Source organism: Pteropus medius, unplaced genomic scaffold (assembly GCF_902729225.1).
Source record: "Pteropus medius unplaced genomic scaffold, Ma_sr-lr_union100, whole genome shotgun sequence".
NCBI lineage: Eukaryota > Metazoa > Chordata > Mammalia > Chiroptera > Pteropodidae > Pteropus > Pteropus medius.
In genome coordinates this window covers 6277555-6349643 of record NW_024340698.1, presented here as the reverse complement: position 1 = coordinate 6349643, position 72089 = coordinate 6277555, and the positions used below count along the sequence as shown (strand labels likewise).

Here is a 72089-nt window from a genome sequence, read left to right as displayed (position 1 = left end):
CAGTATGACACTCTGTCCTGGAAGGTGTACATTCACAGGCCTGTACCTCAGGGTTCAGTTCCCACCATTGGCTTCCTCCTTGACCTGTTTTTAATTTTTCAAAACTTCCACTCCTCTTGCAGAATGATTTTGGTTCCCTGCCTGACTTCTGCCTGGTCTCCCTGGGCAGGTTGCCTTGTTCTCCCTCAGCTGTCAAGGCTGGCTGGCTGCCTAATTGTCCCAAGAGACAAGAAAGGCACCCTTTACATCTCTCCAGTTTGGGTCCATTTTTACTGCCTCTCTGGAGTTAACATCAATGACTTTAAAAACATCTTGGTAAATGCAGATGTAGAGGCTAGATAGGATTGTGGTCACCTTGGCCCTCATTTTTCTTGCTGCTCACAGAGTAGGAAAATTCAGTGCTGTTTTTGGACTTGACCCAACACCTTTTCTGTTCAGAAAGCCAATAACTCACTCTCAAAGTGACTTGTTTGGCTCTGCTGGCTATATCACGTATCATATATTATAGATGATATATCACAGTCATTGGCAAAGCTAACTAATGCCCAAACCTTATTCCTAGATCCCAGCAACAACTGCCAGAGGTAACCATACATTAACATTAGTATGATGCAGTGGGATGTTAAACCAATCTGCATTATTTGAAGTAAAAGGGTGGAAGCGAACAGACTTCCAAGTTTCTTGGAGCAGTATCGGTATAATTTCTTTTGGACTGTAAATAACTTCAAAAGATCATATTTTCTACATTACTTGGAATTTTTTTTTCAAATCAAGTGAATATTGTTTACAGAACATTCTGCTCAATGTTCAAGAGGCTACAAGGGTTTTAATAAAAATACATACTTTGGAAAAATTATAAACAATCCAAGGTAGTATATGCTAAGTCAAAAGAAATGGCAGGCTATAAGTGCAACAGAAGCCCAGAGGACTTTAACCTTAGCTGATGTCTAAAAGTTTAAACTCATTTCTAAGCATGGCCTATGGCCCTTTCATTCAGGAAAATAACATACTCTAGGAGAGGTGGGGTGGAACACCACTGACCATCTAGAGTTAAATGAAAACTCTCATTAACCCATCGCCAGTCTGCACCAAAAGTGCCCTGTTAAAGCTGCTTCCTTCCTGTGGCTAAAGTTGGCCTATCCAGGAGGCCCAAAGAGCATCTCTGCCCAGTGGTTTGTATGGCAGCTTGCATTCTGACAGGGAAGTAAAGATAAATGTGGAAGGAGGTGGGTATAGTGGTGACCTGACCTCCCTGAAAAACACTCTGCTATATTTTGAATGGCCTGGTCACTCAGCTTAATGATTTTAAAAGACATTATTTTGTTCAGTGGCTTACAGTGAGTGAAGTTTGTATTACACCAGGGAAGAAAAATTAAATGTCTGCAGGAGTGCGGAAATAAAAAGGACCTCCTTGGGAAATTCTCTGCTGGTCACTCAGTTTATTAAATTTTAAGAGACATTAAGGGACCTGGAAGAGAAAGCTGGCCTGGAAGTCAGGAAATGTGCTGTGCAGTGGGCCCATTAGCAGATATAGGGAGAACATCAGCCATTGGGAATCCACAGGGAGCATTTATAATGATGATAATAACATAAATGTTACATTTTATACTTCTTTACACTTTTGAAACCATTTTCACATTTACTACCACAAAATCATAGAATCTTAAGAGTGGGAAAGAACTTTAGGAATTATTCAGTATGGCCTCCCATCCCAGGAAAGACTCTTTCCTACAATGTCCTTCTCATTTAACTTTCAAAGAACCCCTCTGAGGAAGCCAGCTTAGCAGTTAGCACCATCTTCATGTTAGAGAAAAAACAACTAAAGACTTAGAGAGCTTCAGGCCAAGATGATGCAGTCAATTAGTGATAAAACTGGCCATAGACATGCTAGTCCTGGGTCCTTTTCATGCTATCACATGTCTTTTATCTTTAAGGGAATAGGTTCTAGTCACCATTGTGGGCTTTACCATGTAATTTAGTACCTACTTATTCTCAAATTGCTTTAGAAGCTTCAGATCTGTTACCTCAACTAGAGTACAAGATCTTATAAGATTCATGTCTCATACTGCATATTGCCTTTGAATCTCTATCCTCTCCCTAGCTCACCACCAATGTTGGGGTTCTTGGAAGATATTTAACAAATGTATTTATGAACAGATTGAAATTCTAAAATTTCTGACTTATTCCTTATACTTTAAAACCATTCCAGTTCTACTTTCTGGATGTTATCCTCATCTTTGGAAAATACATTTGGTTGTAGCTACTGGGGTTACTTAAGCATATTGAAATACTTTCATATTAGGGCTTAAAAAGGGGGAATGTCTTGATATCTTATATCAGATCGCCTTTCTTGATGGGTAAAACAACTGGGAAGGCAATTATCTAAGTCTGATATTGGCAAGTTGAGGATCCCACATGTATTTTATTTCTCTGTAAAGCCCTGGCTGGAACTCTATAGGATAGAGAAGTCCTGTTGCCCCTTTCTGGCCATTGCAACAAATGAGATACACTATGCTCATTTTAAATCTTAATGTTAGAGAGGAAGAGTTCTAAGCAGGGTTATTTGTCATAGGCTTTTGACATAAACTAGCCTATTCCAAGAGTATTAGGCTACAATGAAAACAAGAATCAAAGACCTTCATGGAAATATCCACAGGATTGACTGGCTAGCCAAAGTGTGCACTTAGAAAATTTTGAACTTGGTGAGATATATCTATTTAAAAATCAAGATTTTAAATGGCTGTATATAGCTAAACTTAAAAAAAAAAAACTCTCTCGTTCATAATTTCGATGTTGACATACAGAAAAACTCTAGGTCATCAGTTTTCATTCCTATCTGCTCATTCCCTTAATTTCACTCCTTTCCCACAAACAGGACTATATTGCAACAAGCATCCCCTGCCCCTGCCATCCAAAGACATCCAGAAAGGGTATTAGTTAAATAGCAATGGGTTTGTACAGTCCTATAATTTCTATAGCTATAAGGAAGATAGCTGCCACTGCCACCCAGAAATGGATGAGCTGCCCAAAACTCTTTCATGAGGGGAACAAGCAATGGAATCTGGCAGATCACCCTAACCAAACACCACCCAGGCAGAAGGGGCCCAACTTGTCTGGTGAGATTCTTTCAAATACATTTTATACTATTAAGGGTTAAATTCACCAGAAAAAAAAAAAACACAATTAAATTTACCAGGAAACGTTTAAGGTAGAGTAATAGAGCTGCTGAGATACACTTAAACATAACTTTCTAAGCTTAAACTGCATAATAATATTTTTCCAGATCCTTTCAGTTCATTTTTTATTCCAAAAAGAATCTTATATGAAATTGCACACATTTGGCCCAGTACAAATTTGGCCCATATCAAATCCCTTAGACTTGGCCCACCACAAATTCACGCTCTCAGTTGCAACTTGGCTCCCACTATTGCCCAATTGTTCCTTACACACTTTATACTATGAATATTCCAGTCTTTCTCCCCAGGCCTCCAAGTTCTCTTCCTCCCAACTCCCCATTCTCAGTAGATGAGCTTGCTTACAAACCTTTTACAAAGGTTGCTGACAAAAATGAACCTATGTATCTGAACTCCCTAGCTATTGGAGATGTGAAAATATCTCTCACATCAGATGAAGATTTTTTTTTTCTGAATACTCTCTAAGTCATCTCCTCCCTCTATGCTCCGGAATTCATCACTTCCTACTTTTCTACTCCCACATTTATCCTCTCCCTCTAGACTGGCACCATGATATATCATAGCTACTACCCACATATGGCTATTTAAATATAAATGAACTTAAAATCAAATAAATTTTAAAATTCAGTTCTGCAGTTGCACTAACCACATTGCAAGTACTCAACAGCCACATGTGGCTAGTGGCTATTGTATAGGACATGCATATGTAGAGCATTTCCATCATCACAGAAAGGTCTACTGGACAGCAATGCTCAGTAGGGTCCTCTGATTTCTTACCTATCCCATGGGCTCTTCAATCTCATCATCATCAACAACAATGGCAACAACTGCCCTACAAGTGACCCTCCTACCCTTGTAGCTACCAGTCTCTAAATGCTGTCGAACTTTTAGAATCAGAATTTGCTTTCACACCTGTTTTACTTTCTTAATCCTCTGCAATCTGACTTCTGTACCTTCCTTGCAGAAAAGAAGCCACCAAAGACTTTTGGGGCATCCTGTACCTATTTTCCCCAGTGGTCACCCTCCTAAAATTTCTACTCTCTAGCCTGTTTCTCCTACCTCCTGTACCTGGCACATAATCGTTGCTGACGTAGTGTTGATTCACTGAGATAAGGAGCTCCCTCCTTAATGATTTAGCTCTTTAAGACCTTTTGCACATCTCCCTCCTGTCCCAAAAGCACAGTCCTCTGCTCTTTTGCCAGCCCTTCTCTGATGAGCTCATCTTCCCTCTTCTTTTAACTATCTGCTCTATGAAAATGAGTCTTGATCTCACATTGCAAGTTGCTAATTTCTTACCTACAGGCCTGGCATTACCAGGAGAGAATCAAGAATAAGTGCTTGTATTATCAATGAATGCTCTCAATTATTAATGAATGCAAATAACTCTAACTCCTCATCCCAGTTAATTCCCATGTCCCTCACAACACTGTGAGCATGTAAACAGGCAGGAACTAAAGGGGCAGAAACAAAGATTGCAAAACAAAAGACATGGGAAGGCTCTGGCCAAAGGAACTTTGTCTATATGTAATAATTCTGCCATAGTCTCTCATGACTCGTTTCAAAGTCACAGGATAGTATAGAAGCTCTTTTTCTTATTCATTTCTTCTTTCTTTCTTTTTTTTTTTTTGGAAGGAAGAGTGGGTTAGTAACCTCCACATTGCCTCTTCATAGAAAACTACACAACAGTTGTAGATCAAAATGGATAACCAATCACTTACACAAAGGCAATAGAATGCAATAAGCCCACAGCAAATTACACCCTGGTACTGTGTGAAGGAAGTAGAAAGGACAACACCTTCTCTCCTTCTCAAAATGAAGGCACAAAGTACACTCTAACTTTTAAAAGCATATGACTACAACTAACATGAAGAGAAGTCAGAACTCTTTTCCTCCTTTTGGCTTTTTTTTTCTTTCAGCAGAAATACTGCTCTGCTGATTAGAAAGCTAAGAAAGTGAGTAGGTAAAAATATATAGCTCATTCAGCTAAAGGAATATTCAAGTAATGCAGACAACACAGTGCACAATGCTTGATTCTGTTACACTGAAAGACAACCAGGTCCTGACCTATATTTTTCCCCTTGGCTTTACTGAGATATAGTTAACAAATAAAATCGTAATACTTTTAAAGTATACAACATAATAATTTGATTACATATACATAGTGAAATGATTACCACAATCAAGTTAATGAACAAATCCATCACCTCTCATACATACCTTTTTTTATACAACACAGTATTACTATCGTCACCATACTGTACATTAGAGCCTCAGAACTTATTCATCTTCTATCTAGAAGTTTGGATCCTTTGACCAACATCTCCCTGTTTTCTCCACTTCCCAGGCCCTGGCAATCACCTTTTACTGTTTGTATGAGTTTAACTTTTTTTTTTTTAGATTCCACATATAAGTGATACAATACTGTATTGTCTTTCTCTGTCTCCTGACCAGTGTTATTGAAGTGTAAATTCAACACCCAAACCCCATAAGTGACACGAAGAACACTGGGGAAGCGGGAGGAATTCACACTAGACAGACATGGGCAGTCCCAAAACTCAGTGACCTTGGACGGCTACAAGGTCAAGACAGTTTTTTTCACAGTGATTTGTACAAAGTTTGTTTATAAAAGACAAACATTTAAAAGAAGGCATTCAGTTATAGACAAGGTAAACATAGTAGCAAAAAAATAATCTCCAAAGTGGGCATTTACCAGACAATTTGGGTTAAAATGATATAAAAGGCAGACTGTTTGGGCCTTTCTTGGACTTGACGAAAATTTGTAGATAAAGAAACTGCTCAGGAAGGAAAGAAGGAAAGAAGGAAAGAAGGAAAGAAGGAAAGAAGAAAGGAAGGAAGGAAGGAAAAGGAAGGAAGGAAGGAAGGAAGGAAGGAAGGAAGGAAGGAAGGAAGGAAGGAAGGAAGGAAGGAAGAAGAAAAGGGAAGGAAGAGAGCCTCTTTTCCCATAGCCTTCTGCCAAACAGATTATGTTGCTAGGTAAACATAAGCTACCAACAATTTCTGTACCAATATATACAGGAAATTATAGCCGAGAGGAAGCTTGCTAGCTTACGAAACAGCTGGTAGATTTGTGTTGTGGCCCAAGAAAAACAGGATTTTGCCACGACGAGCCATTGCAAGTCTCTCTAACAATTTCCTAGCCTAATAAACACTTTGACTTTTTATGTTGTTAAGTTGGATGAGAGTAAAATCATGTAGAAAAGAAAGGAAGAGTCAAAAGGAATGAAAAAGATGATGCTCTTTCAAAGTTGAAATTATTAGTTTTAAACTTTGTGTTTAAATATACGATAACAGCAGAAAGTAAGCCAACATGGCTTGTAATATATCCCTCAGACTTACCATCTGGACTGAAGTCAAATTTAATAAGCCCAGCTACATCAACTCCACTTCTCTGGCACTATAACATTTAAGAAAGGCTGGTCAAACAATCAGGCGTGAGAATAAGAGGTCCACTTCTATGAACTTTTGCAAATAGAGACTATATCCATGCTCACTGCATTTTCGTAAAAAGAAATTTCAACAATTTAAGGCCCTTGCAGCCCATATTTCTCATCCGAACTAGTGCTGTTTGTTTAATAAGCAACTGGTTCACAACTGGACTTCAACTGTCCCACCACATCCCGGAACAAACTGTTAAACCACATTTAGATCCACACTGACATCTGCAGGTAATTGAAACAGAACTTCTATGAATCAAATTCTAGACACAGAACTCTCAAACTAGTCATCACAGTAGTGTGTGACCCCATAAAACTTAAATACCCTGAATGACAATTTATTTCTTTAAAAGGTACTCTCAAGGTTTAAGTGCTTTCATAGACTGAAATATTATATATAGAGTATGAGCTCAACTATGTAAGGAAAAAAACCCCACAAACATATAGCTATTTATACATACTGTAATTATGATGGTTTTTATTTTCACTTTAAACTTTTTTTTCTATTTTCCATTACTTTTAATATACTTTCCAGTGAGCACATAGTACTTTTACAATAAATTATTGAAAATTTGCTACCTATATTTTAACCTCAAATCCTTAGTTGTCCCAAATCAATTTGTATTCACATTCATCAAAGTCTTTTTTTACAAAAATCCTGCAAAATGTTGTTTTACTGTAGTAAAATGCTGTTATGATGTATGCTTATTTACATAAATTATCAAAACTCTAAATACAAAGATAAAGATAAAACAGATTTGTAGCACACTCAAGCTGCTCTAGTCTAATACATGTGATTTTTCTATAGTGCCTTTCAACTCAGAGAAATTTCAAAGTAACATTTATTGGATCAATCTATAATTACAGTATTAGAGAAAATAGGATTTACTACCAAGAAGTTCCTTTTACAATGACTGTCTTGGGGAAAGCCTGTTTTTCTAGGTTTACAAAATCAAGTGACTCATTCGAGTTCTGAGGTAAAAAAAAAATCAATATTTGAAGAAAGCTTTATTCTGCATGTTAAAAATTAAGTATAATAGGAAAATATATCAAGGGTTTCTAGTGATAGAAAAAAAAGACAACTGCTTAAGGGCTCATTAACAAATTCAATCAACAGGCACTCATAAATATGCAGTCTCTCAACTTAGAAGTGTGTTACATTTCAAAAATAAATTGATATATTTACTTTTTGGTGCACAGAATGCATTTTCTTGAAGAAACAAAGTTATGGCAGTTAGGGTCCCCAGTTAATTCACAAAAGTAAAGCTAAAATACTGTAGGTTTGCAATAAAATTGTAGGAAGCAGTTTTTACAATAAAATCAAACAGATGTTAGAATAGTTTTAACAATAAATTATTTTTCAGTTTTCTCATTTTGGTGCATGAGAAAATAATTGCAGAAAGATAAGAAAGCAGGACATTTTCAAGCACTTTAGATATCAACATCTAATTGCTCTTTAAAACTTGCAGCTTTTCTTATTTTTGTTTTATGCTTATGGGTCATGCTTAAGGTTTTACTTTAGTTAACAAATGGTTATGAGATGGAAATTAAGGAGAAAAATTAGGAGACAGATTTTGCTTTGGAAACTGGGTAAGAATTGAAACAGAAGTGGGGAGAGGGGACTAAAGAAAACATGGATGTAGACTATACTTCTTGCCTCCACTTCATTCATTCATTCATTCAACTATTAAGTGGCAGGCCCCATTGGTGAGTATAAGGACCCAGTAGTTCATCCATTCATTTATCGAACCATTCACTTTCTCCACCAAGTGATCCAGATAGTCAAGCTGACTGCATATTTTAAAAAACATATTTGCATCTCTCTTACTATGTGTGAAGTTGAGTATCTTTTCATACGTTTAAGGGTCGTTTAGATGTTTTCTTCTGTGAACTGTATATTCATGTTTTTGCCTATTTTCCTCTTAGGATTTTTAGCATTTTCCCCCCCGGAATTTTTAAGAGATTTTTATATATTGAGGATATTAGCCCTTTATGTAGGATATGTAAGTATTTTCTCCCAGTTTTGTCATCTTCCTTTTTACTTTGCTTATGTGTTTTTTGCCCTGCAGAAGCTTTTACTTTCATTTTTCATTATGTAACAGGCTATAAGACAGTAAAAAATAATTTTAAAAATGTGAAGTGATGTACAGAAAGAAGGGGGCAGTTTTCTTTATAGAAGAATGTTATCTAGTAAATGTGAAAAAAATTACAAAATTAGGAAAACATCATTTTGCAGCTACCATCTTAAAAATTGATTCAGGCAGGTATCACTAATGGATGCTAAAATTACTGGGTAAAATTATTGGGGAACAGGACATTCACATGGTCACATCTACTTTTTAAATATTAATTTAAAGGGAGAAAAGGTATCTTTACAGTGGAAAAATCTGGAGAACACTTGCTTGATCAAGTGATAAAATTTGGCATCATCAATGGAACAACTGGCATCATGTGTCTCCCGATGTGATGCAATGGAAATTGCCTATGTGGTATTCTTGCTATTCTAATGTAAAACTGAATCTAATCGTGAAGAAAAAAATCTGACAAACCCAAATTACAGGACATTATATGAGACAACTGGCCCAGGCTCTTCAAAAACGAATATTTCATGAGTGATAGGAAAAGTGGAGGATTGTTCTGTATGAAAGAAAACTGAAGAGAAATGACAACTAAATGAACTTGCATGATCATTGATCCTAAATTTTGGGTCCTCGATTGAAATAAAAAGCTCTAAAGGAGATTATTGTGATAATTTGAGAAATTTGAATATGGGCTGTGAATGAAGTAATATTTTGCTGATGTGAAATTTCTTGAGTGTACTCATAAAATTGTGTTTATGTAAGTAAACATCCTTGTTTTTAGGCAATACAGGTTGAAAAGGTGTCTGAAAAAGCATCTTGATGTCTGCGCCTTAATTTCAAATGGTTCATAAAAATGCGTATATAAGTATAAATAAAATATATACCTATACACACACATATGTAGAGAGAGGGGAGGAGATAGAGGAGAAGGAGAGGAGTGAGAACAAATGTGGCAAAATGGTAACAAGTGTTTAATCTTGGTGAAGGGTATGTGGGTGTTCATTGAACTATTCTTTCACTTTTTCTATAGGTTTGACATCTTTCTAAATAAAAAGTTGAAAATTAAAAAAAAAGTAAATTTGGAAATATCAAAATAAACCTAAAAGCAACAAATGAACAGGACAAACAAACAGAGACTCATGGACATGGACAATAGACTAGTGGTTACCAGAGGGTAGGGGATGGGGGGGAGGGGGAGGTAGATGGGGTAAAGGGGGTCAAATATGTGGCGACAGAAAGAAATCTAACTATGGGAGGTGAACACACAGTGTAAATATATATATGCCTTACTGTCAAAGTGTAAAGCTGAAACTTTATTGAATTTCGTTAATCAACATCACCATAAAAAATAATTAATTAATTGATTTAAAAATTATAAATACACATACCTTTTGTCTCAGTAGTTCTGCTTGTAGGAATTTATCTGACATATGGTTAAAGTTATTCATTGCAGCATTGTTAGATAATAGAAAAAAAATTAGGAGCAATTGACATTTTCCTTCCATGGGGTAGTAGCAAAATAAAATGGTTAAAAAATATGAAGCTCTTTGAGAACTAATATGAAATCGTCTCCAAGATACAATGTTAGGAAGAAAAAATAAGGCACAGAACAATTCCTATAGCATTGTGTTTGATGAAATAAATGACCCTACCTCTTCCCCTCCCTAATTCCAAATCCCTCGCAATGTGATTTTTGCAGCTCCCCACATCCCTTGAATTTGGGCTACCCTCATGACTTACTTTGGTCAATAGATTATAACAGATGTTATGGTTTGCCAGGTCCAGACCTAGTCTCCCAGAGGCCTTGTGTGCTTCTGTTCTTGTGAAATCCTGACACCAAAATGAGAAAAAGCTGGAAGGTAAAAGATCCTGTGGTATAGAGCCAAATAATCCCAGTTGAGGCCATTCTAGATCAACTAATCCACAGTTGACTCATCAACTGATCAGCCGAGCCTGACCTTGAACAGTAGAACCATGCAAGTTACACACAGAGTCATCAGGAAAAAATAAATGAATAACTATTGTTTTAAGTCACTAAGGTTTTAGGGGGTGGAGAGGGAGGTTACTCAGCTATAACTCATACAAATATGCTACCATTTGTGCAAAATTTTGGAAAAAAAGAACATATAGATGTATTTGTTAGCATATAGAAACTTTCTGTGTTAGGATGCACAAGAAACTGAAAACACAATTGCTTTTGAGGAGAGAAGCTATGGTGGCTGGGGGATGAAGATGAGAAGAAGACATTTCACTGTCTGCTTTTTTGTATCTTTTCAATTTTGCAACTTGAATGTATTGCCAATAAATAAATGAATGAAATCTGTTTCTTTTACTCAAATCATTCCTTGAATCATCTCAAGTGGGTAATGGGAAATCTCATATCCTATTGGTGAGATTATAAATTGGTACAATCTTGGTAGGGTGGAGGTATGGCTTTAAGGAGTGCCTATAAAATATGTAAATACACGAACTATCTCTGGAAGAAGGCACCTGAAGCTGATAACCCTAGTTGCTTCTGAGGAAGGACCTTATGGAACTGGGTTTGAAGGGTATAAGAAAGACTGACTTTTTCTTATATACCCTTTTACTATTTGAATTTTTTACATTGAACTTGTATTACCTTTTAAAAATGAAAATAATGAATAAAATGTACATACTTTTGATCCACCAATTTATCACTTCTAAGATTCTCTCCTGCAGAAATACTTGCAAAAACAAAGATAAATGTATGTTATTACTTAAATATACTAATAAATTATAAAAAACATAAATGACCATAAATTAAAATTAAGGATTAGTTAAATGAATCACAGAATATTTATACAAGGGAATACTATACAGTTGGTTAAAATAAACCCATAAACCATCACCCAGGTCAACACAGAACATTCCAAAGGTCCTGAAGCACTCCCTAATGCCCACTTCTAGCCATTTACCTCCTATGAATGATCACAAGCTGTATAAACCAATGTCACCATAACCCAGGACACATAGAGCATTCTAAAAAATTCCTAAAACATCCAGTTTGATAACTCATCACACTGTACACTTTTTTTGTATATTTCAATTAAAAGTTTAAAAATATGTATATGTATCTTTTATAAATATGAAGGCTGTGGAAGAGTTTATTTTGTATACTTCTTTAAGGTTTGAACTTTTTATAATAAGCTTTTTCCCTTAATTTAAAATGAAGAAAAACAATAAAGAAGAAAATAATTTAACACTACTATTAGATGTTACTTTTGTCTCTGAGGAGGAAATATACACAATCGGAATTACAAATCCTAGAATTTTTTACCTACTATCTACAACAGCCACAGTTCCCTTTCCTCCTACCTCCACCCCATAGGGAGATAAGTGCTTGAAGAACAGATTCAGACAAAGAAACACTTTACTAGCTTGGGCTTTCACTCCAAACTTTAGTGTAGTCGCCAAATGGGTTAGACTACAAATTCCTTTTGCCCAAAGTAGGCAGACCTCAGTGACCCAAACTAGAAACTTGTTTCTCTGAGGCTACTTTCTGACTTTAGCTTTGGAGCTTTAACCACTCCTTTAGTCAGAAGAAATAAGTAAGAAAACACAAACCATAGAGAAACCACACCTAAGGGAGGCAAGAAACCTTTTCGGGTGACTGATTTGGTCCCACTTTGCCTGGGACTTTGCTTGTTTGGGCCCTGAAAGTCCCTAGGAAACCTCTCAGTTCCAAACAAACCAGGACCTAGCAAACCAGGGCTGGGGTGCTCTTTAGGTCCCTGTTCGAGCCCCAAACAAGTTCCCCCTTTGACCGTCAAGGTGGTAGGGGGATGTCTTCTCAAAAGCTAAAAGAGAGGTACCAGACTTCTCTTACCACACTTCACAGAAGAGTAGAATCAGAATCCCAGAGAGAATCCAAAGAGGCACCCTGAAAGAGCATTCCACACAGATTCAACAGCTTTTAACCTCTTTATTATACCAACAGTTCCACACACCACTGTGTCCCAATACTTTCCTGGATCTGAGTTCTGATTTATGTTTTAATTTGAAGAATTTGGTCATATGTATATACTATAGTTTGCTTACGATGTTTCCTTAAATGAACTCACTTTTTCCTTGTTATACTTATTTTTTAAATATATATACTTAAAAATATTATTTACTAAATTTGTTTTTATTAATTTTTTTTATTATGGCGACATTGGTTAATGAAATCCAGTAAGTTTCAGGTGTACAATTCAACAGCTAAATTTGTTTTAACAGAAAACATATCACTCTCATAAATGAAAAATCAGTATCGCATGCCACAAACAGAAGGTACAAGTTACATATATATTAATAAATATTACCTGTACGTGGAAGTCTCCTCGTGCAAGTTTTCCTCAGGAATGTGTGGGAGGCAAGAAGCTTGGTGCTCCTCCTAGAGGGCAGTGAGTAGTTAACACTTCCCCAGCTTTATTCCAGCTCATTCTATAGGTTAACACTCCCTGGTGATTTTCTTTCAGTGCCCTCTATTGGTTAGAGTATGAGGTTATTCAACAAAACTTACTGAGTGATTATTATTATGTTTCAGATACAGTGCTAGCTGCTGAGGATACAGAGGACAAAATGGGGACGATTTTGTATTGTAATGGAGCAAGGGGTGGGAAAGAAGTAAAGGAGGAAGTTAGAAAATTTGGGCACAGATTCTCTTTGTCCAAAGTAGGCAGGCCTCAGTGACCCAAAGTAGAAGCTTCTTTCTCTGAGGCTACATTCGGATCTTAGCTTTGGAACTTTAACCACTCCATTAGTCAGAAGAGATAATAAACCCTTGTTTACTTGTCTCTGCAATCCAACTTTTGCCCCTTCCACCTCACCAAAAGTACACATACAAAATCTCTAGGCAATCTCCTAATTATCAGGTCCAATGGGCAGTTTTCAGTCATCTTTAGTGACCCTGGAGACAACTACCTCCTTAGCTTCATTATAACTACTAGTTGTTTTTTTCCATTTTTCTTTTTTTTGCTACCCCAGGTCTCCTTCAACCTCCTTTAAAATGTTGATGCTTGTCAGGATTTTGTCCTTAACCTCTCTCCTCAGTACAATCTTCCTGCTTCCACAAACACCCATAGCTTCCATCTACATAAACTAAAGACTCTCAAATCCGAAAAGACCAAATGTAGCCTGTTTCTCTCTCTGGCCTCATTTTAAAAGTCGATTGGGGTAACTTATTTCTCATAATTAGCAAATTACTTGTATTTCTGTGATAGTGCCTTGGTCTCTTCTTGCATGTATCCTATTTCCCTCTACCTGACACCCACCTCCATCCCAAGTTTGTTCTTCAAGATTTAGCTTCAGCGTTACCCTTTCTAGGAAGCATTCCAGAAGCATAGCACAGCCTATGTTGAGTACTCTCCCTTTGTGCTCCCCCAACGCATTTGAATCAGTGTTTCTAATGGTCAGTGAACTTCTATTTATTCCACTGAGATGGTCTTCTTGAAGGCATGAACTTAATTGGCATTTACAGTTCCCTGCAAGGGGCTCAATAAATACTTGTAAAATTGATAAATATAAGAAATCTCTAAGCTGCGAACAGTTCAACAGGAAGAGAAGCTCAGGGGTGGTATACGCCAGGGGTGTTTAAAACTTGAGTATTTATATCTTCTTCTCTTTCCCTTCATAGAAGCAGCCAGGGCTGGCGGGGCTGGAAGGGCATGCAGGTTGGAGCCAGAGACGGTGGTGGGTGACAAGGCAGCCAGGGTGGCAGAGTCAGAAATTGGTTACATATAGGAGAAATGAGCAATTATATTGAGGATAAAGGGAACCAGGTTTGTCCTGGTTTATAACTACCAGAGAATGGAGTTATAAATATGGATAGGGTAGATGCTGAATGAACCTTGTGCTGGTTAAACTGGAATCAGAGATATAAGTTTGAACTCATGATTTTAATAGATGAGCAGATATAAACATCTGTGGATCTGTACATCTGTGCTGAGGCCCCAGTGGCAATGATTATACCTAGTACCTAGCCTATACCTTGATTTCGAAATACTATTCTCCATTAAAAGAAATTGGGGCTCCTTAGAGAAATGGCTGATCCCAGGGGCCGGGGCAAGGAAAGAATGAAACTGGAACTTCTTGTCAGAAAGTAAAACACCGCTCAAAAAATTATAGAGATTTGTCCAAAAGGACATAGGAGCCAGCTTGGAGGGGCTCTCACTGTCCAAATTTGAGAGGTGAATACCAAAATAATCATGGTAATGGACTAAAGTCCACTGACTAAAATAGGAGTCCATGAGTCCACACCGATGCAAATAAATGGCAGAGAAGGAACATTTTTTCTTTACAGTAGAATGCTAACTAATACATGTAGAAGAAATGATAGAATTAGAGTCGCCATTACGGAGCCATCATAATACTATCGGGCAAGAAAGATCAGTGGATACTAAAACTAGTGAGTAAAAGTTTGATTTGGAAACAGGATAGTTATGTACTCTCAAAGTATCTCAACAAAATATTTTATTAACTTCAAAGGGAAATACTAACTGTTCAGTAGAGTAACACAGTAGATAACATCTTAACCAAAGGATCAAGGTTACCATCACCAGTAAGAAGATGGTGATGCCAAATGCCTCCTGCAATGATACAATGAGAACACAGAATCACTTCTGTGCTATTTCTGCCCCAAATGAATAACCTGAGTTTAGTAACTAGAAGACATCAGTCAAATCTGAAAAAAACATTTTTCAAAATAACTGGCCAGCATTTTTCAGAAATATGAAGGTCACAAAAGACAAAGAAAGACTGGGGGACTTCCAGGTTGAGGGAAACCACAGACAAATAATGACTAAGTGTAACACATGATCCCGTATTGAATCCTGGGCCAGAAGAAAAGATTTTTTCCCTTTTTGCTAAAAGAGTATTGTTGGGACCACAGACAAAATCTGAATGGGGTCTGTAGATTAAATAGTATCAAAGTTAACTTCCTGATTTTGACAGTTGTAATGTGGTGATGCAGACTGTCCAAGCCTTCAGGAAATTTTCATTGAAGCATTTAAGGATAATGGAGTATCATGTAACTTAGATGGTTCAGAAAAAAAAATGTGTGTACATACATATATACACATACAAAAATACACACATACACACACATACATGAGAGAGACAGATAAAGCAAATATGCTTAAATGTCAACAATTGAGGAACCTGGGTGAAGGATATGTGCGAGTTCTTTGGGCTACTCTCACAACTTATCTGGAAGCATAAAATAAAATAGTCCACAGATTTTTAAAATACTGAAAAGAAAACTGAGTGTCTGTAACCTCATGCATAAAAGGCCTTTATTTTTTCCTTTCTTCTAAAAACAATTTAGTCTTATGAATACATAAAAAAAAAAAACAACATAAATTGAAAACAAGTAAGAAATATGTATGGTCTTGGCAAGAACCTTCTAAGCTGTCAAATTTTACAAACTGCTCTTGAAAATTTGACAGATTACCAGGAGAAGTTGATCTGTTTTGAGAAACAGCCCAAACTTCAATACAGCTATTAGTTCTTTTGTGTTCCTGATACCCTTTCATTCAAAACTTGACTACGATTAGACACAGAGAATGTAATACTGGGCTATGGAGGCAGAAAAATCATTATTAATAAGAAAAAAGAAATAGACTTTGAAAAATTAACAGAATTTTATACATGTGTACACACTTTATTAAATTTGCATTCTAAGATATACACAAAGTCAGCATTTCACAAAATTTCCTATTATTCCAAAAGCAGTTTTCATGAAATACAGTGATTATATAAGTCAGTCAAGCAAAAAGAGCATCTATAGGATTTTCTTATCATATCATCTTTCAAATAGAAGCCTGAAATATGATATAATATTAGACTAGGAAGAATTTTAATTTATAACAACTATCGCTTTTCAAATATTAAACTTTATATAAAAATAAAGGGGTACTGTCAACCAAGCTCATCTGAAGGTTAGCATCTCTTTTATTTATTTCAAAACAATCCCTGCACAAACTTAACTTTCTAGTCAATTTAAACAATAAAGACAAAACTTGGTTTAAATAATAAAGTGAATCGTCTTGCCTCCTAGTTCCCATTGGAACAATTTCATTTTCCTGTCCCAATTCTACCTCACTATAGAACTTCAAAAATAAATATTATCACATTCCAAAGGTTATTTCTTAAAAGTTCTAAATTAGAGCCCCAAAAATGATGGCCAAAAGTGTCCCTTTAAGGCAAAACGACAGTAGAGTGAGGGTGGATAAACATCCTGTAAGATAAAACCATCTCTTGGTATTATATAGGCAGAAACAGCTTAACATGGTTCTTTACAAACAGAATAAACACTGAATAACACTGAAGTAATGTTGCTTTGAAATGGCATACAAGGGAAGAATCTTCATAATATACACATTTATGTTAGGTTTGAAGGATTATGGACTTTGCACAGGTGAAAGCAATTATGAGAAAGCCATTAATGGCCAGTATGGTGGTTACTATGGTTTAAAATAAGCAACACATCTGATGCTGTAAGAAAACAACTTACTGCCAAGTGATGCTCTCTTACAATTCAAAGAGAACAGGTTTCCCTTCGAGCCATAGAGTATTACTAGTTTGTGAGTACCCGCAAAGTGCAACATCTTCCTTTAAGATTCAAGGATCTTTGCCTTCAAAAGATACAAACGCAGTAGTTTTCATTTCTTACATTCACTGAAAAATGGATTATGATCCTAGAAGGCAAATTTGCATATTAAATACAGATAATTCATCCATGATATTTGAACATTAAAAGAAATCTATCATGACAGACATTTTTTAGTTTTAAATAATAAATAACACGGCAATAGACTATACTCAGGTTTTTCAAATAGCTCCATTCAGAATTTCCCTCTTTTCAAAATTAAATAAGTTTTGGTACCTCGGACTTACTATCACGTACATTGTTCACAGCTCAAGCAGCTTCTTAAAAGCAGAATGCACAATGACACTGACTTTTTCAGCTCCTAAAAGCTTCTTTGTAGATATTAGACTGCCCTTGCTATAAGGCAGCATGAACAAGAACTGGATTCTGATTCTGGTGGCTACACAATGACCAAAACACAGTCAGCAGCACCACTCACCACATAACAAATGAATCCAATGACAAAAAAAGTAATCAGAAAAAAGCGGCAATCGAGATAGTATGTGGCAATCAGACACATAAAGCTCCCTTTTCTACCCTACCTTATGATATATTTCTTTACAGCACAGCACTGTACCCCAAGGCACCTCAGGCCTCATAATACCACCCAAGACAAGCTGTCAAGCTCCATGTATGCTTTTCTACACAGTGGTTTGTGTGTAAATAACATTATTCATTCATTTGTAGATGCTCCACACATCTGGTCAACGCAGGAATTTCTTCTCCTTGATAACACCACCTAGAAACATTAACAATATTTTATATACTCCTTAAGGGAATAGCTTTAGGCAGAAAAATATCAACTGTGGTAGCTAAGTCATACATAAGAACCTATGGTGACTACTACAAGCATCCTTTAAAGTCCATTTACATTCTCAGCACTAAAACCAATCCTCACACAGTCCAACAGCTAAGAAGCAACATGGGTAGTAATGAAAGCAACTACGTGTTTCTTCCGCTCTGTGAGAAATGGCAAGTAAGCAGCTCAAACAGAAAAGGGAAACAAAATAATATACTTTAAGCTGATGGAGAAAAATAAAAATTTAATACAATCAAAAGCAATTCACCTATTATTGTGAAATAAAAAGATCTGAAACTATGTAGTCAACGGAGGACAAAAATATCTCTCAAGCAAGAGAATTTCTGATCAACTGTAGCTCTCATATCACTGCTGGGAAAAAGAACCATTATCAAAAACACATCAGTGCTTTCTTTAAACATATACTCTAAAATGGGTGCTCTTTGAGGCACTGAGAAAATATAGACTCTAAGCAATCAAAAATGAATATTTGAGATTTAGTCACTAGATCCAAAATGACATCAGCAAAGAGACATAAGTAAGGTCATTACACTAGTAAAATTGAACTTTAGAGAAGAGAGATGCCAAAAAAGAATGGCGTCAAAATGGTTTAAATTTGTAACACTTTAATCCTCACTATGGATCAAAGTTCTCTGCGTTCCTCACTGAACGTTTTATGTAAGAAACAGCAGTTAAAACACTGAATCAGAAATGGGTAAGTCACTTGGGTGAGAGATCATCCATCAAGATGAACGGAGGGCATGAATTGGAGCATGCTACTGGAGACTCTGCGGTTGTGCTGCCTTTAGCCAGTGAGTCTGAGGATAAGCCACTGCTGCTACTGCTGCTACTACTGCCATCCAAAATATCTGAACTGAGGACAAAGCAAAAAGAATTATAAGCAGATGCATCTATCAGGGTAAAGGTAAACATAACATGCAACAGCATAGTTTTAAAAACTCATGAATCAGTAAAGCGTTTGTAAATAAAAAGCACAAAAGCAACAGCAATGAACTACATCATGTACTATATTCAGATACCCCCGCAAAAGGACAAAGTCACGGAAACCCAAAGTCTGACACTCAAGGTTCTGTATCATTTGAGTACTCTCCTGGAGGCACCAGATTGTCCAACACATAATAAGCGCTCCCATGGTTTTTGTGAGGGAGATCCCTTACCTTCAGCTCAAGAGATTTATATCCTTCTATTTATCTTCTTACCTTCCCATCAGCCTTAGAGTAAAAGGAATGGTTACTTGTTGAGGTACCTACTCTGGACTGTCTGAAGTATTCTATCAAGTACATTGCTTCATGGTTCCTGTAGCCCAGAACCAAGTCTTTCAACTGCCCCACAGTTTATCACTTCTCCACTCCCAAGAGGCCTTCAAATGAAACACATTTTTTTTTCATAATTTCCTCCATTATTTGCCTTTTAAAGTCTTCTCATTTTATGAATTTCTTACACTGTTTCCTTTCCTCTCGCTTTAAAAACCCTAAGGTCTCCCCACCATCTCTAAAAGATGTCTTTGTTTGATCCCTTTCATTACTTCCAGTTAAGCTTCTAAAATAAATGCTCTATATCCACCGATCCAATACACTCACAGTCCATTCACCTCTTTAATCCTGACAACTGGCTTCTGCTCTTACCCTTCCACTAAAACTCCTGATCTGGGCCCCAGGAGCCTCTACAGCCCAGCTCAGGGCCTCATGGCTCACAATAACCATTCTGGCCTGCCTCATAACTCTGGCCTCATACTTCAGCATTTCCAATCAAGAGCCTTCACAATTTAGCACCAGGCTGCCTTTCTGGCTTTGATTCCCATCAAGCCAACATATAAGCTCTATGCTCTATATTTGGGCCAAATTCACTCTTTTCATTTATTTCAATATTACTGAGTTCCTGCCAAGTTCAGGAAGTATGCTAAAACAATGGTATATATAAGACAGACGTGGTCTCTGCCCTTATTGAATTTACAGGAGAGTGCAGGAGACAGACACTGAAATAATTATGCTAATGAATACAGAATTATAATCTGTGATCAAAGCAATAAAGGAAAGATACAAGGGGCTCTGAGAGTATGTAACATGGGCAATCTGATCTGATTTGGAGGAACAGGGAGGAATAAGGCTCTCCAAAAGTGATATTTGAGCTGTCATCTGAAAGATGAGTAGGCATGAACTAGGTAAGCTTTGGGAGGAAGCAAGGGTAGTTCTAGAAGCCAAAAGCAGGCTAGTGTGGCTGTAGAACAGAGTAAGGAGAACACGATGAGAGACAAAGCTAGAGAGGTAGTCAGGCAGTTTTAGGATTTACATACACATACTTTTTATTTTTGAAAAGGAAACAAAGCACGGAATTGGAGAAGAAATCATGAATCAGGAAACATGGGTTCTAGTTTAAGTTTGATCACTAGCTCCTTTGCAAAAGCCCATCCTGATCTAATGTGCTCTAAGGCTAAATATTTTGAGTCTTTAATATTATCATTTTTATGAATTTCTAAGTAAATATATTTCTAGTGTTGAGCAACTTGTGGTACATTTGGAAGTTTCTGGGCCCTATACTACCCTCAATGAAATGTAATTTTTCCCCTGCTGCTCCTCTACTCTATTTTTCTTCAAAATGTCATTTCGTTCTATTGCCTCTGGACTGTTTTTAGGTGGAGACAGAATACAAATAGGCTTCAGAAAAGTAAAAATAAAAATGGAAACAATGTACTCCACAGTATTCCTGCTTTATGCTCACTGCTGTCAAATGCATCATTAATAATACCACTTTTAAGAAAGAAGTTTGGAAAATTTAGCTGGCTCTGATATTTTTTCAACCAAAAGGCAAATGGGTCTAAAATATGAATTATTCAAACTACTGAATGAGAGTTGCATAGATAATCTAAGATGTTGGAAAATCAAAAGACCTTTATATTTGCTTTGGAACATCTGTGATTTTTTTTTCCTCCTGCAGCATTTTGCCTAGACTGATATTAAAATGAATTTCCTTTCCTAAAGTACATATTGACTGGGCAGCCAAAGTACATGCTCTATGCTACCTGGCAGGAAGAAACGGGCTTGGATTAAAATTTGGCCACCAAGCAGATAATCTGAATATAAATAAAAACTTTCTTATTCCCACAACCAGACTTATGGTGAGATCTGGGTTAAAAGATTCCATTTGTAATAAGATCTGCTTTCTTAGGTGACTTCTGTATTCATTCAAAAACATAGAACATAACTCATGCACAGAAATCTATCATCTAATACTGTTGATTATCTTGAGAGAAATAAGCTAATGGGAAGCTACCAAGAAAAAATATATAAATCTGAACATGTCATTTCATACTTAGTAAACCTTTAACCAGGTATTCTCACTAAACTAAAATCTAGTTTCTGTGCTAATTAATCTGGCACTACTACCCATGTCATGGAAGCACAGATTACAGGTCACCAATTACCCACTGTTAGTACGTCTGCATAAAGCAAGACTTAGATGATATTTTAATCCATAGAGAGATTACTGAACAAAAGTGATTTTCTGTGCCTGCTATTAAATCTTCTAAAAGCAACAAAGTATAGTCTAATTTGAGTTTCTCTCTTTCCTAGCTTAAGCTCTAATGGAGGTGTTAATGAGCCTTAGACTAATGGCCAAAAGCCAGATAGTGGTAAGAAAGTAAAGAACCTAGACAATCCAAATTGGAAATAGAAATACATGAATCAAAAATAAACTAATTCATTCTAGCCACTGAATATATATTTTGAGGCAATATTTGAACCACACAACCAAAAATACTTATGACTGGTAAAGCAGTGTCCTCTGTCTAAAAAAAAAAAACTAAAGGTGAAACTGCAAGAGAATTAAAACATTCAAATGATAAAGTAACAACAAAACTAGGATGCCCAGTGTGACTAGTGCTCTCACCCCATCTTGGCTGAGCCACTTTGTGCCTTGTCCAGCCAATAAACTGGGTTTTCTCAGATTAATGGCAGGCGGGTAAATGCACTAGAAATTAGACACAGCCCTATCAGGCCCAGCAGATTTTGGTATAAGGTAAGACTATGGAGCATCATCCCCTATGCCTCGATGTGGGTTAAACTGGTCCATAGGACATGTTCTCTAGCCTCTACTATTTTATCTTACGAAGTCCCAACATTATCTTCCCATATAATCTCTAAGTTTTAAAAACTACACATTTAAATATGATCATTTCCGCAGTTACATTGGGGACTAGAGATTAAAAGTATCTGCAGATATCTAAGCTGCTCACATAAACATCTTCGAGATACACACACACACACACACACACACACACACATTATATATATATATGTATATATACATACATTTCTATTATTAATCATGATTAAATCTAATTTTTGTAAATGTCGCATATTCAGTATGAAATTTTCTTGCCATGACACATATAACATTAAAAATAATATTAAAATCACTAAGATAAATCTAACAAAAAATGTTAAAATCATAAATTAGCAGTCAAGTTAACACTGATGCACCGGGCAAGAAAACTCATAGAAGACTTTTTCCTTTTCTATAGGAGAAATAGACTATTATTTAATCTTCAGTACATGACGAGCAGCCCTGAAAATTTCTTTATTTTCATGCCACAGATTCCCAAAAGAATGAGGAACAGAACAAGAGTTTTCAACATACTAAAACAATCAAAGCACCATGCAAAGGTGTACTTCCAAGCTGTGATAAAACTCTTGAGGTTCACAAGGACTAAATGCAGAATGACATAATTCCTGCCTTGTGGTGACAATGTTCCCCAAGTTTGGTTGGCAGAGATTTCAGAATTTTCATTTAGTAAAAAATATGATATAAAGAGTAGGCCTATTTCTTTGAGCAGCAGTTGGCACTCTGGACATAATTCCAAATGGGTCTATCCTCAGACTTCACATTTAATTTGAACTTCAAAGATGTCAGATTTTAAAGATTACTATCTAGTATATAAACTTTAAAGTGTTAAAGCCCATCTTTTCTTTGCAGGGTAGGGCAGGGAACAAACTATAGCAATTTAAATGTTGAGATAACATCTACTAATGATCTGATATTTTTTCTACTCCCCAAAAGGTATAAAAATGGTTTCCTTAGTTTTGTTATCAAGTAGATTGCTATCTTTGGTAACAAAAGCCAGAACACAGCTACTTCCTGTCTTAGCCCCATTTCTAATAATATGGATGTCTGATCAATGAAAAAGCATTAAAGAGATAGAAAAAAGTTTCTGCAAAAGTAAGATCAAACTATTACATGTCAGGAATAACTTTTATTTAAAACTTCTTAGTTGTAGCCATACATGTCAGCAATATTAGTATACGAGGTGTCCCAAAAATCTTAGTGCAACAGTAAGCTTTAATATCCTCAGAAGTCCAGATGCTACAAACCTACTAAAAATATAAATCGAATTTTTAATTACTTAAATATTTTTGACACTTAGTTTTGTGAGTAATAAATTTCCTTTTAACGTATTATTTGAGTCATACGTTGGCTTGTTACCACTCTCCAGTGTGAGGGAAAACTTTTTGTGTTTATGAATTAAAAGTACCTTCCATCACCAATGTTCCCAGGACTGTCATAGCCACAGGTCTTCAAAGAATGGGAATAGTGGCAACAGAAATAGAAACCTCACAACAGCCACCGTTGTCGATAGCTTAGGTTGTGCTGTTCAGAGGAATAAACATCTGAACAAGGAGAGCAGACTCTTGGTAAATACCCTGCCTTCTCTTTCCTTATTTATTTGCACAAACCTATTTTATGGCATCCTGCTCAGTCAGCCTATAACAATATATTTTTTTAAATTACCTCACCCTGTGTGTATGTTTTTAGCTTGGCAAAATTCTTTCATGTCTTTTACTTAACTTGGTTACTTGGTTAGTAACTGGGTAAGCAAATCTATTTATAATGCTGCGTACCTATATTAAAACACACTTTACCATAAAAGCGATATGTAGTTTCCATTAAGTATAGAGTTTCATCCACTAGCCCTCCTGACAAGCTTTAGAAGTTTTCTCTTTGCAATCATCCACATACCTGGAAAGGCACTCTAAACCAAAATTAGCTCACTGAGCTACCAAGGACAGACAGAAATGAGAGAGAAGAAAGACTGTGGGGCTGAAAATAGCTAGAACAATCTAAAAAGCATCTGTTCCAAGGCTAGAACAGTAGTGATCAACAAGTCTAATAAACTAGAATAACCTGACTAGAAATATAGGTTATCTTCCACAAAACATGGAATATGTGACTTGAAAAAGAATCTAATCTTTACACCTTATAAGGATTAATATACACAATTCTTCCATTTAGAGGACACCATCCTTGTAAAGGATGGGCTCTTAAAAAAGACACTCAGCCATAAAACTCAGGGAACAGAAAGTTCTAAAAGGCAATACACAATCGTGTCTAGAACATGGGTGCTCAGTGAGTTGATCAGAATGTATTTAAAATTTTCAAATTATTACCTGCTATTAATCCTTCTCTTCTTTCCAATCAGTACCCAGTGCTCAACTTCAGGTACAGGAAAATAAGTTAACTTTAGCACAAAAACACTTAAGGGCCTTAAGTTAGACACCTAAACTAGAATGAGTAAGAGAATCAGGAAGTGTTACTATAAAAATGAAATCTTAGTTAGCATTGTGACGAAATTCCCCAAAACTTTCAAAAATATTTTATAACAATAGATAACGCTATGTAGAAAAGGCCATGTTGAAGAGAATGCTGGCATCTGCTAAGACAAGAGATTAAGAAGTACAAAATAGTCACAGGGAGATAGAGTACAGCATAGGGAAGAGAGTCAATAATACTGTAATAATTATGTATGGTGCCCGGTGGGTACCAGACTAATTGAGAGGATCACTTCATAAATTTTATAAATGTCTAACCACTATGTTGTACACCTGAAACTAATATAAAATACTGAATGCCAATTTTAATTGAAATTTAATTGTAAAAAAAAGGATAAAGTACAAAACGCAGGCAGAGCAGCTGTAATCAGTACACCGTTATCCAGAACAACCAAGAAACTCTTTTTCACACCACCCAGCTGTTTACACTCTCCCACACCATTAGCACCTACAAGAGAGGCTAACCTAACAGGAGCTAGGCATGAAGGTAAAGGTGCCAAAAATGATACACATTTCCAAAGAAGTACTCATGACTTTCAAATGATCTGCTTTTTCACATTACCTACAACTCCATGGAGATTTCCCTTCTTTGGAGCATGGATAAAAAGTTGAATATCTTTTAAATGAGCACAGTATGCTTTTGATGTAGTTCTTTTTAAATAGATCATACCCTAATATCCTTTTGATTTTATTTATTTATTTATTTTTACCATGAACTGAGATCAGATAATTGTGCAGCCTCCGGAGACAGCATATTGGTAGTGCCTTGGAAGAGCCTCTTGGGCTGGCTTTCAGTCTCCATTTCACCTAAAACAGAAAGAGATGATGCTACAGTAAAACAGTTTTACAGACTTAGTGCTAAAATGGGGTCATCTTTGTTTAACCAGAGCTCAGAATACTACTTTAAGCTATTACCCGAAAGGTATTCTTCAATATGCTTTAACGTAGAAGAATTATACTTCCACGTAACCTCACCCAAAAAGTCAGCAATCCTAAAAAAAAAAAAAAAAGCCTTCTCATTTATTATATATAGCAGTTATGTTCTTTAATAGAAGAGTAGAACACTGAATGCATCAGGCAAAATAAATCAAGGCTAACCACAGTAGAAATAAAGTATTTCTGAACAGCTGAAACTCACAGTGAATAATAATTTATGCAGATGATTTAGTAAAGACAATTGATTTTATATATTTTAATATCAGAACATTTCCTGAGTTGAAGTCAAATGGTTAAAAAGTATTCAGCCTGTTGAAGACTGTATAAAATCAAAGGTTGCTTTAGGCTACAGAGTGAAAATGAAGATTAAAAATACAGTCATGAGCCACATAACGATAACACTTAGGTCAATGACGGGACACATATGTGAAGGTGGTTCTAAAGATTATAATGGAGCTGGAAAATTCCTATCACCTAGTGAGGTCACAGCACATTCCTCACATTTGTGGTGATGCTGGTGTCAACAAACCCATTGCACTGCCAGTCGTATAAAAGTATAGCACATACAATTATGAATAGTACATGATAATGACAATAAATGACTATGTTACTGGTTTATGTATTTAGTATACTTTTTATTATTATTTTAGAGTCTACTCTTTCGATTTATTTTAAAAACACATTTGCTGTAAAACAGCATGCTATATTACGCTGGCAGCAGCCTCATATGTCTCACAGTTTCCATGTCTCTTGATTGCATCATTTTCTCTTGTGCTTGATTTGCTTTCATGTTGTTTCATAGAGTAACATGCTGTACAGATTTGTAACCTAGGAGCAACAGGCTGTACCACATAGCCTAGGTGTGTAGTAGGCAGTACAATTCAGGTTTGTGTACGTGTACTTTATGATGTTCGTACAATGGCAAAATTGCCTGACAATGAATTTCTCTGAACATACCTCTGTTGTTAAGGGGCACGTGACTGTAAGTTTGAAAGCACATCCATAACTGAAAGCAATTATTAAACAAATCACCAAACTGGTACTGTACAGGCTACCTCAATCCTATAGATTTTCTCAGAACTGGTAATAGAAAAACTTTGTATTAAAGGAATAATGCTTAATATTGTTCACCAGGAGTAAAGAGACAACCCTAAGTTAAACAGAAAAATCTCCTTTCCAAGTAAGCTATGATTTAAAACATGCACACACCTTGGTTTTGAAGCTCTTTATCTGAGCTATAAAATGGAATATTAAAGAAAACTTAAGTCGTGGTCCCAACTATACTCCAGTAGGTAATTAGTAACTGTGAACTTAAACATGTACAAAATTCGCAAGATGGAAAAAGATCAAGCAAAATCAAATAAAACATACATTTTTTCCATATTAGCAATTAATTCATATTATCTTTCTTCTTGAGCTATTATGAATATTACTAAAATTCAGGAAAGGTTATATTTTTATTTGCTTTTTCCATACTTTAATATGCAGCTTTTAAAAGCTGCTAGGGGGCTTTCAACAATACCTCTTTAGCAAAACACTTCAGCCCTTTTTAGCAAAGAATCCCTCCATCTGCTGGTATATTTTGGAATAGCTTTGAAACTAAACAACCATACTAATTCTACCAATTGCCTGTAACAAATTTAAAATTCATAGTAATGACAATAATAATAAGTTTTAATTTCCACGTGTTACTTTCACATAGTAGCTCTTGAGAAGGTTCTTAGGATTGTAAATAATTCCTTAAAGAGAATTGAAAAAAGACTAATGGTTTATAAAATAAAATTTATTCGCTAAATACAAATATTGTCACTGTATCAGGATCTATTTTCCAGAGCACACCATCTTTAATTTTAAGTTGTCCGAAATATAGCACTTTCTGAATCACTGGAAAATTTTCACCAAAGCCCACAAGTATCCATTTACCTAACATGAGGAAAGTTGATTTGTTTACTGGCCCTGAAGGTGATCTGTACAAAGAAACCACTTACTGAATTGCTTTTTTAAAATTATTGCTAAAACTCTTGTTTAAAATGACATCCAACACTTGGAATCGTGTGGTCATATCCCCAGGAATAAGGACTAAAACTGTGTTAAATTTGCCTTTTTAAAAATAGATTCTATCAGGTGTCTTCCATAAGCAGCTAAAACTAGAGTTGAGTGAGATCGTTTTAGTTTAGTGCTTTGTGGTTCAAAATAAGGTAATCAAGAGCACTCCCATTATACCAAAAACCCTATAGACTTGAATATGAGGCAATTCTTTCTTCACCAAAGTGTAATTTGGTGGTGGCTTTTATTTGAGCATACAGCATGTTTATAGACCTATTTGCTATGACATAAGCATATATTTCTGCAACATATCAACTTGCAACTCTTTTATATTCAGATTACTGAGAGGCAAAATTTTTGGAATATATATTGATAATATGAATATATGAATAAGATTCAGTTATGAAGTATAAAAATATAGACGGTATCAAATAACTAATTTACAAAATTTAGTATCAGTAAAGCATGCATTGGGAAGAATAATCCACATCTCTTTAGGAAAAAGGATTCATGCCTTGAAGTAATTTCAAACAAATATTCTAATTTGTAATTCAAGTTCAGCTAGGTTTAATATCAAAAGTACGACACTTACCTTTTCTTTTAACAGGACCAAGAGCACTGGGCCTAATGCACTTGACTGGACTCTGACTCCTCCTGCTTCAAAGAATAAACAAATGGGATGATGTAATGCAACTTAAACATTACAGCCTGCCAAATAAGTCAATAAAATGAATATTCATGTAGGGAAAAATGGAAAATGCTGTGTTCCAGGTTGAGTAACTGAAATGTCAATACATGATCTAACCTGGCATATGGCAATATGGAATAACATGGCATTTTAAGCTATCTTTTAATATCATTCTATAACACAATATTGACAACACTTTTTTTTTTTTAAAGATAAACCTTATTAAAAAGTTATTTGGATTTGACTGGTCTACGATCTTAAACAATATATCCTTATAAAGAACATTATTGTGTATGTGTGTGTTCTCTGAATATAAACTGGCATTAAGTCTCAAAAAATGAATCTGGTAAAATGTCAATGGTGGAATATAGGTGATAGGTATTATGGCTGTTCACTGTGAAATTCTTTCAATTTTGCTATCTGTTTAAAAATTTCCATAATAAAATGTTGAGGAAAAAAGTTCATCTGAGACAATTTTAATGAATAGCATTTCAATCACATTTAAAAAGCAGGTTCACCTACCTGGAGAAATGTCTCGGGCTAGAAATGGGACTTGGTGGTAGCCCACTGCTGCTCACAAACATTTGTAAGGATGGTGAAAAACATTGCTGGAAAAGCATATTTAATATTAAAATAGTTCTAGTGCTCCAATTTTCAAAATATTCTTCACAAAAAGACAGAAACAACATCCTTAGAATTATTTAGCTATGTGTCTCTCATATACATATGAATGAGACTACATATACATATTAATTTTTTTCCAAATTACTACCATAGATTTCCATTGATTTTCCTTCCAGTCATTGGATTCTTTAAAAATGAAGTGCTTTATGCGTGTGTTTGAGAGTAAATAGCTCAGTGTGTGAAAAAGAGTTAATATCTTGTCAATAAGCCTACCTTTCCAAATCCTCTGGTGGGTGATGGTGCCGGAGAAACTGGAGTGAAGTCAATCCTTTTAGGAGAATACAATTTCTCTGGTTTGTCAAAATCACTATCACTCTGTAAACATAAAGTGTTATTTCTTCAATAATTCAAAATTCAGCACATCACACCTCTTCTTTACTACTCAAACATGCCTACAGTTTTAGAATAGAAATGTACAGATTCTTAAAAGTCGCAATATAATATTCTAGTGGAGAAGCAGAGATCAAAACTGAATACATAGTTGGAAACAGAAGGGACAGAAATATATGGAATAATTAATAAGCCAATGAACAATATACAGGTTTCTAGAAAATAAAAAAAAAATAAGGAAACATGAATACTTTACCAGGCTCAAGCTCTCATCCCATGATTGGCTTATCTGCATTGCCGTTTGCACTTCCCTAAAATAAACAAAAATGAAAGGCCATCAGTGCTCAGAAACAAGACATAGATTAGGCTGTGCCCTATTCTTGCGAAGTGCTAACCTTTCATGTGCAGCTTCTCTGTTCATCATATCCATGCCTTCCTCCTGCCAAGACAAACATGTGCTGAAAACATAATACTTATCCGCAAAAGTTCTTTATTTCAAAGAAAAGAAAAAAGACTTTTCTACCTTATTTGACATAATAGCAGTACAGACATTCTAAAACTGCCACCCATGTCACATCTGTATTTTATCTGAACACTCAGAAGAATTTTAATCTGTCAACAACTAACCAGTTGCAGCCTGACATATTTCTGATATCTACATCTTCAAAATGAAAATAAAATCAAAATGTAACATTCAGAAAACTGTAATCTGTGCTAGAAAAGTAAAATTTACCCTTTTGATTTGATGCACTCTGCTACTTGGAATCCGATTAGGTGAGGATGACAGCAACTGGAGAGAAAGTAAACATTTACTATTTTCTGGATCACAAAGTAGCAATCTGCTAATCAGCACTAGTGTACAACCTCTAGATAATTTTTCATATTCTTCTTAGAAATCTAGCTCTTTAAATCAGTGAACATTAATGCACTAGAGGCAGTACATTCAGTCTTTACAAAGTACACCAGGTGTCCAACTTCAAGGCACCACCTGTCGCTAAACAGACACCAACTTTAACATTTTTCCCAAATGAATGCAGAGCTGTATTCGTATTTGTACACTTATGTGAAAAAAATAAATAAAGACTCCAGGCCTTGGAAATATCCATTACCCAACTAATCTAAAGTAAAGAACTATATAAGAAGGGAAAGAAAAACTGATTTTATTCATTTTTACTACCAATGCACCAATGGAGGAAGACAGACTAAGAAGACCAGTATAATAGTATCTATGATTAATATTTATCAAAAACACTTTAAAACTGCATTAAGGAGACTTTGTTTCTATGATCTAAGTAAATTCTAAAATTTGATCACTAATGCTATTACCACAAACCTCGCTAGCTAAGAAAAATCAATGTGGAAGGCAAGGTATATTTTTAAAATAACTGTTGCTTTCCCTTAGATCACCATTGTTTAATAGCACAAAGCTGAAATGATTTGGAGACCAAATTATGTTTCTTCAAAAAAATCACAATCTGATCACAAAATGTAAGGTACAATTCATATCAACAGACCTTACAGGGTTCTAATAGCCATAATGTAAACAACCATTATTTATACCCTAATGGAATGCAAATGACATTATAGGACTACCCTACCGAATAAGACAATTATCCTGTTACAAAAGGCCCTATCTAGTAAAACACTGTTGAATACTAATGTAGTAAGAAGTATAAAACGGTGATAAACTGCTCTAAGTTGTTTAGGCAAAAGCTAATTCATGTAAAAAAAAATTTAAAGTTATCCACTGAAATATGATTTTATCTCAAAGATTATCTCTTCATTATCCACCCCTTCCTTTGACTTTTTCCTCTCCTAGACTTTGAAAAAAAGAAGAACTTTACCAGTAAAATCCTTGTAAAAAGATTTTTTTTTACATGTTTACTGGTGAACTCTTAATAAGGTCATTTGAAAAACACTAAGCTACTAGGCAAGTAAATAAGGCAGGAAAGACTCTAACAGGAATAATGTGAAGGGAGCATGGATGCGTCCATCAGGGAACAAAATCCCAAAGGCAGTGAAATAATCAGGAAAGCCAAAGTGAGGATTGCCAAAAGCTGACTGTGGAGAAAATCAGAAATTTAGATGCTGCATCTACATGATGTACAACTTATCAAGTTTAAACAGAAATGGAAAGTAGACCTGAAAGAGAGACAGAGGAGTAAAGTTGTGTCTAGTACCAGAAATAAGAGTAATGTATAGGCTGAGAGAAAAGCCAAGAAGTTCAAGAAGGTGCTGGTAAATGGTGATGAAGTAAAGCAAAGAGCTCAAGTAGAAGAAAAGAGGCCTCTGACATTGGCAATGAAGTAGGCACTGGTGACTTTTAAAGGAGCAGGTTTTTAACAGAGCTTTGGTAGGAGTAATAAGATTACAAACTGGCCAAATAGTTGGCATGAAATTAGTAGACAAGGAATTAGAGGCAATTGAGTACAGATTAAGCTTTGAAAAAGCTCAGAGAGGAGAAAGGAAAAAAGGGAAAGAGAAAACTATGAAAAAATTTAAAAAGTTTATTCTCCAGATATTAGACATGTGAGTCGGGGAAAGAAGGTGAAAGGAAAAGAGCCAGTGAAGAAGAGAGTGAATACACAAAACGGAGATGACAGACCAAGCAAAGTGACAGGAGAGTCAGAAAAGATATGAATCATTAGGAGAAAACACCACATGTGAAGGTAAAGACATTTTAAGAAGAAAGCTGACGTGTATACAAGATAGGTGTCTGTCTTCTCTGTGAAGTGAGAAGGGTCATTTACTGAAAGTGAAAGGTGGTGAGATAGGAAGCTTGTGGAGTTTTTTTTAAAAAGATATGGCATATTGCTTTGGAAAATGGCATGGGGCCAGTAGCACCTTGTACCCAACATGCCCAGAAAGAATTTATCTTCCGTCCCTTTAAACAACCAACTCCTCTCAATTTCTCTACTGGTAATAAAGGCACCACTTTTCCCCTGGTCGCCAAGAAATAAAACTGCAGTCACTTTGAGTCCTCTTTCTCCCTGTCTTTATATCTAACCAGTTGTCAAATCATGAAGATTTTTCTTCTGCATGTCTCTTTCATCAGTTCCCTCCTTTCCACTTCATTCATCAATGCCCTACTTTTTGTAGGTTAAAACAGCACATAGCTAAGTGTATTGAGATTTATAGAGTACACTGTGATATACTCATTATAATGTAATCAATATTATGATAGAAAGCAGAAGGGGATGGGGCGAAAGAACAACAAAGAGCAGTGAGTCAAAGTAGGTATTTTAGTGCAGCCAGAGCTTAGGGTATTTTTGTCAGGGAGTAGTGAGAGATGAGCCTAGACAGAGTTGATAAGAATCTTCACATCTTAGAAAAGAGCAAAGTGAAGTACAGAGAGGCACATAAATTTTTCCTTCTTTGCTATGCTATTGATGCAGAAACATCTTTCGTATATACAGCAAAAATAAGTACTTATATTTTCCAGTATCCTCAAGGAAGGAGGCGAAGTAAATCAAATCTCCAGATAGCTAACATTCCCCCTTATTTTTAGCCACTTGAGCTGGAAATTTTTCTTAAAAGTGTGATATTTGTCCCCTTGTTCAACAGATTATACCAAACAGAATGGCACTAGATCTTTATTCTAATCCCAGCTCTGCTACTTACTAATTTTAAGTAGCAATAAGTCCCTTATATTGGCTAAGTCTAACTGCTGCCTCTTTTAATTGGGAAAAAAACATCTGCCCAGCCTACTCCATTGGCATTGCTATGAGATTAAATGTGTGAAAGTACTTTGTGACATGTAAAATGCCATGCAAGGGTATTACTATAATTTAAGAAAAGGCGGAAGACACGAGTATCCATAAGAACATCAATTATTTTATGGTTCTATGCCATTGACACTTCAGGGTCCATTAATAGGTTCTTAGCCCTTATACTCAGCCACAATCTTTTTTTTTTAAACTTCTGTTTGCTTTTCAGTTTCCCCCTCCCTTGCTAGGAGCCTTTAGTATGCCTTTAACCCAAATGTTCCTCTTCTGATTTGCTGATTCTCACACACTTCTGGGTTGGAAGCTTATTATAATTGTGCATAAATTTTAGATGATTCAGAGGTCAGAGAGGCTCTCCTATAAATAAACCAATGAACCTTTGTGCATAGACTATGGAAATCTAGTTCAGCCATTTAGAGATCTGTTTGCTTACATCTCAGATGTCTTCCAGAACACTGCAGTTACTAGATAAGTGGGCTCCACATGTGAAGTGCTGCTATATAAAAACCTCATCAAAATTTCTCCCAACACAACCAATAAGGTGATCCCCAACAGCTCTGGCTATATAGAACAGTCACGATCAGCAACTCCACTGAGAATACAAATATGAACATTTTAAAGGAGTCTTTCTTTGGATAAACAGCATTGGCCAACAGAAATAAATACTCTGCTACCATTTATGTGATTTTTTTTTTCATCGTAGGACAAATAAAGACCACTGTTCTCAGCTATAATTTGAAGTTAATCCTGACTTACCTCACAACCATGATGGAAGTAGTGACACAAAACAATGAATAATTTTTAAAAATACCAAGTCCCACAGGCAAGAAATATTTTTAACCGGGTCTCCTCTTTTGCGCTGAAAATGGCCACATCATTAAGCAGCAAACAAAATAGGTAAAATAATTTTTTCTATTGTAAACATCTGTGCATAGCATTATCATCTTAAGAAAGAACTACATTTGAAAGTGCTTCCCCCAATTGAAACCACTAAGGATACTTACTTCTATACTTACCAGGCTATGACGGCTCATAATCGTTGTACTATTCCTCCGAGTTTTAAATGGGTAAGCCTGAAAAATCTGTGAAAGGTCACTGAAAAATAAAAATAAAATTATTAATGTCTTCTCATTTAAGATATTCTTCGACTATATTAATCCCAATTCTCTAGTTATCAATGAAATCTTCGATGCCTCATTTCACACAATGAATAAACTCCTCACCGTCCTCTTCAGAGCTTCCTAAGTGGTGTGCTGTGGATTACAGGTTGGCGGAGATACTGATCTCCGTTGGTGGTTAGGGGACAACTAGGAGAGGCATGGGGCGGAGCTCGAGACTGGCTGCCTCCAGCTGCTTCTGCTCAGAGCTCATCCCCCCAAACCGGTTACCACCAGACACAAATGAGAAGCCTCATCTGTTTACCCCAAAGGACCTACAAACAGTACTGCTTTCTGTGTGTGCCATGACATAAAAAGGGCTGGGGAGCCCTGTTCTACAATATGAGCCTGACCAGCATGTCCCACTATTGCCCTAACGCGTGTTCTACCTTTGAACCCCACTATCCGACTAAAAAATAAGTGTACCAACTAAATAAACATACCTGGAATTTTGCCCATGTTGTCCCTTCTGCCTCAAGCGCCCTTCTTTCCTCCCACCACCATCTGCCAAAATCCTTCCTCTCCTTCAACACCCATCTCAAATGCCATGCCCTTTATGAAACCTCTCTTCTCTTCACAAAACTAATGCAATCTTTCCCTCCTTTGAATCAAAAGAGCACAATGGAAAATTAGATGCTTACGGAGACACCAACTTTCCCTTTTATTAAAGAAAACTATGCCTGTGTCTTAAACCACTTGGTAGAAGTGTTTTGTTCCTCTTTGTACAATATCTTGCAGTGCCCAGCAGAGTGTATGCCCGTGATAAGAGGTCAAAAAGGATTTTCAGGATTGGGACCATGGAGACCACCTAATCCAGCTCTCCTATGTTTTAAATGAGAAAACAGAGACTCAGAAGGGCTAAATGACTCATTCATAATCATAGCCAGTCAGGGAGAAAATTAGGACTAGGCCTGGTCTGTTCACCTCTTCTTCTATCATCACGCTACTTTTCAAGTAATTACTTAAATCGTGATTCAAAAAACAGTATGTTATTTCTACAGCAATCTAAATGCAGGTCAACAGGATCATCCTAGTTCCTAGCAATTGCTTGCCTACCGTATTTAAAAAGACAACCAAAAAAGATGAGTTGATTCCTATAGTATCAGAAATAAATGTAGAACTGAGGATAGCATTAGGAGTCATTCCATCCTTCCCTAGGTTTCAAAATTTAATGAAAGAAAAAAAATAATAAATCTGTTTTTTCCCCTTTTTGAGGATATTATAATCAGTTTTATAGACAAGGATTACCTGTCTTTGCCTTCCCTGTGTTTGATTAATGTTTTTGGCTAACTCTACTCCCATCCCCTATTCTGGACTAATTCCTTTTATACAGGGTCTTGCAAATTGGTTAAGATGAATTATCTACTTATAAAAGTGAAATGTAATAGGCTCAGGAGGTCTGCCAACCTAACGTTCACTATCACAAGATTCTACTTAAAATAGACCCTCTGGTGACTTATCCACAAGACCCTACCACTAAAATTCAAGGGTGGATTCTTTCTATTGTTTTGTAAAACCTGTGTTTTCACTGACCTAAGCTACATGCCACTCTTTTTTTTTTTTTTTAATTCACTGGAATGCATTTCAGGCAGTTTTAGGATTTGAAAACATTACGACGAATCTGAATCACTTAATATGACATGATCATGCCATTTAATTTCAAGTTATGAGATAAACTGTGATTTATTAAAGTAAAGCTCTGTTAAGGCCAGGGTTCCTAAACCAAGCTTAGAAATAGCAGCTCTTAGAGACAGGTGTCAAGTTGCAAATCTAGTTCCAGGGGCTTCGGTCTGATGTTCAGTAGTGTAAATTAGGCAGGGCAAGCAACCTGTGAGAAGAGCCAGAAGCTTCTTGTAGTTCCTTTTAGAGTGGGCCAACAGAGCCCCAGGTAGAAAGGGCCCTGTTGTCCCTACACTGCACACAGAGTTTGAGATCAAACTTTCACTCAACCTCAGGACTCCAGTCACTGTCAAGCAAACAAGTCCTCAGCCCCTCAGTCTGGAGACCCTAAATGAGTTCCAACTCTCACTTTAGGGAAGGAAGACTGCTTGCAGGGGGTCGAGGAACCCTTGAATCCCCGTAGTGCCTCCTCCCCAACCCTGCTCACCTAAGCCCATGGATCAGGGGAGCGCTGCTGGATCTCCTCAGGGTGGCCCCATCAGATGTGTCAGGCTCAAGGTTCAGCTCCATTTTCTCTTGAGCCATATCGGAGACTTGCAGGCAGGCACAGCGGACAGTGCTCAGCTCCTGGTGCTTAGCTATGGACTCCCAACACTCTCACTGCAGGACTGAGCTGCTGGGGACTGGCAGCTGGGGGCGGGGGCTAAGGGGCGGAGGCAGGCTTTAAGGGGGGCTAGCGGGAGAAAAGCAGAGAGGAGGAGGAGTGTGGAAGGGGATGAGGATGAGGAAGGAGGATGATAGTGAGGGAGGGGAGAATGGAGAGGTTGTGGTGGAGGCTTACGATAAAATGTGGAAGAAAGGGATGGGAGGAGGATGGGAAAGAGCAAGAGGGAGGCGAAAAGGATAGAAGGAGAAGCAGGAGGTCAGGGGGTAAAAGGAACAGGACAGAAGGGGGAAAGGAATCAAAAGATATGGTAAAAGGAGGCCAGAGTAGAGAGAAAAGACGAGCACAGGAGAGGAAAAGGACAATGTATGAGGAAGAGAAAGGAGAGGAAAGAGGACAGGGGTAAAAGAGGAGGGGAGGAAACTAGGCAGCGGAGGGACTCATGCTGCTATCATTCGGCTGACGACCTCAAGTGGGGCCGGGCTACAGACACCGCGGCTGCTCTGGCAGCGCTAGCACCAAGGAGCTAACAGTTAGGCAGGGCCCGGCCAGGCGGCCTCGGCGACTCCAGCTCCCCATGCCTAGGGACCTGGTCCAGCCCCCCATACTCCGGGACCAGTCCTGAAGACTCCTCGGCCCTGTGATCGGTGCTTCTCCCCTCCCTGGCACCCCTCCCGCCTGGAGGACAGTTGAGGGTTCGGCCCCTCGGCCGCCGCCGCGGTACCTACTCTTCCTCTCTTGGATTCTAATGGCCCGGGGGAACCCCTTGGGGCCAAGACCAAAATCTACAACCTGCCGCCACTTGCGCCTCCCACGCTTCAGAAGCGGGAGCCTCCGCGGGACCACGTCTTCCGCGTCCGGGCACCCATTGGGTGCTGCGCACGCGCCCAGCGGCCGCGCCAATGGGCCCACAGGCACGGAGCATGCGTGGAAGCCCCGCCCCGCAAACTTCCTCCAAAGGGGAGGAGCGTTTCTAGGGGGCCCCGCATCTTCCTCGATGGCATTGGCCCTGGGACCCTGGCGCCCAATTTTGAAAAGAACCAATAGTTTGGAGACACTGAAGCATCATCTTTCAGGAAGAGTTTGAACTAATAATCAAGGGAAATGGAAACTTACGGTTTCCACGTTATTGCGTTTCCAATTTATGTGCTCTGACTTCTGTGATCCCCGCTCATTTTTAAACCCTTCGATTTTGTTGGTCTTTGTCTGGAGGGGAATTTCCTTTTTAGATGATCCATTATGATGCACTAGACTAAAGAGAAGTGGAAAAAAATAAAGTAGTGTAAGAACAGAATCTAATGAGCGTTCATATTTAGCGAGTAGCACTCATATCCATTTTACAAGCACCGTTAGCTTTAACTATATTAGGAAAATTCCAGAAAAACAAGTAAGTAGCAGAACTGGAAGGTTTGTTTTTGTTTTTGTTTTCCTTCTTTCTAGGATTTATGGAGACTTTAACAACCATATTCGGCATATAGAGACTAGAAATTTATTTTATTTAATAAACATCTACATAACAGTTACTGTGCACTAGGCACTATTCTTTAGAGCTTTAGAAATATTAACTCAATCCTCACCACTTGAACGACCCTGGGAGAAAGATGACCATTGCATTGTGTTAATCATACACGTGCAGAAAGTACAGGAAATTTAATGGTTATGAAATTGGTTTCAAAATTTAGCAAACCTAGCTTAATCTGCCTCTTCAGTTCAGTTGTCCCATATTAAACTTGCCAAGCCCATTCATCATTTTATTCTTGATTGTTTGTTCTCTATTTGTAATATGAGAGTTTTTAAAGCACTCTTGGAAAGTTTCCTATATTTTCCTGCCATCTGCATTAGAAATGCAAACTGTTTTTGATCAATTTATGTATCTCTTTATCTCAAGGTCAGCAACCCCCTCCGCCCAATCTACTAAAACAATTATAGTACATTCTATTGTTCACAGTTACTAAACAATCATTTGTTGACCACATGCATAGTCCCTAACTCTGAGAAGTCAAACAATTTAGTAGAATCCCTTTCTACTTAATAATTAGGAGAAACTCAAGGATATGTGATAAGATGGATGCTACTTTAGCCATCATTTCCAGGTTTTATTCATATCATTCTTGCCTATCTATACTTTTTGGAGAGTTAGGCTGTTTGTGATTTGTGAGCTTGGGGTCAACTTGCTCTTGTGATAACTAAAGGTTAACATGTTGCTTACAATTTGCCATGACAACTGGTAAAACAAAGAGCTCATTATGACATGCTTGTGGGATACCCTTTACAAGTAACAGTCCTGGGGCAGACGGCAGCAGACATACAAAAACAGCAGTAGCATAACTGCTAAGGTAAAGATCTAAGCAAACCAACAATCTGAAAGCATGGCATATTACTTCGGAACAGCAAGAGCTGATCATAGAACACAGCTAGGTTGGTATAATCATGTGTGGGTAAATATGGGAAGATGTTAAAATTTCTTTAAATGTTGTGTTTGCCACTACAGCATACAGAATTCTTTGTTTTTGTTTTACTTGTTCCTTTTGACATGCCAACTTGTGTATGTACTGAGTCTGGTCTCTATCTTTACGGGTTTTCAGTTCCTGACACGTAGCTGCACTTTAGAGAGAATCCCTCCTCTTTGATAATAAGTAGAAACTTATCCATTTCATATATTTAGTCATTTCATATTACTATCCTTTTTCTAGAAACAGTCTTAGTTGCTTTTTCCTTGTTTTATTATGCCTATTTTCTTAGTGTTACTATACTTAGATTTTTTTAAATCAGTTATCTGTAATGCTTAGGCATAAGATTTTGTCTATTCATTCAAAATATATCCATTAGACTTTATTACCTGCCAAGAATATTAACGAACTTTGAAAAATAAAATGAGCTGTACAGTGGAGGTAAGATCTATTTGTTTTCTGGTGTACTCCATATTTTCCTACTATTCAGTTTGATTTTTACCCACCGTTCTGTATTTAACCACTGCCTCTTGCATACACCTTGGCTTTACTCATCTTTAGCTGCCATCTTTCATAAACATTTAAGTACCCTGGAAACTTTAACAGTGGCTTTCAGGAGATCTTTGTACCAGCTCAGATTCTACTGCTACCTGATTATGTGCTATTAATGTCTCTGGAGTTTTATCAACTGTAGAATAGAAATGATTTACCTACTTTACAAGATACCTGTGAAGGACGGACTATTAAACCTGCATTTATTCATAGAACAATAAGTATTTATCAAGTGCTTATAAGTACAGAAATAGTGTCCAGGAGAATATCCAGAGGTACCTTGTCTGTCTTTTCACTTAAATAGAAGGGCAGAGGAATCTTAGCTTTGAAACTTAGTAGTTGTAATTTGAGTAACCCCTCTGGGCTTTGGTTTCCTCCTTTGAAAAATGGGTATTGTGATGGTGCCTACCTCAAAGAGTTACTGTAAGCATTAAATGCAACCACATATCTAAAGTGCTTAGGACAGTACCTAGCACAGAGTAAGTGCCCCCAAAATGGTGGCTATTTTTAATCCATCTTCCATCGGAATGATGACTTCAAATCATCCTAGTGTCTAGGATTTAGGTAACCTAATTCTGCCTAATATAATTAAGCTTTTCTTATTCTATTCTCGGAATGAAGGAAGAATTATTATGATCTTTCATGTCATAACATGTCAGGAACTATTTCAAGACAATCTCATTTTAAGTTCACCACTGATTAGTTGAGCAGGTTTAATGATTGAACCAATTGAGATAAGTATGTGAAAACAATTTTTAAACTGTAAAGTGCTATGCCATATTGTGACTTTTAATTAATAATTCCCATTTCACTAGTTGCACTTGCATTCTCTGCCAGTTCTCTATATGGTTCCTAAAATGCGTGGTTTTACAAAATTAAAGCTCATTAACTGATGGTAAAAAATTCTAAAAGGGTAGTTCTTAAAATATTTTGAGCCATGGCAGCATTGTTAAATGGAAACACTGATTGGATGGATACTAAATTCTGAGATATTTGTTTTAAGAAAATAAGCCTCCCTGCTTTAACTTAAATCTTTTTCTTAGATGAATAGTTTGGAGGAGCTATAGTTTATTCAATGTAAAACACACTGTATCATTATGATAAAAAAATAATGAAGCTATATGGAAAACAATGATCCATCTGCACAATTGATTCCATTGAGATAGTGCCCAAACAGGACCCTTTGAGAGCAGGTGGCCTCTAAGCACTTAGGAGTGGTTATGTTTGTTTTTTTTTTTCCCCCAGGCTTTAGTTTTTTAAAAATTACAAAGGTATAGTGTGTCTAGTGTAACAGGATGGAAAAATTCGTCATGAGAGGTAACAAGCTTGTTGGCCTCAGTCATATGGGGTTAATGGGTTAACCAAAATTGAGAAAATTGAGAGGCATAGGGCAGAAAGAACATCTCTCCCATACATCTTACTCCTCCCCCACCCTTTGTTTCCTAAATAATGGTTAATGAAACCATTTCAAGGTTAACTAGGAGAAAAGGAACGATCTCAGTGAATTTTCACTAGGAAGAGAGGCGGGGGGACAGAGCTCGGCAAAAACAGGCGGCTCCTTGAATGCGCGTGTGCCTCTAGCCTAGACTGACCAAGGTACACGCAATAATGCTCATTGCTTGCGTATAAGCGTGCACTGGTGCGCCAGACACGGAGCGCATGCGCAGAGGGGCGGTGCCCAAGAGATTCTACAAGTCCGCTGGTTGTAGTCTTTGCTTTAACCTGAAAGGCTTACCTGGCATACCCTTGGCTGAGAGAGAAAAAGGAGAAATATTCGCGGAGGTGACTAAGATAAATTCCTCATTTTCATGATAAGGTTGGAGGTGGAAGGTCTCAGAGTTAGGGGACCCGAGCTGGGCGGGGCGGGGGGTAGGCGGTTCAGAGCCAGTCCTGCCCCACTTTGTGCCCGTTGATGTTAGGGTTGGTAGGGCTGCAAAAATGAGCACCTCTCTTGTCTAAGAGCTTCCTCTTCTCATCTCTTTTTCCCCCTTTTCTCCCTCCCTACATTATCTCACCAAATTGACTTGCCTTTTTGTGAACGGGAGCCAGAAAACCTTGAGAACTTAGACCTAAACAGTAGCTTCTTCCTCAACACGGATATGGCACAGGAGAAAATGGAGCTAGACTTGGAGCTGCAGCCGAGTTCAACCACCACTGACGGCAACATCCTGAGACGATTCAACAGTGCCCCTTTGATCAGTGGGCTTGGGTGAGCAGGATTAAGATACTGGAGGAGGCAAGCAGGGGAGTGGGTGGCAAGAATTGGGGAAAGTGAGTTCCGGAAGCATTCACATCCCTTCATTCATCGAGGTTCTGCAGGCATCTCCTTTGTTTTTGGATTCCAGAGATCCCACCCCTCAGCCCAGGGGGATGGGAGAGGTGGGACGGCTTAGCCAGAGAGAGAGCACACACCCACCCTGAGGTTGACATGTATATATGAACCTAAACGTCCTCTTCTGACAGTCCACCAATACCCGAAAGCAGCAACTAATTGGTGCGGAGCACTTTTTCTAACTTCGCCCCATTCCTTATACACTCCTTTAAAGAAACCCAACACTCCCCACCCTCACCTCTACATCTTCTGTGAGGACAGTAATTTTTGCCGTTCTCTCAGCTGCTTTGTCACCTCTGACCTTCACCTCAAGCATGGTTGTCAAGCAAATCGAATTGGACCTTTTTTATACCTAATTTTATTTGAACAAAAAGTTTAAGTATTACAGAAAGTTCATCTCTTAAATTTTGCATTCTCAATGGCTGATATTGTCCCCAATGTGGTTCTTTGAGAGCATGAAAAAATATATAACTCTTTCTATGTATAAAGCACAGACATACATTCATATGGAAATTTTGTGGGGATTTTCAAGGGAGAGTGATTGGAAGAAATGTCTAAAAAGGCTCATTGCTCATGGACATGGACAATGCACTAGTGGTTACCAGAGGGTAGGGGAGGAGAGGGAAGTGGGAGGTAACCAGGGTGGGGGAGTGGGGGTGGGGATAAACATAAATAAAAATTAAAAAAGAGAAAAAAACAAGAATAAAATAAAAAGGCTCATTGAGGGCTCATAATGAAAAATGCACATGACTTAGAAACACTGCCCTAAATGAGAGTTAACAGTATTTTCTGCACATATCCAAAGGTCTGGCATGACTCAAGCTTATTATTTCTTAAAACAGAATTTTAAAGTGAGATCTCGAATCTCATATCCCAGCATCATAAAGTTTTCTCAATATTGTAAAAATGTCTGAAAAGTGTGTTCACTACATGTTATTAACTTTGCCCCGCCCCCTTTTGCTGGCATCATACTAACTGATAGTTATAAATCACAACCATTAGACATGAACTCAAAGACTAGGTCTACCGTCTTTGTTTAACATATGAGGAAACCAAGACCCATAAATCCATAAATCTCTAAAATGGCATAGTAGTAGAGCCAGTACTAAGAATCTGGCTCCTGACTCCTAAGCTAGTGCTTTATCCACCATTAATCAACAGCTAAACTGATTAAAGAAATTCAGTTCTCTGGTAATTCGAGGTAAAAGTTGCAAAATAAAAAGCAAACTGACGAAAAAATAATACATTCCCATTTTTAATAGGCAGATAGAAAAATAAGTCAGGGGCACCTCTGCATGTTGTGCTGAGAACAAGAACATCCTATAAATTCAGTATTTTACTCTAATCCCATTGTGCAAATAAATGAATTATGGACCCATTCTGCTAGTAGGAGAAAGCACTTAGGGAGAATGTTGGTTTTATTGGAAGACTTATGAAATGAAAAAAACAAGTTGCCAATAGATGATAGAAGGTATATACTTGAAGGAACATGTGAGTCCTGTTTAATAAGTGTTGGGGTGCAGGCCACCTTCTTCAATCCCCAAAGTTCTGGAAGCAAAGAGAGTGATCAGAGCTATTCCCTCATACTTTGCTTTGTTCTGCAAAAGATTTGAAATTTTTATTTTTATCATTATTAGAGCATAGTTGCAGTGTTGAATTCCATAGCTTAAGATCCTGATGTATGAAGTGAAATTTGTACAGAAGGGTGCAGGGTAATTGCATCTTTATTTAGTAGGAGTTTAAGGTAAAGAACCCACAAAGTAGATCAAGTCCAGAGCCTCTTGTTTATGAGAAAGAAAGGATAGGAATGATATATGACATGCCTGAGGTCAGGAAACTCATCCAAATGATCTGAGGGCATATTTTGTGCTGTTGTGGCAAGTTTAGGGTGTGGTCAGAAAAGTTACACTGAAGGAAAAACAAAGTAGAATGAAACAGCCTTAGTTGAATTCATATTCACCTCAGTTCTTTTCAGTTGCACATGTACACTGCTCACTTTTCTCACCTTTCCTTAGCTGGGCCTCTAATACTTGTTGCTTTGCCTCTTTCACAGCTCGCTAAATATCATTGCACTCCTTTCAGGTAATTTTCCAATTTTGCTTGATGTTTCCTGTACGTAAAGATTCAATCTCTCTTGCACCAGCATTTGCAGAATTTGTTCATTAAATGTGAGCTCTTTAGTACAAGTGTCACTGTTTTTAAGAAGTCTATGCACTGCTTTGTGTACATCTTATGTTAATAAAAATACCAATGCCAAAAGTTTTGAACCTCTTGGTTCTTTGTACTCTTTAGCCCTCTAGTTGGCTGACTTCACTACTGGTGTCAATAACTTTATTTAAAGATAGTCATTTTCTCTTCAACTTCTCTGGCTCTTACTGGAATTAGAGATTAAGTTATTGGATTTTTGCCAGTGCCTTCCCCTTTTAAATACCTCTAGCCTGACCCTGCATTTAAATGGTTTTTGCCTCAAAGTCAAACTACTGCCCACGGGCCAAATCCAGCCTGCCACCTTGTTTTTTAAATAAAGTTTTATTGGAACATAGCCGTGCCCATTCGTTTACTTAATGTTCATGGCCATTTTCCCACTACAGTTGAGTAGTTGCAACAGAGATTGTATAGTTCACAAAGCCCAAAGTATTTACTGTTGTCTCTTTGTAGAAAAACTTTGTCACTATCTGATTTAGTACAGTCTTACAAACCTGGAAGAACAATAGTGGCCATGAAGAATGATTGCTTTGGGAATATAATTGACATAAATATATTGTAATTTAGACAGAGCTGCTTACTGATCATTTGATGTGGAGCATTGAACATCTATCTAGCTACATTATCTTCACTTTTTCCAAGTTGTAAGTATAGCACTTAACTCAGTTCCAGATATCACCTAGGATTTTATGAAATCATGCTGAGTGACTCATACCAATTGAAGTATATACTGCCTCGATTTCTTTTAGTTGTAGTCTTATTAAATAAAATTGGCAGGCAAAAATTTAGAGGGAACATAATTGCCAGCCTTAAGAATTACTCCCTCCGCCCAACAAAAGATAGTAGAAATGTGTAACTCATTAGCATCTTCCTAACTTCCTCATCAGTGACTTCTAGAATATACTCCTATAAGGAAAATGACTGGGAAAGGCAGTAAAATTAAACCCATACATATATTCTCTCATAAAGTATTGAGTTAACTGCCTGCTATATGCAAATTACCATGCTGCAAAATGTACCTCAAGGCTCAATAAGGTTTTAATTTAATAGGAAAAATCAATATACGAAGGCCTTAAACATATGGTAGAGTTAGGTCTGTGCTTAGGGAGGGAAAAAAGTGTTAGGGGAATTCAATGAAAGGAATAAGAAATGACAGCAGAATTGATGAAGGATAAGGAAAAGGTTCTTGGAGAGGTGGTATTTGAGACGCACCCTAACAGATTAATAGGATGCAGACTGAAAGAGAAAGGGCTGGAGAACTGGGACAGCATTCCAAGTATATGGAACAGACTTGGAGGCAGAAAAGCATAGATGTATTCCGGAAAGCTGGTCAACTCTGTCTGTATCACTCGCTCCCAAATGTTCATCTGCTGACCATTGCTTGTTCTGGGTGACATTTTCACCAATTCATAGTTTTAAGGAAGTTAAGTACAGCATACTTAAATATGTTGTTATATAGTTGCCGATCATCCTTTCTTGGGCAGGACTATACCTTACTCTGAGATTTCTATTCCTACTTTTTTTTTTTACTACATAAATGTCCTTTTATAAATGAAACAATGGTGTTGGTGGTGAGATTTTTTTTAAATGTCCTAACTTGACCAAAGAAAATGGTCACCACCATATGTTTGTGCCAAGATTTTGTTTTGAAATTTTAGTATATGAAGTCCAAAAGCTTGAAGCTAAATTGTGGAAGGCTTTGAATGTCATAGTAAGTAATGGAATTCTGCAGGCAGTTCAGAGTCACAGAAAGTTGTGAGCAGGAGAGCAAGCTATTCTCTAGGAAGGTGATCAGGTAGTCTGTTAGAGAGATGGCCGTAAGGAAAGAACAGAGGTGAGGTGACTAATTAGACTATTGCAGGGTCTGTGGAAAAGTAAAATAGCTTGAAATTGGTTTTGGGCAAGGAGACTGAAAAGAATAAGATGGATATTAGTAAGATCATAAAAGTAAAACCTAGAAGACTTGGCACCCAATTGGATTTAGGGGGCAAAAAAGAAAATGTTAAAGATGATTTTTTATTATCATTAGGGAAACCTGGATGAAAGGTACAGGAAAATTCTGTATTGTCACAACTTCTTGTGAGTCTTAAACTATTTGAAAATAAAAAGTTATAACAAAAAGAAGACATAAAAAAGAAAATAACTTCTGCAGGGTCCCAAATAGGGCTGGGGCCGGCTAGGTGGGCACCATCAAAGCTGAGGACGGAAGCACCATCTTTAGCGGGCAGCAGCCACTCAGCTTCAGATCATTGTTGCCACGTGGGAATGTGACCCAGCGTGGCAACATCTTGCAAATGTTCAATAGAAGCCAGAAATCTGGAATATGGATTATTTGTGTGAACTCTCTCAGTGTTTGAAATGTGCACAACTAATTCAAAAACAAAACACTGAATAGGCCAAATGAAACATGTTTGAAAATATCGGTTCTATCAATTCCTGCTACTGGTTACCCCTCTTGTTAGTGTGAAAGTTTGGGAGTTAAGAGGGAATTGGTACTAGCACATTGTACTTCCAAACATAAATTTAAATCAGTTACAGGTTTACACAGAAAATTATGTATTCAAAACCACAATAAATTATATTTATTCTTGGTAGCATGACTACAGGTAAAGTGGCATGCTTGAGAATTCCTTACCTTATACGGACCCTTATTTAGGCTCAGCCGACTGAAGTTTTGTGTATATGTGTGTGTGCATGTGTGTATAGGTGTTTTAATTTCTACATCTGCACAGCTGTCTCCACAAAGAAGCCATTTACATTAATGGCATTGCTATTTAAGTATTTGAACTTATTTCTTTAAAAAAATTTTGTAAGTGACAAATGTTTTCTTTTTCTTCTTAGTGATGATAATTCACAGGTGTTCCAAGCTGACACATTAAGAACTAGAGGAAACAGTACAACATTTAGGACCCAAAACTGTCCGGTAAGAAAATGCTTATAGCAGCCTCACTAGCCAAGATTGTGCTCTTGGCCTTAATGGTGGTTCTCAAACTTGAGTGCACTCATTAAAACAGACTACTGGCTCTCAATCTCAGAGTTTCTGATTAAAGAAGTCTGGAATGGGGCCTGAGAATTTACATTTCTGACAAGTTCTCACTTCAAGAAACACTGCTATAAACATTAATCTCTTAATTATAATTCTTATAATACTTATTTCATATAACGAATCTTTTTATTGAGGTGAAATTCGCATAACATACAGTTAACACTTTTAAAGTATACAATTCAGGAGCAGTTAGTGCATTCACAATGTTGATCGACCACCACCTCTCTCTTGTTTCAAAAAGCACACATCTTTGTTTTGTTTCTGATCATCGCTGTAAAATTTTCAGTCTTTCATCATTGAGTATATTAGCTGTTGGTTTGGTTAAATGCCATTTATCATGTTGCAGAAGTTCCTAAAGGAAAAAAAATCTTGTCATTTGCTCTTTGCTGAGTATTTTTATCATGAAAGGGTGTTGAATTGTTTCAAATGCTATTTTGTGCATCTATTGAGATTCTGTTAATATTGGTTGTATTGCACTGATTTTCTTAAGTTGAACCACCTTTGCATTCCTGGGATAAATTCTACTTGGTCCTGGTGTATAATCTTTCTAATGTACTATTGGATTCAGTTTGCTATTTTTTTGTTGAGAGTTTTTCCATCATATTCATAAGGGATATTAGTCTATAGTTTTCTTGAATTATCTTTGCTGGATTTGGTATCAGGGTAATGCTAACCTCCTAGAATGTGTTAGGAAATGTTCCTCTTCTTCTGTTTTTGGAAGAGTTTGAGTAGGATTGGTGTTGATTCTTCTTTAAATGTTTAGTAGAATTCACCATCTGGTCCTAGACTTTTCTTTGGAAGGTTTTTGAAACAGATTCTAGCTCTTTACAGTACTTGTTATGTTACTGGTTCTAGGGAGTCCTGGAACTCCTGGTCCTTGGTTCTTGGTGTCAGGTGACAATGAATTAAGGGAGATGCCCAGAAGATTGTAAGCAAGCAAGTTTTATTGAAAGCAAAAATACACTTCTCAGATGAGAGAATAGGCTGTTAAGAGAAGTCAACCCTGAAGATAAAGTTCACTCTCAGAAGGGAGAGTGGACTGCCAAGAGAGATCAGCCCCGAAGCCTCCTGCTTTGGGCTCTTTTATTAAGCTTGCAAAGCTTTGGTCCTCCTCGTCACCATAGCCCCACCCCTACAAGCCTTGATTGACAGATACATAACCTTCTTGTCTTTGAGCATGCATATACCCATAATGCATTCGTTTTGCCCATAAGGGGGGGGGCCAAAATCGCAATGTAAATTTATTATAATGATAGCATAATGAAGCAGAAGTGAATTTGAGGTCACACCAGCTGTCCTTCTGCACATGCCTATGTTGGGGAATTTCTCTGTCATTTCCTCATTATTGTGTCAGGCCCTACAGTTAAGTCAAGGATATTGTTTTAAGGCTGTTTCTCATGTTGGCTCCCCTGGGGAGGGCCCCTAGTGTAACTCCTACCTTAGTTACAGGTACCTTGAGATTTTCTATTTCCTTTTGAATTGGTTGGTAATTTTTGTATTTTTAAGAATTCGTGCATTTCATCTAGATTATCTAATTTGTCAACATACAACTTTTCATTGATTTCTCTTACATGATTTTTTTTTATATGATGGAATCTATAGAGCATATTTTAGTGAAATGTTATAGCTTGGAACCCATTTTAAAATATTGCCTCCTAATCTTAAAACTACATATTCCTCTTCATAGAATGATATTCAGTATTATCCCCACTGTCAACACACACACAAAAAAAAACATCCAAACCTATAGAGAAATTTATAAAAGTTTATTTGAGCCAAACTGATGACTTGCTGGGAAGCAAGATCTCAAATACTCCAGTGAGTGATAGTTTTGCAGTTCTTTTTATACATTTGGAATTAAGGAGGGAATGTAAGAAAAATTAAACAAGATTATGTGCTACTTTGAGGGTGGTTATACCTCTGAGGGGTCTGGAAAAGGTGTATTAACCTATATGCACAAGAAAAATGGACAGGGTTTGCAAAGATAAATCTTTTATAGGCCTGGAGCATGACGACCCACCATGACCTGCCCAGTTAAGAATTTATAAACAGATCACCACCCTGTGAGGTTACTTTCGGTCATTGAACTTGTCAGATTTGTTACAGAGTGCCTTTTTCTTTTCTCAAATGACTGTTGAATTTATTTGCTTGATCAACAATGGCCCTGGCAAAAATCAGTTAACCAACACTGAGATAGTTGTAATGTAATACAAAATTTTAAAAATTCATGACACCTTGATAGAAATTAGAGTTTACACAAACAAAAAAGAAACCTCCAATATTGCCAGCAAATATAAAATGAATGTAATATGACCAACAGGACAGCAAGAAGGCTTTTATACATTTATATTTGACACCTCACCATATTTTCAGTCACCATAATATCTTCTCTCCAGATTAAAAAAAAAAAGTGTGCTGATTTTTGTAACAAAGCATTTTTTTAGTACAAAAATCAAATAATGGCCTAAAAGTCACAGCAATGCAATAGGTAGAGGGTTAAAACTGCATCGAACGGGTGCTGAAAATAAATATTAACTAGGAGGATGAGAGGACAGAGCCACCACCTTGACTGTGTGGTTTGTCTTCACATCCATGAGAGCTGACCTACTCATGGGTGCCATTTGGGCAGAGCATGACCGAATAAAGGTGCCTGAGAGCCAGCCTCCCAGATGCTTCAGGCACCAGGGAAGTTGCAAAAGCAAGAAAACAGGGTCAGAGATCACAGTTATCATTAAAAGGAAAAGTCGCTTTTTCCTATTGCTCAATCTCGTCATTTGAGAGTCTTTCGGGCAGGTTCACTGAGAAGATACAGATAATTGAAAACTTTTGTTGAACAGTATATGTGTGGCTTATTCAGGCAAAGACACATTTACATTCTAGCCCAAGCAAGCAATCTAAGAAATTGTGTTTTTAATGGAAGGTCAGTCACATAGAAGATTTCTGGTTTGAGAAACAGATCCTTTATGTGGATTCCTTAAATAAAGGTGGCTACCTTTGTCCAAAGTAGTGAAAAGCATTTGCTGATCACTGGGTCACATTGCCCTAGGGTTGGCAGGTCAGCTACATAGGCAGCTCTGTCTACGACCAACTAGAGCCCCTTTTTTGTTCAAAACACAAATATACTAATGTTATATTGGGGAAAAATTAGAATTATTCATTAAACAAATCTCTATCAATTCACCCATTTACTCATTCAATAGTATTTATTAAGCACTTGCTTGTCTATCAAAGCCCCTGTACATATCCAGTCTTCTTTTCTACTCAGCTAAGTCAACAAATATTTTTTTAGGAATCTACTATGTATTATGCCCAGACCTAGTTACCAGAGAGATCTAACCTAGTTTGAGGAGTTAGCTAGTTTGGGAGGTAAAAAATGGCATGTTTAAAGGCCTAGATTGAAAAAGAGTGCGGTATGTAGAGAATAGAGTATGTAAAGAATTTGAATGAAGTGTGTTCTTGCTAGAGTGGAAATAAAGATGAAGTGGTGAGAGTTGAGGTTGGAGGTGTAGACTGTGCAAGATCTTGTAGGGCCTTCTAAGTCAAGCTAAAAAAATAAACATATAAGAACTCATAGAACTCAACAACAACAAAAAACAATTCACTTAAAAATGGACAGCGGCTTAATAGACTCTTCTTGAGAGCTATACAAATAGCCAACAAATATTTGAAAAGATGTTCAACCTCACTAGCTCTTAGGGAAATGCAAATCAAAATCACAATGAGATACCACCTCATACCTGTTAGAATGGCTATCATCAACAAGACAAGTAGTAAGTGTTGGAGAGGTTGTAGGAGAAAAGGAATCCTCACACACTGCTAAGTGAGAATGCAAATTGTTATGGCCACCATGGAGAACAGTATAGAGGTTCCTCAAAAAACTAAGAATAAAACGACCATATGGCCCAGCAATCCCTCTTCTGGGTGTTTACCCAAAAAACTTGAAAACATTTATCTGTAAAGATATACGCACCCTGATGTTCATTGCAGTATTATTCACAGTGGCCAAGACATCGAAACAACCCAAGTGTCCTATAAAAGATGAGTGGATAAAGAAGACATGGTACACATATACAATGGAGTAGTACTCAGCCATGAGAAAAGATGAAATACTGCTATTTGCAACAACATGGATGAATCTTGAAATTATAATGCTATATGAAATAAGTCAGACAGAAAAAGTTGAGAACCATATGATTTCACTCATATGTGGAACATAAAATTAAAAGTAATAAACAAACATGACAGAGATTCACCGACACGGACAGTGGATTAGTGGTTAGCAGTGGGGAGGAGAGAGGAATATGGGGAAGGCGGGTCAAATATTTGGTGGAGGAAGGTGATGACACATCATATGTATGCTGCATTATGTATTCATCACATTTACATTCTAGCTCAAGCAAGCAATCACTTTGGGTGATGAATACATAATGCAGCATACATATGATGTGTTATTGAATTGTACACATGAAACCTATTTGATTTAATTAACCAATGTCACCCCAATAATTTTAATAAATAAATAAATAAAAGATTTTGCACTTTATCCTAAGGTCAATGGGGAGCCATTGAAGAATTTTAAGTCTGTGATTGACATGATCAGATTTGCATTTTTAAAAGAGTACCCTGGCTGCAGAGTGGGTTGGAAGAGGGCAAAAGTAGATGCAAGATCAGATAGGAGGCAAGTGCAATAACCCTGACAAATTGCTAATAGTAACTCAGACTAATGTGATGGCAGTGAGCATGGAGAACAGTGTCATATTCATGAAATATTTAAAAGGTAGAATGAATTGGTGATAGATTCAATGGAGAGTAGGAAATGGTGGGGGCAAAGAGGGCTACGAGATATCTGGCTTGAGCTAATAATGGGATGGCGATCCCACAGAAGAAGGGAACATTGGAAGAGGAGTGAATTTAGAAGGGAAGACAAGTTTAGTTTTGGACATGTTAAGTTTGAGGTTCTCTGGGATCTCTACATGGAAATGTTAGATGTAATAGTTTAAATCTCAGGATAGAGATCTGGGCTAGAGACACACACTTAGGAATCATCAATAGATTGCTATTTAAAGCTACGAGAATAAATGATTTGACCTACAGAAAGAGTATAAAAGGGAAGAGAAGAGGCTACTTAAACATCAATCAGAAGAGGAAGCTCCATCAAAGAAGACTAAGAATGGTCAGAGAGCCGGAAGAAGACTCAGAAGACAATAGTACCATGAAAAACCAAGGAAAAGTATTAAATCGTATTCTGTCAAGTGGTCAGACATGATAAAGACTGAAAGGTGTCCTTTGAGTTACCAAAATGGAGAGAAATTCATAAATTTCTTATATTTGAAAACAGTTTCAATGGAGAGAGAGCTGGGGTGAGGTGAAGACAAGTTGGATTGGGTTGACAAATGACTGGGAGGTAAGGACCTATAAATAGCACCATACATACCAGCTTAGTTATTCAGAGGCAAATTACCCTTTCTATGCCTTGATTCCCTCATCTGTAAAATGGGAATGTAATAGTATCTGCCTCATAGGTTTGTTGTAGTGATTACATTAATCAGTGTGAGATACTATCAATAAAAACTGGAAGAAAAAAAGAAAAAGGAAAAAAGTTAAACCATATAGCACAACAATGTAAAAGTATTTAATATCACTTAAAATGGTTAAAATGGTAAATTTTGTGTGTATTTTACCACAGGCTTTTTTTAAAAGCTTATAGCATGTGAAAAAATCAATGTAAAGCACTCAGCAAAGCACTGGCACATACTAAATGCTCAATAAATATTAGATGTCTTTATTACTAATAATACATATATAGAGTAACCATGTACTTGGCATTTTTTTTTAGGAATTCTAGGCTCTTGATTTGCATAAGGTTCCATTTAATATAATGAATATTTAAAAGAAACCATCTTATATCATGAATTGTGTTTGGCAGAACTGAAGTCATTTTATCTTATTTGGTAATGGGAATTTCAAGTTTTATTGAAGTTTTATTACTGTAACAGCATTATGCATATGCTTTTATTTTGTGAAAGTATCACGTTATTATCATTATAAGATTTATAAAGGTATATACTTGCCTTCAGTATAGATAGGCTGAGTTATCTAAGAGAGTGATGTGATAATTAGAATGCTTTTGGCAGAAGTAACAAAATCCAATCAGAGGCAACTTAAACAGTAAGGGACATTTATTATCTCAAGAAGTCTTGAGGAAAGGAGATTGCAGGGTTGTTTAATCCAGTGGCTCAGTGATGTCATTAGAGACCCAGCTTCCTTCCATCTTTCGACTCTGCCATCCTCAGCAGCGTCACTAACCTTTGTACCTAGTAATTTCACCCAGGGTTCAGAATCATTTGTATAGTATGATCTTATATATATTTACAGATGTCAGAAGGAAATGTATCAATCTATTTTTATTAGTTATCTCTGGAGCATGGAATTAGAGAAAAAAATTTTACTTCTACTTTATGTATTTCTATATTACTTGAATGTTTTTCACGAAGTATCAACAATATAGGTGTTTTTATTTCTAGTTGATACATCACATTACAAAACAGAAACATCATTTTTTTAAAAAATACAGTTATTATTGAGTGATATCATGAACCATAAATTTAAGTGTCCTATCTCATACTGGCCTGTCCTTAAAATTGGTGCTGCAGGAACCTAGAATAGTCAAATTCATAGAGGCAGAAAGTAGAATGATGGTTCCCAGGGGCTGCAGGAAAGGGGGAATGGGGAGGTGTTGTTTAATGGGTATAGAGTTTCAGTTTTGCGAGATGAAAAGAGTTATGGAGATTAGTTGCACAACAATATGAATTGCCGTGTCCAGCAAGTGGTAAATCCTGCCACGTCCAGTGCGGCTCTGGAGAACGTACCTGAGTGGGAACGGCGGGAGATTAAGAAAAGAAAGAAGACAGAAAGCTGGGATCAGGACGTCCACTGTCCACTTATGGTGGAGCAATGGCACAGTTTTATTTTTACAAGCTACTTTTATATAAGAGCATACAGTTGCTGGCTAGGATAAAATCATCTTCTGCACAATCACCCAACCCACACCCTGCTATGATCTTTTGCAGTTCCAACTGCTGGCGGCTATGAGCGTACTTCCCTCCCTGTCTCAGAGCAACACCGCATTGTTCTCCGATCAGTTCTTACTTCCCCATTCTTAGGAGGGTTCTTGAGGCAAGGCAACCTTTAGTTGACCTCGCAGATTGCAAGGACCTTGTCAGCTTGCAGTCCACTCTCCACAATGAATGTACTTAACACTAATGAACTTTAGATTTAAAAATGATTAAGATGGTAAATTTTATATTCTAACATTTTACTACAATTTAAAAATTTTAAAATTGGTGCTGCTTTCCATGTATTTCAGTGTAAGTAAAACAGCATTTTGGGGGAAAAAAATCACCATTAACAGGGCATTGAAGAACCATGGATATCATTTAACATACAAATAAAGATGCCTATTTTCCAAACGTTATAAATATCTATTATCCATAATTATTTTCTTAATTAACCTCAAATATTTCCTTCACCACTATCAGAGAATCATTCCACCCCACTTATGAGCAGAGACCCAAGGACCTCTTCTAACTATGGGGACCGTGCCTTGTCCCCTAATTACCCCTTTGCTTTAACTCCTGAGAACTCTGAGGTTGGCATGCCTGTTCCTTACTTTTCCACTAGGAATTCTCTTCCTGGAACTTCTGTTGAATTTGGTACGGCCATGTCTTTTCTCCATCCCTGCCCCTCCTATTCCAAAATAAGCAAGAGAAATGTCTCATCTTCCTCTCAGAAACGATTGTGCTTTTCTTGAGCAATATGTTTTAATTTTATGGCTACTGATATTTATCTGATTAGGTTTTGCTTTTCACACTGGCAACTATAAACTCTAAACCCAGTTTCTGTCCCACCCAGTAGAGCGTATTTAGTACATTCCTGATCCTGCTTTATGCTCTGTTTTTCTAGCCTATATTCAATTCATGTTCAGAATCTATATCACCTTAAATCATTTCAGGAACTAGGCAGAGACATTCATAAACATAGCATACAACTCTTGTTCAGGATTTTCTAAGTGTTTTATCTCTTGTAACTACAGTAGGAAATGGGTTAAAATAGCAAACTTGTAAAGTTTAAATTATTTTTAACGAATTTAATGTCTTTACAATAGTTTTCGGTTGTCTCTCTTTAAAATGGAACTAAGCTTGATCTTTTCACTGAAGATAATGCTTGGGAATCAGCTTTGCCCAGCACCCTCCCCAACACCCCCACTACCCACTACCACCACATCATTCCTTGGTGCTGGCACTCTTGCTTCCTCCCAAGGACTTTTCCCCCTAGAGTGTGAGAGAAAGGCTCAATGGAAATTTACGTAAAAGATACTAGTGAGGTTTATTGACATCTCAGGAAACCATTTCGATTTTAATTCTTTGTTTCATATAGAAAAATTATCTAACACCACCTATAGCACTTAATCTGTGGGATAATTCTCTTCCAGAAGCCTTCTTATCTACAATTAATTTTCAACATTATTACTGAATCGGTCAAGTCCAATATTTAATCCACATTTTTTCCAAGTTAAACACTTTTCTGTGGCTTACCATACTATAGCTCAATTTCAAATTCTACCTTCCTCAGACATTTCACAGCATATCCTGTTCATGTCATCAATTTCAGTCAGGCAATCTTCTCGGGATTTCCTGGATGAAGTTTTCCAATAGGGAATTCTAAGCCTTTGTCTAAAACTAAACTGGTTCCTTCCCATCCCTTAGCTATCAGTTAAAAATAATCTCTTCCAGGAAGTCTTTCATAATTAGTTTAGGACAGTTTGCCACATCATGCAATTCTCTTCCTTTGTTTTTTTTTTTTTTATAACATGTCATTATTATACAGCTAGAGCATCATAATTTCATAATTACATAGAGTATATGTATATATTTAAGTTCCAGTTAGCATGTCTTTTCATCGGATTATAAATCTTATAACATTTAATGTTTCACATTCTATATTGTGAACTTTCTGGGTGTTTGAATGGTGATAATATGAGCATGAGTTAAACATAGTAAAATTCTGCTTGTTCAAAGGTGTGTATATGTATATGTGTGTGTGTGTGTGTGTGTGTATACACACATGTATGTATACTTGAGAGTTTTTTTTTAAGGGGAAACCTAAATTTTTCAGATTTGGTGCATGTCATTGCACAATTTCTCAGTGATCACTGCTAATAAAGGGGAGCATTGGTGGAAAATATCCCAAACTGGATAAATCACAATATTTTCTTACTTGCTTTAGAAATTATCTTTACTATATGCCTTAAGAATAGGCATACAAATGTTTCCTAACTAGTAATATTTAATGTTGGAGAGGTACAAGGAAATTGATATTCTCATATATTGCTAGAAAGTAAACTTGTATAAGCTTTCTGGAGGGCAGTTTGGCAATGTGTATCAACAGCCTTGTGACCCAGAAACTCCAAATTTATGAGTTTACCCTAAATAATTCATTAAGGATGTGTGCAACAATTAGCTTAAAGGTTGTTATCACAGCGTTGTTTACAAGAGCAAGCAAAAATGTGGCAACAGTATGAATGTCTAACAACAGGGAATAAGTTAAATGACTGAGCCTTCATTAACTGTGTTTGTATCCTAGTTCTTGGAATTACTAGCCATATGACCTTGGGCAAGTTGCTCAATTTCCCTGGCCCTCAATTTCCTAATCTTTAAAATGAGGACAATAATAATGTCTATGTTGTGTGGCTGGTATGAGAATTGAGTGAGATAAGATGTGGCTGGCAAGTGCTGGCAAGTGCTTCTTATCAGTGCATCCATATAGTATAATATTCAGTCTTTAAAATGGTTTTGCAGGTGAATTTTATGATAGAAAGATGCGTGGAATGTATTAAGTGATTTTCGATTTGTTTATAAAATAAAAATCCAGTTTATTCATCTGTTTATGACACAGTACACAAGAGGCAATGTGTTTCACATCATAGGTTTTACTTCCAATGCCTCGGACTGTTCCTTTCTTTAGCTAAAATGAGAGACTAACTAGGAAAGCCAGATAATGCTTACATAACTAAAATAAGTTTGGGGGTACATGGACAATGTTAATATCATCCTTACAGGGATGGACACATAGGGACTATTAGTCTCAAGCTGATTTTCTAGAACTGTTAGCTGGAAACATAGGAACACTACTGGATGCTTGTGCCGGCTGGAGTTTCAGTGAGCCCCACCACAGGCATGGCAGCACTCTCTGGTAATCGCCCTTGCTGTCTTTCTGGATGGAGTCACAAAAATAGAGGCTTGTTCTGAATACACTGGAGCAGGTCTCCTTTGACCCCCTTCTTAATCATAAAGACTGTAGCTCTTGTACCTTTCAAATACTTCCTGGAGGTGACATACCCTCTGCTCAGTCATGATGCTGATCCACTTGGGAACATCAGTTCCTTTCCTCTTCACTCTTGGGTCAGTCAGTTTATAATCAGTGACAGAGCCACCTGCTGCTCTTCTACCCTTTGCAAGGGCAAACATCAGCTTCTGAAAGTCACTAGATATGCCAACAACGTCCTTCTCCAGATCACTCTTGTACATTTCCTTGTAGACTGTTCATTTCTTGCAGTTCCTGGTGGGTCCTTGAGCAGATATCTCAGTGAGGGAGTCCTTATCAGTCTCCAACACCTTCATGGAGGAGGCTCTCAACTTGGAAGCCTCATACTGAGCAGTTTTTTTCAGTAGGCCCCAAATCACTGTCTCCAGGTGGCTAGACAAGGCTGGTGTCAGTACTGATGTAAGTTCCTTTTTGGTCCTTCTCTTTTCATTGCTGTGGCTGGTCATATGTTGACTGGTGACCTCATCCATTTCTTTAGTCTTGATTGCCATTTCAGTGTTCAAAGTATAAAACTTGGTGTATGCTTTGACTGCACTTATGGGTGTAGAGTGGTCACTCTTCCAGCTAAGTTTCCACAGATTTTCGTGAACAGTGGGCATTTTGATAGAAGCCAGCCCAGGAGCTGAAAGCTGCAAACATCCCTAGATGCAGACCCAGAATATATCAAGTTTTATATATATCCCAAACTGCAAAATAGTATGTGCAGTAGGATCCAGGTCTGGAAAAATAAACACAGATATTTACTATAGTCATCTCTGGATGGTGGGTGATGCTGGGATTTTTTTTCTCTATTAATTATGTTTTATACTGAGCATATATTGCTTTATAATGAAAAAAAGTGAGTCAATTTCTGTTGAAAAAATAAAAGATCAGGATAAGTGGGTGGAGCACAGAGGATATTTAGGGCAGTGAAACTACTTGATACAATACTGTAATGATGGATACATGTCATTATGCATTTGTCCAGACCCATAGAATGTACAACACCAAGAGTGAACCCTAACGTAAACTATGGACTTTGTGTCAATGTATGTTCAGCTATTGTAACAATTTACTACTTTTGTTTAGCTTTTAATGATGGGGGAGGCTATGCTTATGTGAGGGCAGGGAAAATCTCTGTACTTTCCACTAAATTTTGCTGTGAACCAAAAACTGCTCTAAAAATTAATTCTATTGAAATTAATTAAAATAAAAGACCAGATGGGAAAAACGATGAATGCTGAATAGTAGGGAACAGATACTCTAGTTTTATAACTGCTATATATAATCCAAGTTGTTGCCAAGTTGTTATTTAGATCATTAAACACAATTCTAGAAGTGTTTGATGATGGTAGTGATAATGGTGGTAATGGTAGTAGTAGTTACCATTCTTTGAGCACATACTATGTGCCAGGTTCATTATCACCATTACACATTTAATATAAATAGATGCTTGAAAGATCTCTGTTACAATGCTCAAAACAATATTCCATATGGCAACAAATCATATATCCAATATATCCCTTTTATGTAAGTTTGAAAATTTTTTTATTAAAGTATAGTTGGTGTACAATATTTTTTAAATTTATTTAAATTAGTTTCAAGTATACAGTACATTGGTTAGACATCTATATAGTTCATATGACGATACCCCCAATTGCTCCCTCCCTCCCCTGGCCCTCCACCTAGCCATCATATTAATGCTGACTGCATTCCCTCTGCCGTGCTCCCCATCCCTGTGACAATGCATCAGCTACTAATTTGTACTTCTTTGACCCTTCACCCCATTCTCCCAGTCCCCAACACCCCTCCCCTCTGTCCATCACCATATCATCCACTATATTTGTGAGTCTGTTTTTGATTAGTTTGTTCTTTTTGTTCCTTAGAAATCATATGGTATTTATCTTTGTCTGCCTTATTTCATTCAGCGTAATAACCTCTAGGTCCATCCACGTCGTTGCAAATGGTAGGATTTCATTTTTTTAATGGCTGAGTAATATAACATTGTATATATGAACCATAATTTCTTTATCCAATCGTCTGTTGATGGGCATTTAGGTTGCTTCCATATCTTGGCTTTGTAAATTGTGCTGCCATGAATATTGGAGTGCATAGATCTTTACAAATTATTGTTTTGGTTTTCTTTGGATAAATACTCAGAAGCGCAATTCCTGGGTCAAAAGGTATGTCCATTTTTAATTTTTTGAGAAACCTCCAGACTGTTTTCCACAGTGGCTGTACCAATTTGTAATGCCACCAACAATGTATGAGTGTTCCCTTTTCTCTGCATCCTCGCCAACACTTGTTGTTTTTTTATTTATTGATGATAGCCATTCTGACAGGTGTGAGGTGATATCTCATTATGGTCTTAATTTGCATTTCTCTGATGGTTAGCGACCTTGAGCATCTTTTCATGTTTATTAGCCATCTGTATTTTCTCTTTAGAGAAGTATCTGTTCAGGTCTTCTGCCTATTCTTCAATTGGATTCTTTGTTTTTTGTTGTTGTTGTTGTTGTTGTTGAGTTGTATAAGTTCTTTATATATTTTGGATATTAACCCTTTATCAGATGTATCATTAGCAAATATCTTCTCCTAAACAATCGGTTGTCTTTTTGTTTTGTTTATGATTTCCTTTGCTGTACAAAACTTTTTATTTTGATGTAGTCCCATTCCTTTTCTCTTATATAATATTTGTTTTCATGTCTAGTCTCTGAGAGTTATAACTATGGCTTATTAGTTGTTTTTTTTTTAATCTTTCCTTCCCCTCTGAGCAGAAAAACAGTTCCTTACATATAATAAGGGCTCAATAAATATTGAAATACATAACAGTCTTATTTTTCTGGTAGCAAATTATTATAAAGAAGCAATTGTCACTAATTATATATGTAATTATATATATATATAATTTATACGTAGTGAATTTTCAATTATACGCATATGAATTTTCTGTTGTAATTTTTACAACGTTGGCTGCTTCCTCCACCTTCTAACAAGTGATTAGAAAAATCAAACTGATTTTAACACTTTCTTAAGCAAAATACAACTAGTGAGGTAATATGCTCCTTTAAAAGTCATATGATATATTTTAAAACCTAATAAAAATTCAGACAATCTACTACATAAAAACATTCATTTGTCCAACACAAATTTTTCGAGCACTCATCTTCTCCCCACCAACCAACTTACTCCTCTTATTGTCTTTTTTGGCCACCATCCACCTATAGGTTTCAGGTAGAAACCTCAGGCAAATCTTTAGCTCTTTTCACTCTTTCTGATCATTTCTCCAATCTGCCTCCTCTTCATCCTTCCCTTTTCAGACCTTCACCATCTTTTACCTGGCCCACCAGTGAACCTACTTCTAGTCTCTCTTCTCTCCACCCTCAATTTGTTCCACATATGCTGCTAGGGTTATCTTTCTAAAACAGGTATGATCTTGTTTAAAATACCTTTGAGGTTCAAGAACTCAGAGAGACCTATGCTTTAAGTTTCCTTGGATTCAAAGGCTAAAGTCCAAAATCCACAAAATGCTTTCAGCCAAATTTGCTTCTTTCCATGCCCTATTATGTACCAAGTATCCACCCCTCTGAACCTCTCTGTTCCCCAAACATGCCTCTCTGCCTACCTAGACTTTGAAATTCTCAAGGACAGGAAAATGTCTTATTTCTCTTTGGATCCTTGGGGCCTGACATGGTACTTTAGCATGTAGTAGGTGCTCATTAAATATTTTTTGAATGTACAACTCAATGAGCTCTTAAGATACAATGTGAAAGTAAGATTAATACATTATCTGGCATTCCAAGAACTAACCAAGATAACAGATAGAATGGATAAATGATTTTTAAAGATAATCTTCACGCCTTATTTTCTCACTTAGCTTTAACTCCCTTCTATTTTGATTTCCCTTTTGTGTGGGTCCTCATAAGCCTTGAGAAAAGACTGAAAAGGAGAAAGTAGCCCTGAAAAGGAGAAATTGCCTAGACAACAAGCATCTGAGCAAACGAGAGTAAAATATGCTGAACTACTTGAAAGTGATTGCCTTAAGACATTAAGTATTATGAAAGTTTGGTTTTCCCAGCTCGATTCCAAGATAATTGATGGAATTATTTTGTTTATGTTTCTTTTCTATGCTTGGAAAGTTAACTGCTGATTTAATGACTGTTTCAGCTTTTTCTGGGTAATGCCTTTCACTAAGCTTTACTAATGGGCTAAAACTGGCAAAAAAAAATGAGGTGATTTTAAGATCTGATTCCTCGGGAAAGGAAAGGTAGAGATAAACAAAATGTTCTATTGATCTTCTGCTCCATATATCTTATGTTAACAGTTATTTTATTCTGTTCCAATACATATAGAGACTTTTGATTAATAAATTTTGTCAAGATTCAATTGTATTTTTGAGTTTTTTTAAATATTAAACTTAACTAACACTGTTGCTAGCATGCATTAGGCAAGAAATATTTATATAATTCAATATTGCCTTAATTAATGTTTAGATATAATCAGAAACATTAAAGCAAGCTTGACTTTTACATTTTAAATTTCAGATTTTGCCATCTTCTCCCATTCACACTTCTATCCGTCGTCTTCATCAAATCAAACAGGTAAGAAGACTTTCAAAATTGACAGCTGTTCATTTAAAGAAGTCATTTTTTTTCTTTAGAAAATACCTATGGTTCAGCAATTCTAAGTGAGGTCATGTGATTAAGTTTTTAATTCCAGGAATAGTTTCTCTAAGACAAACAACAACTAAAGAGTCCTAATTTTATTGGAGTTATTAACTATTTTAATAAATCAAAGTTTCCAGAAAGACTGCACACTCTTCTACATTGAATCTAGCTTCTTTTAAGGTTCTCGAAGAAAAAGAATGCTGTATATAAAAATTAAGTCTTTGCTTCATAATAACCATAGTTATCATGGTTTTATAAAACCCTCGGATGAAGAATTTTTTGAAAAATAAAATGCCTTTTATGTTATCATGTTTCGTTTACTTCTTAGAGATCTGAGTTCAGGGACACATTGTACCTTACTGGTTTATGTTTTGTGCATGTGTGTGTGAGTGCACGCACATACGCATGTGTGTAGGTGTTTAACAGCAAAAGCCTAATACAGAATTAAATCTTTTAATTATCCAAGGATTAGCCATAGAACTCAAAAGATCAAATCACGACTCCAGTACAGGTGGTGAGATTTTTTTGACCCAACTACAAGCAGACTTTCAAGGGGTCTTAATTGTTATGAAGCACTTATTATTCACTTAGTACTATAATAGGTACTTTACATCTGCGATTTCATTTGATCTCACAACAAACTTGTTAGTTCAGAAACTAAAGATGGGAAAAATTTAGTAATTTACACGATGTCCAGAGTTAGTATCAGAGCCAAGATTTACCCCCAAATTGCTGGATTCTTTTCCAGCTACCCTTTTCCTGTCGCAGTGGCACAAAACAAAGTACCTTGTGACCCTAGTTTTTGATACTCCAACTCCTGCTTCCTTTGCCTCTCTTCCTCACACCATGGCTTCCCTAAGGCCAGGTTATCATCCACTAGCAAGAAAGTATGGTAAAAAGATTATTTTACTTTTTAGTAGATAAAACATTCTTTTACTGTTTGTCTTTGTGAGTATGTTACTATTTAGAAATTCTTAATGGAAAGACCTAAATCTAGTAGGTAAGGTGACCTCTAGTTTATCTGTACGGTATGTTTTTTTGCTTCCCCTAAATTAGACCAGTATTGAAAATTGATTATATGTTGCTATTTGATTATGAAACTTGAAATCAAGATTAATTTAACTGGTTAGTAATATAAAATGTAAAGCAAGTTATTTCCATAGTGACAGAATATATATTATAAACCTTTAAAATGAAACACAAGTAGAAAATGAATGAAATGGGAAAATAGAAATAACATTAACTTTCAATCTAGGTACTGATCACATGGAAAATTAAGGCTTAATTTCAACAGCGTAATGGTCTCATAGATATCTTAAGTTACATATTTCTTCACATGCATTCTTTAATCATGACTTTTTTTAAGCTATTGAACTTAACCTTTAAAGTACAAAACAGAAATGTCTGGTTCTCACCTCATTACATCCTGAACTTCCACTCTAATATTAATAAAGTCACATTTCATATTTTATTTTATTTTTCAGTAAAATAGGATGAAAGGAATTAATATATGCACAATGCTTGGCACACTACATTAAAATTTTTAAAAGACACAAAATATAACCTCCATGTACTCAATCTCCAGCTTTAACTGTTATCTACACTTTATACATCATTTTTAATCTAGCCCCTTCTATTTTAGGGGGAGGAGGGTGCTTTAAAGTAAATCCCTGATATCTTTTTACCCATAAACACTCAATGTGAATCTCTGAGGACTTTCTTTTTTACGTAATCACAATACCATCAGTACATCTAACAAAATAAGTTATTCCTTAATGTCATCTAATAACCTGTTCATGTTAAAATTTTCCTGATTCTCAAAAATGCCTTTTTTAGTGATTCGAACATGTTCCAACCATGATCTCTTAGGCCTCTTTTATTTAAAACAGCTTTTCTCTTCTGTTTTTGTTCCATGTCACTTATTTATTGAAGAAACCAGGCCATTTATGCTGTAGAATCCCCACATTCTGATTCTGTTTCCATGTGGTATTATTTAATATGTTCTTTTATTCTCTGTATTTCCTATGAACTAATTTGATTAAATGTGCTTTTGTTTTTAAGTCAGCACACTGCCCCAAGTCAGATTCTGGGTCAATATTTGAATAAGTGTATGGTTCAAGTTGCCCCCTTCCTATTAGTCAGTTAATGGACAATATCTTCTAGACTGTGGTTGTTAGCTGTTTTGTAGGTATTCGAGAGCTTGAAAACATCAAGCTGGAATTTAATTTTTTTTTCCTCCAGCTTTATTGCGATATAATGGACATATGCCACTGTGTAAGATTAAGGTATACAATATAGTGATTTGTTATATTTTTATACTGTGAAACGTTTAGCATGGAAGTTAATTTCTAAACAGTAATTCCTAAGTTTTCAGGAATTATTCTTTTTACGTACTTTTCCTTTCATAGTAACAATTGAGCTAGTATTTCAAGAGTTTTGAAAGCACTCAGCTTTTAGTTCCATATCTCCTAAAACTCTAAACATAAATAACTGCCTGACAGAAATTGTTTGTGTATCAATTTGCTAGGGTTGCATAACAAAGTACCACAAACTGGGGGGCTTAAACAACAGAAATGATTGTCTCCCAGTTCTGGAGGCTGGAAGTCCAAGATCAAGAGGTCAGCAAGGTTGCTTCCTTCTGAGGGCCATGAGAGAAGGATCTGTTCCAAGCTTCTCTACTTGGCGCATAGATGGCCATATTCATGTTCACATGGATCATATTCACATGGTTTTTCCTGTACCTATGCCTTTCTCCAAATTTCTTCTTTTTATAGGGACGTTGTCAGATTAGGGTCCACCCTAATGACTTCATTCTAACTTGATTTCCTCTACAAAAACCCTATATCCAAATAAAGTTACATTATGAAACACTGGAGGTTAGGGCATCAACAAATGGATTGGAGGTGGGGCACAATTCAACCCATAACAAGTCTGCTCCCTGTATATTTTTCTGTAATTTCACATTTATTTCTTGACTTATTAAATAGGATATAAAATCGTTGGTACCTGGTAAGAACTTGACTTTCTTTGTAGTGTCTTAAGTAAAATTGATTTAAAAAATTTTCGACTTAAATATTATCTTTCTATTTCAACAACCCTTTATATTTATATCTTCACAAATGTAAACTTTAATAACACATATTACCATCTTCTTTTTATCTTACCTGGTTTAAATAAATTAAACTTGATTTAGACACAAATGTAAGGGAACTTTGTGAGATGAAGCCATTTAGAACAGATTATACCAGTTGGATTACAAGGCATGATTATGATAGGGACAATTTAGAGATCATCTGTTACATAGGATGAGCTTTTTTCTTCTACTGGCCAGGTTTCACAGTTAATCTGTCATGGATTTTGCTCCCATTTTTTAGTCTAGTAAAGCAATGACATTATATTTTTGCGATATGTTTTTGAGTTTTCCTTGGAACCTACTAAGTACCTAGCCTCTTTTATGAAGAGACATTCTTTAAGGGAATAGACTAGCTTATTTTAAAAGAAATTAAATTTGATCTTAGTTTACAAATTGTTTTGTTCTTTCAACCAGCATGTATTGAGCACTCTGGCAACACTAGGCAACTAAAAGCTTTCAGGCATACTCTCCTTCATAAAGCAAAGGTGGGCAACTTACTATTTCAATTTTCCCCTTGAATACTAAAAAGTTGGAAGCTAAGTTTAGTGCTCAAATGCAGCAACTCTCCTTAACTTAGGTTTCTGGCATCTAGTACTCTTTGCCCTTGACAGATATATGGTTCTTGATCTTTTATCCTTATTTTAACAATCTTGTTTCATTGTAAGCCATCTCATATTCATTTTGGAAATAGGCAAAATATAAATGATAGAAAGGTCAACCCACTTTTACTAATGACCCTCGAAATAGCTGATGATGGCTAATCTCTCAACTTTCAATGGGAGGTACAATAAGCAAAATTCTGTCCTAGTTCTGGGATAACTTGTCCTTTACTTGTTGATTGATTGAATTACAAATTACTTTGAGCTTCTCACTAGAAGAAAACATCTACATAAATATTAAATGGAAGAACTATGCTAACAATTACATTTTGCTAAAAAGATGTACTGTTATTCCATTGTTTTAAAAGACTGATTAGAGGTTCCTCAAAAAAGTGAGTAGAGCTACCATATAACCCAGCAATCTGTCTTCTCGGTATTTACCTGAAAAATTTGAAAACACTTATTCATAGAGATATATGTACCCCTATGTTCATTGCTACATTAGTCACAAAAGCCAAGACATAGAAACAACCTAAGTGTCCTTTGACAGATGATTGGATAAAGAAGATGTGGTACATTGGATCTTGAGAGTATTATGCTAAGTGGAATAAGTCAGATGGAAAAGGACAAGAACCATATGATTTCGCTCATATGTGGGATATAATACTAAAAGCAACAGACGAACAAACAAAAACAAACTCATAGACACAACAGAACAGTGGTTGCCCAAGGGTGTGGGGAGAGGATGAAGAGGGTAAAGAGAGTCATACATGGTGACAGAAAGAGACTAGACTCTCGGTGGTGAGCACAGAATGCAATATACAGACGACACATTATAGAATTGTACATCTGAAACATATAATGTTATTAACCAGCGTTACCTTAATAAATTTAATCAATTTTTAAAGAGGCTGATTAATTTATTAAGCTATCTTTCTCAATTTCCCTCATTTTCTGTAATGGCATCAAAACAGTCACAGTCACACAATTTTAAGACTCAAAGCTCTAGGGACATCTTCAATTCTTCCTTATTTTTCTACTGTATCTAATTAGGCATCTAATCTTATTAATTCTTCCTTGAAAACATCCTCTCTGTTCCCACTGCTACTTCCTTTTGTCCCTTGTGTTCATATGACTCTAATAATATTCTAATAGATTCCCCATCTCTGCTGGTATAATCCTACTTCCATAACCAATACCAAATTACTTTTCTAAAACATCATTTTCACCTTTTTCTCTCCTATGCAAAAAGTTACAATGGCTTCTAATTACTTATAGCTAGGTTGTATTGAGTACTTACATAGGTTGCCAGGCAGTGTGCTAACTCTATAACAACCTTGTTATCCTCATTATTACCATCATCTTCATATTGATAAAGAAACTGAGGCTCAGGTTAAGTCGCCTGCCTAAGGTTGCACAAGTAATGTTACAGAGCTGGGATTTGACTCAGTTTTGTTTGGCTCTAAAGCCTGTGATTCTAACAGCTATGCTATTCTGCCAAAACTCAAATTCTTCAATTATTTAAGATTCTATAAATCTGGCCCTGTTTTACCTCTCTAGTTTTATCACTATTCATAGCACAAACTGTTTCAGTCGAGCTAGTCACTACCTGCAAACCTGCCATACATTTTCCTCCTCTAAACTTTTGTTTATATGATTCCTTTTGTTTGTAATATCCTCCCCTCCATATTTTAAACATCTCTGCTTGTCCATATTTTAAACATCTTTCAAGGCCTAGGCCAAAATTTAATTCACAAAACTCATACCAGTCTTCTATTACAGACCACCAATAACATTTATTATCTATACTATAGACAGTAATATTTAACCTCTTTTGATTACATACTGCATCGGTAAAAAAGGTTTGAGCACATATTTCTAATACATGCATGTCGAATATACATTATGAACATCTACTACTGTGCTGGTATATAACATGAATCATAGAATGTACACAAAATAGAAATATAAAAAGAATGAGTTAAAGATGAAATATTTTTAGAAAATTTTAAATTTTGTTAACTATAGATTGAAAAGTGAATGCAGTGCTCACTTAGTATATATAGGCAGCACGTATACTAAAATTGGAATGATACAGAGAACATTAGCATGGCCCCTGGGCAAGGACAGTGAATGTGAATTCATATTTCCAATAATCTTCATGATTTAAAATTGTTTTAGCCAGATCCCTGACAGAGCTGATTAGCTCAGCATTGTGTTTTCATAGTAATGTAGCAGATGATGAGCTATAGTAGGGATAGCACAAGTTTCACCTTTGCCATTTCCCTGATATTTGCTTAGACTTGTCCAAAATTTCTTTGTAAGAATCTTGTTAAGGCACTTGTCAATTTTGTGGAAATTAGTTTAGTTAAAAGTAGATAATATATCCATATGGCCACATAACTTGGCTCAGGTGAATGCAATTAGTTCTATTTAGCTAAAGACAAAAAAAAATTGCTCTTCTCTCATAAGATCTTTGGACTCTATGGGCTGACTGAGGGCACCTGTGTCAATCTGTATGTCTAATATCGGCAAGCCTTCATTTCTTACTGTCTTATATTTTTTAAATGCAAAAATTGAATTTCTATTTTTTTCTTTTTGTTTCTCAGTGGATCATCTTTTATACCCCCTTTGCTATAATTGAGCTTACTTTGGAGAGCACTGACTTAATGTACATAAAGCTGGTCTCTCAAATGTGATACTAGGTCTCTTTAGGGAAGGCTCATCTGCATATTTCATGTTCCTCATAATAATTAGCAGCATATTTGCCTAGCACTATACTAGATACCTCATTATGTGTGAAATATACTTTTAAGAATGCCAGGCTGTATTTGGACTATGGGTTTTTATTAACCATTTTAAGAGTGCAATTTAGTGGCATTAAGTACATTCGCAATGTTAACTATCATAACTTTCCATTTCCAAAACTTTTTATCATGTCAAACAGAAAATCTGTACCCATTTAGCAATAACTCCCCCATTTTAACCTCTATATCCTGTAACCTCTATTCTACTTACAGTCTCTATGAATTTGACTATTCTAGGTACCTCATACAAGTAGAATCATACAATATTTTTTCTATTGGGTTTGGCTTATTTCAGTTAGCATAATGTTTTTAAGATTCGTTTATGTTGTAACGTGTGTCAGAACTCTATTCTTTTTATGGCTGAATAATAGTCCATTATATGTATATACCACACGTTTGTTTTTTGTTTTTTGTTTTTTGTTTTTTTTTATCCATTCATCTTGGTGATGGACATTTGAGTTGTTTCCACCTTTTGGCTATTGTGAATACTGCTGCTGTGAACATTTGTGTATAAGTATCTGTTTGAATCCCTGCTTTCAATACCTTTGAGTATGTACCTAGAAGTGGGATTGCTGGGTCATATGTTAATCTAATATTTAACTTTTTGAGGAACTGAACAAATTGTTTCCCACAGAGTCTGCACCATTTTACATTTCCACCATTAATGTATGAAGGTTCCAATTTCTCCATATTCTCACCAACACTTGATATTTTCCATATTTTAAAATAATGGTTATCCTAATGAGAGCAAAGTGGTAGGTCATTGTGGTTTTGATTTGCATTTACCTAATGACGAATGATGTTAAACTTCTTTTCATGTGCCTATTGACCATTTATATCTCTTCTTTGGAGAAATATCTATTCAAGTCCTTTGCCTGTATTTTAATTGAGTCGTTTCTTTTGTTGTTATTATCGTTGAGTTGTAAGAGTTCTTTATATATTCTGGCTATTAATTCCTTATCAAATATATGATTTTCAAACATCTCCAATTCTGTGATTGTCTTTCACTCTTTTGATAGTGTCTTTTGATGCACAAACGTTTTAAATTTTTATGAAGTCCAATTTATCTGATTTTTCTTTTGTTATCTCTGCTTTGGTAGCATATCCAAAAAATCATTGCCACACCCAATGTCATGAAGCTTTTGCCCTATGTTTTCTTCTAAGAGTTTTATACTTTTAGATCTTTAGGTATTTCATGAATTTTGAGTTAATTTGTGTATGTGGTTTAAGGAAAGAGTAAAACTTTATTATTTTGTGTGTGGATGTTCAGTTTTCTATGCACCATTTGTTGCAAAGACCATCCTTTCTCTGTTGAATGATTTGGCACCCTTGTCAAAAATTAATAGGAGACACCTAAAAATGGCATAGATAATAGAGGCTTTGTTCATCCCTCTGACGACCATATCAAAGTTGTGACAGACACATGGAACAAGCAGCAAGCAAAGTCGCCTGGAATCTAGATTAACAGAAGCACTACAACTAGGTAGAGAAATAATTAATCAACCTGCAATGGTAGAAGGTAGGAAGGAGTGAAGAGGCGAGGCTGCCGGTCCCCAGTGGCTGAATGGGACAGAGGCTGTGGCAGCTGGCAGCTGCAGACACCTCTTAAAGGGGCTGTATCCATGAGCAGATTTTTGTGGTGACAGACCTGCTCGCTCTGAGCACCAGGGCCAGGTCGGCTGCTCGGGGGGCACCAGGGACTTACAGGGAGACACTGAGTTATTGGAGAGAGGGCCAGAGGCAAGGCTTTCTCCTGGGCAGAAGTGCTGGTGGTATCCATTCTTCCTCTGTGGAACCTTCCCCCGTCCCAGCGCGCTGAAACAGCGCCGCCATAGCTAAGACATCATCAAACTGGATAACAGAGGTCACTCTGCCCAGAAGATTCCCTGAAACTCCACCTCCCCAAACTTGCGGCCCCACCCAAGCCACAATCAGGTGTGTCCTCAGTCCGGTGCCCCTTACTGAACCAACCCCAAGACCCATACTAGTGGCAGCTGGCCTCAGTTTCTGGCATGGTTTCTTGAGACAACTATAAGCACAGAATCTGTGGGTGCTTGCTGAATCTTAACAGGTGGCACTGGAGAGACATAGGCTGAGGCTAGACCTGGCCTGCAGCTGAACCCCTCTCAGGACTGTGCCACTGGACACCTACTACACAAAGCCATGCTGATAAGATTGGGAGACTTAGGAGCTTTGCTTAGTACATAGAAAAAGACACAGAAAAGCAGCCAAAATGGGAAGAGAAAGAAGCAGAAATATGAGAGAACAGAACAAAAATCCAGGAATAATAGAGTCAAGCAATATTACAGATGCAGAGTTCGAAACACTGGTTATAAAGATGTTCAATGAATTTAAGGAAGTGTAGATGAACTCAGTGAGAACTTCAACAAAGAGATAAAAGACATAAAAATGGAAATTATAAAAGGAAACTAGTCAGAAATGAAGAACACATTATCTGAGATGAAGAACATATTAGAGGGAAACAACAGAGTATATAAAGAAGAGGATCGAACCACTGGTATAGAAAATGAGGAAGCCAAGGACACCCAATCAGAATGGTGAGAAAAAGGAAGCCAAGACTATAATAATAATTTAAGGAGCCTATGGGACAAAATTAAATGTAAAAACATAAGGAGTACCTGAAGGGGAACAAGAAATTTAAGAGCTGAAGAAATAATGATTGAAAAATTCCCTAACCTAGTGAAGGAAATAGATATAAAACCCCAGGAAGCTCGGAGAGTCCCAGAAAAGATGAACTCAAAGAGGCCCACACCAAGACGTATTATAATTAAAATGCCAAAGGCTAAATACAAAGAATCTTAAAAGCAGCAAGAGAAAAGCAGTTACCTACAAGGGAGCACTGATAAGACTGACAGCTGATTTCTCAAAAGAAACTATGCAAGACAGACGGTCTTGGCACAAAATATTCAAAGTGATGAAAACTCAGGATCTACAACCAAGAATACTTTATCCAACAAAGCTATCATTTAGAGTCAGAGGACAGATAAAGAGCTTCCCAGACAAAAATAAGCTAAAGGAATTTATCACCACCAAGCCAGTATTACAGGAATTGTTGGAGGGACATTTTTTAAGGAGAAAAAACATGTATCGAAAACAGGAATAAAGCCAGACAGAAAAAGTTGAAAATCACATGATATCACTTATTTGTGGGATATAAACCTAAAAGCAACAAATAAGCAGGACAATCAAACAGAGACTCATGGACATGGACTATAGACTAGTGGTTACTAGTGGGGTGGGGAAGGAGGAGAGTGGACAAGGGTAAAAGA

General features: G+C 36.6%; 3 protein-coding genes and 2 pseudogenes across 13 annotated transcripts in view; 2 read left to right on the top strand and 3 right to left on the bottom strand.

The window, feature by feature from the left end:
• PLAC1 (placenta enriched 1) overlaps nt 1–13682 on the bottom strand; it is a 183066-nt gene extending 169384 nt beyond the window's left edge. The window contains exon 1 of the mRNA XM_039875196.1: nt 12578–13682. The gene's annotated coding sequence lies outside the window, so the exon portion shown is untranslated. The remainder of the gene's footprint in view (nt 1–12577) is intronic.
• Nucleotides 13683–16364: 2682 nt separating this feature from the next.
• Nucleotides 16365–36697, bottom strand: PABIR2 (PABIR family member 2). Of its 11 annotated transcripts, XR_005655494.1 has the most exons (11): nt 36473–36697; nt 34213–34303; nt 30217–30273; nt 29879–29922; nt 29740–29794; nt 29367–29468; nt 28992–29077; nt 28374–28438; nt 25510–25606; nt 18445–19050; nt 16365–18116 (listed from the first exon to the last, which is right to left on the bottom strand). XR_005655494.1 is itself a non-coding variant. In XM_039875165.1 (10 exons), exons 1-10 carry the CDS (start codon nt 36568–36570, stop codon nt 18897–18899), a joined length of 849 nt encoding a protein of 282 aa, XP_039731099.1. In that variant the 5' UTR covers nt 36571–36697; the 3' UTR covers nt 16365–18896. The 11 variants fall into 11 exon arrangements, 10 of the variants coding, with proteins under 10 accessions (XP_039731099.1, XP_039731120.1, XP_039731105.1 ...); XM_039875165.1 differs by having other exon boundaries at nt 16365–19050; XM_039875186.1 differs by lacking the exon at nt 18445–19050.
• A 4605-nt stretch (nt 36698–41302) lies between these two features.
• On the top strand, nt 41303–65051 carry PABIR3 (PABIR family member 3). The gene is made up of 6 exons (XM_039875706.1): nt 41303–41433; nt 41701–41860; nt 47030–47111; nt 62138–62194; nt 63141–63147; nt 65035–65051. The coding sequence occupies exons 2-6, from the start codon at nt 41751–41753 to the stop codon at nt 65049–65051; spliced, it is 273 nt and encodes a 90-aa protein (XP_039731640.1). The 5' UTR covers nt 41303–41433; nt 41701–41750.
• On the bottom strand, nt 57517–58216 carry LOC120612286 (annexin A2-like; annotated as a pseudogene).
• Nucleotides 65052–68048: 2997 nt separating the features above from the next.
• Nucleotides 68049–68141, top strand: LOC120613247 (uncharacterized; annotated as a pseudogene).
• The last annotated feature ends 3948 nt before the right edge of the window (nt 68142–72089 follow it).

Coding starts and splice junctions, on each gene's coding strand:
- PABIR3 (XM_039875706.1), top strand. CDS start 41,751: ATGGCACAGGAGAAAATGGAGCTAGACTTGGAGCTGCAGCCGAGTTCA. Junction 41,861..47,029: donor CCTTTGATCAGTGGGCTTGG/GTGAGCAGGATT, acceptor TTTTCTTCTTAG/TGATGATAATTCACAGGTGT. Junction 47,112..62,137: donor TTAGGACCCAAAACTGTCCG/GTAAGAAAATGC, acceptor TTTAAATTTCAG/ATTTTGCCATCTTCTCCCAT.
- PABIR2 (XM_039875165.1), bottom strand. CDS start 36,570: ATGGCTCAAGAGAAAATGGAGCTGAACCTTGAGCCTGACACATCTGAT. Junction 29,469..29,739: donor GGGATGAGAGCTTGAGCCTG/GTAAAGTATTCA, acceptor TTATGTTTACAG/AGTGATAGTGATTTTGACAA. Junction 29,078..29,366: donor CCACCAGAGGATTTGGAAAG/GTAGGCTTATTG, acceptor ATGCTTTTCCAG/CAATGTTTTTCACCATCCTT.